This window comes from Hemitrygon akajei, chromosome 8 (genome assembly GCF_048418815.1).
Source record: "Hemitrygon akajei chromosome 8, sHemAka1.3, whole genome shotgun sequence".
NCBI lineage: Eukaryota > Metazoa > Chordata > Chondrichthyes > Myliobatiformes > Dasyatidae > Hemitrygon > Hemitrygon akajei.
The window spans coordinates 3,993,584-4,062,760 of record NC_133131.1 but is presented as its reverse complement, the minus strand read 5'-3'; the positions used below and the strand labels follow the sequence as shown (position 1 = coordinate 4,062,760).

The 69,177-nt window shown below is 58.8% G+C and overlaps 1 protein-coding gene across 2 annotated transcripts; it reads left to right on the top strand.

Annotated features, from left to right (window-relative positions):
* Window positions 1-27,560: 27,560 nt before the first annotated feature.
* Window positions 27,561-64,079, top strand: LOC140731562 (Na(+)/citrate cotransporter-like). Of its 2 annotated transcripts, XM_073053079.1 has the most exons (12): window positions 27,561-27,772; window positions 32,511-32,639; window positions 35,055-35,191; window positions 40,523-40,722; window positions 43,363-43,570; window positions 47,757-47,879; window positions 50,073-50,279; window positions 56,599-56,720; window positions 59,182-59,303; window positions 60,843-61,004; window positions 61,988-62,125; window positions 63,758-64,079. In XM_073053079.1, exons 1-12 carry the CDS (start codon window positions 27,614-27,616, stop codon window positions 63,884-63,886), a joined length of 1,836 nt encoding a protein of 611 aa, XP_072909180.1. In that variant the 5' UTR covers window positions 27,561-27,613; the 3' UTR covers window positions 63,887-64,079. The 2 variants fall into 2 exon arrangements, with proteins under 2 accessions (XP_072909180.1, XP_072909181.1); XM_073053080.1 differs by lacking the exon at window positions 60,843-61,004.
* Window positions 64,080-69,177: the final 5,098 nt, after the last annotated feature.

Here is a 69,177-nt window from a genome sequence, read left to right as displayed (position 1 = left end):
TGTGAGCTCCAATGTTGCACATTAGACCGTTCCATGAGAATGGGCCCTTTTCTTTTTTTATGTTTCTTTACTAACCATATAGTCAAATTAAGAATTATAAAGCTCAATCGTTTAATTGCATATTGAGTACTGTTTGTTATTTCATGGTACTGTTTGTAACAGGGGTCACATCACGCAGCATCCACCCAAACGAGATTTCTCAAGCTTGGCCGGGCCGGGGGCTGTCTTCCTCTAGAGTAAGCGGCTAGCTGAACCGAGAGTTGCACTACGATTACTGGGAAACTCACTGACCAATTACATGCGTAGCAGTTAGAGTGATACTATTGAGCCCGGGGGTGTCGGAGTTCAGAGTTCAAAGTTCAGTTCCGGTGCTGTCTGGAAGGAGTCTGCATGTCCTCTCCGCGAGCCTTGTGGGTTGTCTCCGGGCGATCCAGCTTCATCCCACAGTCTAAAGATAAACCGGTTAGTAGGCTAATTGGTTATTGTAAATTGTCCTGAGGTTAGGCGAGCATTAAATGGGTGGGTTGCTGGGTGGTGAGGCTCATTGGGCGGAAGGGCCTATTCCACGCTGTATCTGTAAATAAATAATACACATATGTGATTATATAAAAATATAAGCAAGCATAGGAAAGAAAACTAGCAAGTCTACACCCCAATCCACCACCATGGCACCTCTCGAAGTAGCACTGATTTAGAAGATAGCACCATTCCAGTGAGAACAACCAACCTATGAAACAGCCAGATTCCAACGGGGTGACACCTGCGACAGAGAAACAGACAGAAACAGCTACAGTACTCTGAAAACGTCTGAGGCACCCTTGATTTTTTATTTGGTTTTAGTCGGTACAGCCTCCACAGAGCCCTGATCGCAACATCATCGAGGATGTCTGGGATCACCCGGAGACGGAAGAAAAGGAAGCTGCCAAAGTCTGCAGAACTGTGGCAAGTTCTCCAAGATGTTTAGAACAACCTACCAGCCGATTTTCTTATCAAACTGCATGACAGTGCACCTAAGAGAATTGAAGCATTTTTAAAGGCGAAGGGTGGTCTCACCGAATGCTGATTTGATTTAGTTTGGTACTGTTGACTGCTCTTTATACTAATTTTTGATATTTAGAAACTTTTTTACTTCATTACTTTTGAAAGCATCTTCAATTTACAGAATTTTTTTGCATGTGACTAAGACTTTTGCACAGTATTGTTCTCTTAGCTCGACGGATGCTAATCACTGCGCTACCGGGAAGTGGTTGTAGGATTTTCTCAGGGGGGACCCTGTCGAAGGGTTAAGGACATCCCAGAGTGTTTGCCAACACTTTGGGCCAGTTTATGTTCTGAACCTAAGCCATAAGACAATCAGCTATAGGAGCAGAGTTAGGCCATTTGGCCCATCGAGTCTTCTCCGCCATTTCATCGTGGCTGGTCCAATTTTCCTCTCAGCCCCAATCTCCTGCCTTCTCCCTGTATCCCTTCATGCCCTGACCAATCAAGAATCTGCCTTAAACATGCATAAAGACTTGGCCTCCACAGCTTCCTGTGGCAATGAATTCCACAGATTCACCACTCCCTGGCTAAAGAATTCCCTCCTCATCTCCAATCTAAAGGGACGCCCCTCTATTCTGAGGCTGTGTCCTCTGGTCTTAGACTCTCCCATCATAGGAAACATCCATCAAGGCCTTTCACCATTCGATAGGTTTCAGTGAGGTGAATACAGGCCCAAAGCCATCAGATGCTCTTCATAAGACAAGACATTCAATCTTGGAATCATTCGTGAACCTCCTTTGAACTCTCCCCAGTGTCAGCACACTCTTTCTATGATAAAGGGTCCAAAACAGCTCACAATATCCCAAGTGAGGCCTCACCAGTGCTTTATCAAGTTTCAAAATTACATCCTTGCTTTTATATTCTAGTTCTCTTGGAATGAATGCTAACATTGCATTTGCCTTCCTCACTACAGGCTCAACCTGCAAATTAACCTTTAGGGAATCCTGCACAAGCACTCCTGAGTCCCTTGTGCCTCAGTGTTTTATATGTTCTCTCCATTTAGAAAATAGTCAACCCTTTCATTTCATCGACCAAAGAGCGTGACCATAACTTCCCGACACTGTATTCCATCTGCCACTTCTTTACCCATTCTCCTAATCTGTCTTACTCCTTCTGTAACACACACAAAATGTGGGAGGAACCTAGCAGGCCAGGCAGCACCTATGGAAATGAGTATGGTCGATATTTCAGGCTGAGACCCTTCAGCAGAATTCAAACTAACAGAGGAACCTCACAGTCCACATCCATAAACCCATCAAAGGCACCGTGCAAGTTGATAGACAAGAGAAAATCTGCAGATACCGGAAATCCGAGCAACACACGAGATGCTGGAGGAACTCAGCAGGCCAGGCAGCATCTATGGAGAAGAGTCCTGCCGAGGGGTCTCAGCCCAAAACTTCAACTTTACTTTTTTGCACAGACACTGCCTGGCCTGCCGAGTCCCTCCAGCATTTTGTGTGTTGCTCGGATTTCCGGTAACTGCAGATTTTCTCTTGTCACATGTGGCATCCTGTTAAAGGTATTCAGCACTGTATAAAAGTTTTTGGCACATATATATATAGCGAGGGTGCCTTACTGAATTGCACAGTACCGAATTTGTCAACATGGAGTGGAGAGCGAGTTTGTAAATCTGGCGGGAGCAAAGGATGTTTGGAAGTGGCAAGGGTGGAGTGCTGCAAGAGGGGTGTGGCAGAGAAGGAGTGCCAGGACAGGGGTGGCATGGGCACAGACACACTCAACCCTGAGACATCGGGCAAGGTCATTTGATTCTAAAAAACTGGATTATTGATCATTACAGACTGTCTCTCTGGTGCTTCCCACTCTCTCCCCAACACCTAACCATGATTCCCCTCTCCCTGCCCCCTTCCCACTCTCAGTCCACAATAGAGACCCATATCAGAATCAGGTTTATCAGCACTCACATGTCATGAAATTTGTTTTTTTTTTTTTTGCATCAGCAAGTACAGTGCAAGATATAAACTACTGCAGTGCGAAAGGCTTGGGCACCCCAGCTATACATACATGTGGCTCAGACTGTTGTACAATAAAAGACATAGAGTGAAGTACACCATTAATGTCAGATCAAATCAGGAAGGATTGTGCTTCCAGCACCAACACAGCGAGCCCACAACTTACTAACCCTAACTGGCACGTCTTTCAATGGTGGGAGGAAACCGGAGCCCCAGGCTGGCACGGGCAGGGCATACGGACAGCGGGGAGAATTGAACCCCGGTCGGTGATCGCCGCTGCTGGAACATGTCGTGCTAACCACTACGCTGCTGTGAACCCTATTGGTTCACTCACTGGATGCTTGACGGAATGGAAATACATCGGTAAATACTCTACTTCACAAATTGAGATTCTGGCCCATACTCGCTGGAGTTCAGAAGACCTCACAGAAACTTGGCAAATATCGAAAGGCCTCGACAGAGTGGACTTGCAGAGGCTGTGGGGGAGTCTAGGACCAAAGGGCATAGCCTCAGAATAGAAGGGCATCCCTTTAGAACACAGATACATTTCTTCAGCCAGAGGGTGGTGAATCTGTGGAGGTCAAGTCATTGGGTACATTTAAAGTAGAGTTTGATAGGTTCTTGATCGGTCAAGATGTCAAAGTTTACTGGAGAATGGGGTTGAGAGGAAAATAAATCAGCCACAATAGAGTGATGGTGCAGACTCGATGGGCTGAATGGCCTAATTCTGCTCCTGTGTTGTATGGTAGTGATGTAGTTACACTTTACTATAACTACACGAAAACAGGCAAATATTGGTTATAACTTACCTATAACTAATATAACTACGGTATTATTCCTACATGGAAACAAATGAATATTAGTCAATAGTTCAATATCACCTTGGTGTTTCTCAACAAGTTGGTTACTAAGTCTTTTAATTGAATGGTGTCACAACTTCCAGTTACTCATTAGTTATGTTTAGATAACGGGTGAGACATTAATCACAACAATTGTGGGTCAGATGGGGAGTGGGAGAGGGGGAGGGGGAGGGGGAGTGGGAGAGGGGGAGGGGGAGTGGGATGAAGAGGGTGGAAGGAGAAAGGGATGAGGCGAGTATAGTCAGGTTGGAGAGTGAGAGGGGCTGGAGTGGGGCAGGTTGGGCTGAAACGGATTGGGTTGGGGGTGAGCTGGGGCGGAGCGCGGCTGGGTCGGGGTGTGAGCTGGGTCTGGGGGTGAGCTGGGGCGGAGCGCGGCGGGTCGGGGGGTGAGCTGGTGCGGAGCGCGGCGGGTCTGGGGGTGAGCTGGTGCGGAGCGCGGCGGGTCTGGGGGTGAGCTGGTGCGGAGCGCGGCGGGACGGGGGGTGAGCTGGTGCGGAGCGCGGCGGGTCTGGGGGTGAGCTGGGTCGGGGGGTGTGAGCTGGGGCGGAGCGCGGCTGATATGGGGGTGAGCTGGTGCGGAGCGCGGCGTGTCGGGGGGTGAGCTGGGGCGGAGCGCGGCGGGTCTGGGGGTGAGCTGGTGCGGAGCACGGCGGGTCGGAGGGGTGAGCTGGGGCGGAGCGCGGCTGTGTCGGGGGGTGAGCTGGGTCGGGGGGTGAGCTGGGGCGGAGCGCGGCGGGTGAGCTGGGGCGGAGCGCGGCGGGTGAGCTGGGGCGGAGCGCGGCGGGTCGGGGGGTGAGCTGGGTCGGCGGGTGAGCTGGGGCGGAGCGCGGCGGGTCGGGGGGTGAGCTGGGGCGGAGCGCGGCTGTGTCGTGGGGTGAGCTGGGGCGGAGCGCGGCGGGTCTGGGGGTGAGCTGGGGCGGAGCGCGGCGGGTCGGGGGGGGTGAGCTGTGGCGGAGCGCGGCTGTGTCGGGGGTTGAGCTCGGTCGGTGGGTTGAGCTGGGGCGGAGCGCGGCGGGTCTGGGGGTGAGCTGGGGCGGAGCGCGGCTGTGTCGGGGGGTGAGCTGGGTCGGGGGGTGTGAGCTGGGGCGGAGCGCGGCTGATATGGGGGTGAGCTGGGGCGGAGCGCGGCGGGTCGGGGGGTGAGCTGTGTCGGGGGGTGAGCTGGGTCGGGGGGTGTGAGCTGGGGCGGAGCGCGGCTGATATGGGGGTGAGCTGGGGCGGAGCGCGGCTGTGTCGGGGGGTGAGCTGGGTCGGGGGGTGTGAGCTGGGGCCGAGCGCGGCTGATATGGGGGTGAGCTGGGGCGGAGCGCGGCGGGTCGGGGGGTGAGCTGTGTCGGGGGGTGAGCTGGGTCGGGGGGTGTGAGCTGGGGCGGAGCGCGGCTGATATGGGGGTGAGCTGGGGCGGAGCGCGGCGGGTCGGGGGGTGAGCTGGGTCGGGGGGTGTGAGCTGGGGCGGAGCGCGGCTGATATGGGGGTGAGCTGGGGCGGAGCGCGGCGGGTCTGGGTGTGAGCTGCTGCGGTGGGTTGAGTTGGGGCGGAGCGCGGCGGGTCGGGCGGTGAGCTGGGGCGGAGCGCGGCTGTGTCGGGGGTTGAGCTCGGTCGGTGGGTTGAGCTGGGGCGGAGCGCGGCGGGTCTGGGGGTGAGCTGGGGCGGAGCGCGGCTGTGTCGGGGGGTGAGCTGGGTCGGGGGGTGTGAGCTGGGGCGGAGCGCGGCTGATATGGGGTTGAGCTGGGGCGGAGCGCGGCGGGTCGGGGGGTGAGCTGGGTCGGAGCGAGGCGGGTTGGGGGGTGAGCTGGGGCGGAGCGCGGCTCTGTCGTGGGGTGAGCTGGGGCGGAGCGCGGCGGGTCGGGGTGTGAGCTGGGGCGGAGCGCGGCGGGTCGGGGGGTGAGCTGGTGCGGAGCGCGGCGTGTCGGGGGGTGAGCTGGTGCGGAGCGCGGCTGTGTCGTGGGGTGAGCTGGGGCGGAGCGCGGCGGGTCGGGGTGTGAGCTGGGGCGGAGCGCGGCGGGTCTGGGGGTGAGCTGGTGCGGAGCACGGCGGGTCGGAGGGGTGAGCTGGGGCGGAGCGCGGCTGTGTCGGGGGGTGAGCTGGGTCGGGGGGTGAGCTGGGGCGGAGCGCGGCGGGTGAGCTGGGGCGGAGCGCGGCGGGTCGGGGGGTGAGCTGGGTCGGCGGGTGAGCTGGGGCGGAGCGCGGCTGTGTCGGGGGGTGAGCTGGGGCGGAGCGCGGCGGGTCGGGGGGTGAGCTGGTGCGGAGCGCGGCGGGTCGTGGGGGTGAGCTGGGGCGGAGCGCGGCTGTGTCGGGGGGTGAGCTGGGTCGGGGGGTGTGAGCTGGGGCGGAGCCCGGCTGATATGGGGTTGAGCTGGGGCGGAGCGCGGCGGGTCGGGGGGTGAGCTGGGTCGGAGCGAGGCGGGTTGGGGGGTGAGCTGGGGCGGAGCGCGGCTCTGTCGGGGGGTGAGCTGGGGCGGAGCGCGGCGGGTCGGGGTGTGAGCTGGGGCGGAGCGCGGCGGGTCGGGGGGTGAGCTGGTGCGGAGCGCGGCGTGTCGGGGGGTGAGCTGGTGCGGAGCGCGGCTGTGTCGTGGGGTGAGCTGGGGCGGAGCGCGGCGGGTCGGGGTGTGAGCTGGGGCGGAGCGCGGCGGGTCTGGGGGTGAGCTGGTGCGGAGCACGGCGGGTCGGAGGGGTGAGCTGGGGCGGAGCGCGGCTGTGTCGGGGGGTGAGCTGGGTCGGGGGGTGAGCTGGGGCGGAGCGCGGCGGGTGAGCTGGGGCGGAGCGCGGCGGGTCGGGGGGTGAGCTGGGTCGGCGGGTGAGCTGGGGCGGAGCGCGGCTGTGTCGGGGGGTGAGCTGGGGCGGAGCGCGGCGGGTCGGGGGGTGAGCTGGTGCGGAGCGCGGCGGGTCGTGGGGGTGAGCTGGGTCGGGGGGTGTGAGCTGGGGCGGAGCGCGGCTGATATGGGGGTGAGCTGGGGCGGAGCGCGGCGGGTCGGGGGGTGAGCTGGGTCGGGGGGTGTGAGCTGGGGCGGAGCGCGGCTGATATGGGGGTGAGCTGGGGCGGAGCGCGGCGGGTCTGGGTGTGAGCTGCTGCGGTGGGTTGAGTTGGGGCGGAGCGCGGCGGGTCGGGCGGTGAGCTGGGGCGGAGCGCGGCTGTGTCGGGGGTTGAGCTCGGTCGGTGGGTTGAGCTGGGGCGGAGCGCGGCGGGTCTGGGGGTGAGCTGGGGCGGAGCGCGGCTGTGTCGGGGGGTGAGCTGGGTCGGGGGGTGTGAGCTGGGGCGGAGCGCGGCTGATATGGGGTTGAGCTGGGGCGGAGCGCGGCGGGTCGGGGGGTGAGCTGGGTCGGAGCGAGGCGGGTTGGGGGGTGAGCTGGGGCGGAGCGCGGCTCTGTCGGGGGGTGAGCTGGGGCGGAGCGCGGCGGGTCGGGGTGTGAGCTGGGGCGGAGCGCGGCGGGTCGGGGGGTGAGCTGGTGCGGAGCGCGGCGTGTCGGGGGGTGAGCTGGTGCGGAGCGCGGCTGTGTCGTGGGGTGAGCTGGGGCGGAGCGCGGCGGGTCTGGGTGTGAGCTGCTGCGGTGGGTTGAGTTGGGGCGGAGCGCGGCGGGTCGGGCGGTGAGCTGGGGCGGAGCGCGGCTGTGTCGGGGGTTGAGCTCGGTCGGTGGGTTGAGCTGGGGCGGAGCGCGGCGGGTCTGGGGGTGAGCTGGGGCGGAGCGCGGCTGTGTCGGGGGGTGAGCTGGGTCGGGGGGTGTGAGCTGGGGCGGAGCGCGGCTGATATGGGGGTGAGCTGGGGCGGAGCGCGGCGGGTCGGGGGGTGAGCTGTGTCGGGGGGTGAGCTGGGTCGGGGGGTGTGAGCTGGGGCGGAGCGCGGCTGATATGGGGATGAGCTGGGGCGGAGCGCGGCGGGTCGGGGGGTGAGCTGGGGCGGAGCGCGGCGGGTCTGGGGGTGAGCTGGGGCGGAGCGCGGCGGGTCGGGGGGGTGAGCTGTGGCGGAGCGCGGCTGTGTCGGGGGTTGAGCTCGGTCGGTGGGTTGAGCTGGGGCGGAGCGCGGCGGGTCTGGGGGTGAGCTGGGGCGGAGCGCGGCGGGTCTGGGGGTGAGCTGGGGCGGAGCGCGGCTGTGTCGGGGGGTGAGCTGGGGCGGAGCGCGGCGGGTCTGGGGGTGAGCTGGGGCGGAGCGCGGCGGGTCGGGGGGTGAGCTGGGGCGGAGCGCGGCTGTGTCGGGGGGTGAGCTGGGTCGGGGGGTGTGAGCTGGGGCGGAGCGCGGCTGATATGGGGGGTGAGCTGGGGCGGAGCGCGGCGGGTCGGGGGGTGAGCTGTGTCGGGGGGTGAGCTGGGTCGGGGGGGTGTGAGCTGGGGCGGAGCGCGGCGGGTCTGGGGGTGAGCTGGGGCGGAGCGCGGCTGTGTCGGGGGGTGAGCTGGGTCGGGGGGTGTGAGCTGGGGCGGAGCGCGGCTGATATGGGGGTGAGCTGGGGCGGAGCGCGGCGGGTCGGGGGGTGAGCTGGGTCGGGGGGTGTGAGCTGGGGCGGAGCGCGGCTGATATGGGGGTGAGCTGGGGCGGAGCGCGGCGGGTCTGGGTGTGAGCTGCTGCGGTGGGTTGAGTTGGGGCGGAGCGCGGCGGGTCGGGGGGTGAGCTGGGTCGGCGGGTGAGCTGGGGCGGAGCGCGGCTGTGTCGGGGGGTGAGCTGGGGCGGAGCGCGGCGGGTCGGGGGGTGAGCTGGTGCGGAGCGCGGCGGGTCGTGGGGGTGAGCTGGGTCGGGGGGTGTGAGCTGGGGCGGAGCGCGGCTGATATGGGGGTGAGCTGGGGCGGAGCGCGGCGGGTCGGGGGGTGAGCTGTGTCGGGGGGTGAGCTGGGTCGGGGGGGTGTGAGCTGGGGCGGAGCGCGGCTGATATGGGGGTGAGCTGGGGCGGAGCGCGGCGGGTCGGGGGGTGAGCTGGGTCGGGGTGTGAGCTGGGGCGGAGCGCGGCGGGTCTGGGTGTGAGCTGCTGCGGTGGGTTGAGTTGGGGCGGAGCGCGGCGGGTCGGGGGGTGAGCTGGGTCGGGGTGTGAGCTGGGGCGGAGCGCGGCGGGTCTGGGTGTGAGCTGCTGCGGTGGGTTGAGTTGGGGCGGAGCGCGGCGGGTCGGGCGGTGAGCTGGGGCGGAGCGCGGCTGTGTCGGGGGTTGAGCTCGGTCGGTGGGTTGAGCTGGGGCGGAGCGCGGCGGGTCTGGGGGTGAGCTGGGGCGGAGCGCGGCTGTGTCGGGGGGTGAGCTGGGTCGGGGGGTGTGAGCTGGGGCGGAGCGCGGCTGATATGGGGGTGAGCTGTGTCGGGAGGTTGAGCTGGGGCGGAGCGCGGCGGGTCGGGGTGTGAGCTGGGTCGGGGAGGTGAGCTGGGGCGGAGCGCGGCGGATATGGGGGTGAGCTGGGGCGGAGCGCGGCGGTTCGGCGGGTGAGCTGGGGCGGAGCGCGGCGGGTCGGGGTGTGAGCTGGGTCGGGGGGGTGAGCTGGGGCGGAGCGCGGCGGGACTGGGTGTGAGCTGGTGCGGTGGGTTGAGTTGGGGCTGAGCGCGGCGGGTCGGGGGGTGAGCTGGGTCGGTGTGTGAGCTGGCGGAGCGCGGCGGGTCTGGGTGTGAGCTGCTGCGGTGGGTTGAGTTGGGGCGGAGCGCGGCGGGTCGGGCGGTGAGCTGGGGCGGAGCGCGGCTGTGTCGGGGGTTGAGCTCGGTCGGTGGGTTGAGCTGGGGCGGAGCGCGGCGGGTCTGGGGGTGAGCTGGGGCGGAGCGCGGCTGTGTCGGGGGGTGAGCTGGGTCGGGGGGTGTGAGCTGGGGCGGAGCGCGGCTGATATGGGGGTGAGCTGGGGCGGAGCGCGGCGGGTCTGGGTGTGAGCTGCTGCGGTGGGTTGAGTTGGGGCGGAGCGCGGCGGGTCGGGCGGTGAGCTGGGGCGGAGCGCGGCTGTGTCGGGGGTTGAGCTCGGTCGGTGGGTTGAGCTGGGGCGGAGCGCGGCGGGTCTGGGGGTGAGCTGGGGCGGAGCGCGGCTGTGTCGGGGGGTGAGCTGGGGCGGGGGGTGTGAGCTGGGGCGGAGCGCGGCTGATATGGGGTTGAGCTGGGGCGGAGCGCGGCGGGTCGGGGGGTGAGCTGGGTCGGAGCGAGGCGGGTTGGGGGGTGAGCTGGGGCGGAGCGCGGCTCTGTCGGGGGGTGAGCTGGGGCGGAGCGCGGCGGGTCGGGGTGTGAGCTGGGTCGGGGAGGTGAGCTGGGGCGGAGCGCGGCGGATATGGGGGTGAGCTGGGGCGGAGCGCGGCGGTTCGGCGGGTGAGCTGGGGCGGAGCACGGCGGGTCGGGGTGTGAGCTGGGTCGGGGGGGTGTGAGCTGGGGCGGAGCGCGGCTGATATGGGGGTGAGCTGGGGCGGAGCGCGGCGGGTCGGGGGGTGAGCTGTGTCGGGGGGTGAGCTGGGTCGGGGGGTGTGAGCTGGGGCGGAGCGCGGCTGATATGGGGGTGAGCTGGGGCGGAGCGCGGCGGGTCGGGGGGTGAGCTGGGGCGGAGCGCGGCTGTGTCGTGGGGTGAGCTGGGGCGGAGCGCGGCGGGTCTGGGGGTGAGCTGGGGCGGAGCGCAGCGGGTCGGGGGGGTGAGCTGTGGCGGAGCGCGGCTGTGTCGGGGGTTGAGCTCGGTCGGTGGGTTGAGCTGGGGCGGAGCGCGGCGGGTCTGGGGGTGAGCTGGGGCGGAGCGCGGCTGTGTCGGGGGGTGAGCTGGGTCGGGGGGTGTGAGCTGGGGCCGAGCGCGGCTGATATGGGGGTGAGCTGGGGCGGAGCGCGGCGGGTCGGGGGGTGAGCTGTGTCGGGGGGTGAGCTGGGTCGGGGGGTGTGAGCTGGGGCGGAGCGCGGCTGATATGGGGGTGAGCTGGGGCGGAGCGCGGCGGGTCGGGGGGTGAGCTGGGTCGGGGGGTGTGAGCTGGGGCGGAGCGCGGCTGATATGGGGGTGAGCTGGGGCGGAGCGCGGCGGGTCTGGGTGTGAGCTGCTGCGGTGGGTTGAGTTGGGGCGGAGCGCGGCGGGTCGGGCGGTGAGCTGGGGCGGAGCGCGGCTGTGTCGGGGGTTGAGCTCGGTCGGTGGGTTGAGCTGGGGCGGAGCGCGGCGGGTCTGGGGGTGAGCTGGGGCGGAGCGCGGCTGTGTCGGGGGGTGAGCTGGGTCGGGGGGTGTGAGCTGGGGCGGAGCGCGGCTGATATGGGGTTGAGCTGGGGCGGAGCGCGGCGGGTCGGGGGGTGAGCTGGGTCGGAGCGAGGCGGGTCGGGGGGGTGAGCTGTGGCGGAGCGCGGCTGTGTCGGGGGTTGAGCTCGGTCGGTGGGTTGAGCTGGGGCGGAGCGCGGCGGGTCTGGGGGTGAGCTGGGGCGGAGCGCGGCGGGTCTGGGGGTGAGCTGGGGCGGAGCGCGGCTGTGTCGAGGGGTGAGCTGGGGCGGAGCGCGGCGGGTCTGGGGGTGAGCTGGGGCGGAGCGCGGCGGGTCGGGGGGTGAGCTGGGGCGGAGCGCGGCTGTGTCGGGGGGTGAGCTGGGTCGGGGGGTGTGAGCTGGGGCGGAGCGCGGCTGATATGGGGGTGAGCTGGGGCGGAGCGCGGCGGGTCGGGGGGTGAGCTGTGTCGGGGGGGTGAGCTGGGTCGGGGGGTGTGAGCTGGGGCGGAGCGCGGCGGGTCTGGGGGTGAGCTGGGGCGGAGCGCGGCTGTGTCGGGGGGTGAGCTGGGTCGGGGGGTGTGAGCTGGGGCGGAGCGCGGCTGATATGGGGGTGAGCTGGGGCGGAGCGCGGCGGGTCGGGGGGTGAGCTGGGTCGGGGGGTGTGAGCTGGGGCGGAGCGCGGCTGATATGGGGGTGAGCTGGGGCGGAGCGCGGCGGGTCTGGGTGTGAGCTGCTGCGGTGGGTTGAGTTGGGGCGGAGCGCGGCGGGTCGGGGGGTGAGCTGGGTCGGCGGGTGAGCTGGGGCGGAGCGCGGCTGTGTCGGGGGGTGAGCTGGGGCGGAGCGCGGCGGGTCGGGGGGTGAGCTGGTGCGGAGCGCGGCGGGTCGTGGGGGTGAGCTGGGTCGGGGGGTGTGAGCTGGGGCGGAGCGCGGCTGATATGGGGGTGAGCTGGGGCGGAGCGCGGCGGGTCGGGGGGTGAGCTGTGTCGGGGGGTGAGCTGGGTCGGGGGGTGTGAGCTGGGGCGGAGCGCGGCTGATATGGGGGTGAGCTGGGGCGGAGCGCGGCGGGTCGGGGGGTGAGCTGGGTCGGGGTGTGAGCTGGGGCGGAGCGCGGCGGGTCTGGGTGTGAGCTGCTGCGGTGGGTTGAGTTGGGGCGGAGCGCGGCGGGTCGGGGGGTGAGCTGGGTCGGGGTGTGAGCTGGGGCGGAGCGCGGCGGGTCTGGGTGTGAGCTGCTGCGGTGGGTTGAGTTGGGGCGGAGCGCGGCGGGTCGGGCGGTGAGCTGGGGCGGAGCGCGGCTGTGTCGGGGGTTGAGCTCGGTCGGTGGGTTGAGCTGGGGCGGAGCGCGGCGGGTCTGGGGGTGAGCTGGGGCGGAGCGCGGCTGTGTCGGGGGGTGAGCTGGGTCGGGGGGTGTGAGCTGGGGCGGAGCGCGGCTGATATGGGGGTGAGCTGTGTCGGGAGGTTGAGCTGGGGCGGAGCGCGGCGGGTCGGGGTGTGAGCTGGGTCGGGGAGGTGAGCTGGGGCGGAGCGCGGCGGATATGGGGGTGAGCTGGGGCGGAGCGCGGCGGTTCGGCGGGTGAGCTGGGGCGGAGCGCGGCGGGTCGGGGTGTGAGCTGGGTCGGGGGGGTGAGCTGGGGCGGAGCGCGGCGGGACTGGGTGTGAGCTGGTGCGGTGGGTTGAGTTGGGGCTGAGCGCGGCGGGTCGGGGGGTGAGCTGGGTCGGTGTGTGAGCTGGCGGAGCGCGGCGGGTCTGGGTGTGAGCTGCTGCGGTGGGTTGAGTTGGGGCGGAGCGCGGCGGGTCGGGCGGTGAGCTGGGGCGGAGCGCGGCTGTGTCGGGGGTTGAGCTCGGTCGGTGGGTTGAGCTGGGGCGGAGCGCGGCGGGTCTGGGGGTGAGCTGGGGCGGAGCGCGGCTGTGTCGGGGGGTGAGCTGGGTCGGGGGGTGTGAGCTGGGGCGGAGCGCGGCTGATATGGGGGTGAGCTGGGGCGGAGCGCGGCGGGTCTGGGTGTGAGCTGCTGCGGTGGGTTGAGTTGGGGCGGAGCGCGGCGGGTCGGGCGGTGAGCTGGGGCGGAGCGCGGCTGTGTCGGGGGTTGAGCTCGGTCGGTGGGTTGAGCTGGGGCGGAGCGCGGCGGGTCTGGGGGTGAGCTGGGGCGGAGCGCGGCTGTGTCGGGGGGTGAGCTGGGGCGGGGGGTGTGAGCTGGGGCGGAGCGCGGCTGATATGGGGTTGAGCTGGGGCGGAGCGCGGCGGGTCGGGGGGTGAGCTGGGTCGGAGCGAGGCGGGTTGGGGGGTGAGCTGGGGCGGAGCGCGGCTCTGTCGGGGGGTGAGCTGGGGCGGAGCGCGGCGGGTCGGGGTGTGAGCTGGGTCGGGGAGGTGAGCTGGGGCGGAGCGCGGCGGATATGGGGGTGAGCTGGGGCGGAGCGCGGCGGTTCGGCGGGTGAGCTGGGGCGGAGCACGGCGGGTCGGGGTGTGAGCTGGGTCGGGGGGGTGTGAGCTGGGGCGGAGCGCGGCTGATATGGGGGTGAGCTGGGGCGGAGCGCGGCGGGTCGGGGGGTGAGCTGTGTCGGGGGGTGAGCTGGGTCGGGGGGTGTGAGCTGGGGCGGAGCGCGGCTGATATGGGGGTGAGCTGGGGCGGAGCGCGGCGGGTCGGGGGGTGAGCTGGGGCGGAGCGCGGCTGTGTCGTGGGGTGAGCTGGGGCGGAGCGCGGCGGGTCTGGGGGTGAGCTGGGGCGGAGCGCAGCGGGTCGGGGGGGTGAGCTGTGGCGGAGCGCGGCTGTGTCGGGGGTTGAGCTCGGTCGGTGGGTTGAGCTGGGGCGGAGCGCGGCGGGTCTGGGGGTGAGCTGGGGCGGAGCGCGGCTGTGTCGGGGGGTGAGCTGGGTCGGGGGGTGTGAGCTGGGGCCGAGCGCGGCTGATATGGGGGTGAGCTGGGGCGGAGCGCGGCGGGTCGGGGGGTGAGCTGTGTCGGGGGGTGAGCTGGGTCGGGGGGTGTGAGCTGGGGCGGAGCGCGGCTGATATGGGGGTGAGCTGGGGCGGAGCGCGGCGGGTCGGGGGGTGAGCTGGGTCGGGGGGTGTGAGCTGGGGCGGAGCGCGGCTGATATGGGGGTGAGCTGGGGCGGAGCGCGGCGGGTCTGGGTGTGAGCTGCTGCGGTGGGTTGAGTTGGGGCGGAGCGCGGCGGGTCGGGCGGTGAGCTGGGGCGGAGCGCGGCTGTGTCGGGGGTTGAGCTCGGTCGGTGGGTTGAGCTGGGGCGGAGCGCGGCGGGTCTGGGGGTGAGCTGGGGCGGAGCGCGGCTGTGTCGGGGGGTGAGCTGGGTCGGGGGGTGTGAGCTGGGGCGGAGCGCGGCTGATATGGGGTTGAGCTGGGGCGGAGCGCGGCGGGTCGGGGGGTGAGCTGGGTCGGAGCGAGGCGGGTCGGGGGGGTGAGCTGTGGCGGAGCGCGGCTGTGTCGGGGGTTGAGCTCGGTCGGTGGGTTGAGCTGGGGCGGAGCGCGGCGGGTCTGGGGGTGAGCTGGGGCGGAGCGCGGCGGGTCTGGGGGTGAGCTGGGGCGGAGCGCGGCTGTGTCGAGGGGTGAGCTGGGGCGGAGCGCGGCGGGTCTGGGGGTGAGCTGGGGCGGAGCGCGGCGGGTCGGGGGGTGAGCTGGGGCGGAGCGCGGCTGTGTCGGGGGGTGAGCTGGGTCGGGGGGTGTGAGCTGGGGCGGAGCGCGGCTGATATGGGGGTGAGCTGGGGCGGAGCGCGGCGGGTCGGGGGGTGAGCTGTGTCGGGGGGTGAGCTGGGTCGGGGGGTGTGAGCTGGGGCGGAGCGCGGCGGGTCTGGGGGTGAGCTGGGGCGGAGCGCGGCTGTGTCGGGGGGTGAGCTGGGTCGGGGGGTGTGAGCTGGGGCGGAGCGCGGCTGATATGGGGGTGAGCTGGGGCGGAGCGCGGCGGGTCGGGGGGTGAGCTGGGTCGGGGGGTGTGAGCTGGGGCGGAGCGCGGCTGATATGGGGGTGAGCTGGGGCGGAGCGCGGCGGGTCTGGGTGTGAGCTGCTGCGGTGGGTTGAGTTGGGGCGGAGCGCGGCGGGTCGGGGGGTGAGCTGGGTCGGCGGGTGAGCTGGGGCGGAGCGCGGCTGTGTCGGGGGGTGAGCTGGGGCGGAGCGCGGCGGGTCGGGGGGTGAGCTGGTGCGGAGCGCGGCGGGTCGTGGGGGTGAGCTGGGTCGGGGGGTGTGAGCTGGGGCGGAGCGCGGCTGATATGGGGGTGAGCTGGGGCGGAGCGCGGCGGGTCGGGGGGTGAGCTGTGTCGGGGGGTGAGCTGGGTCGGGGGGTGTGAGCTGGGGCGGAGCGCGGCTGATATGGGGGTGAGCTGGGGCGGAGCGCGGCGGGTCGGGGGGTGAGCTGGGTCGGGGTGTGAGCTGGGGCGGAGCGCGGCGGGTCTGGGTGTGAGCTGCTGCGGTGGGTTGAGTTGGGGCGGAGCGCGGCGGGTCGGGGGGTGAGCTGGGTCGGGGTGTGAGCTGGGGCGGAGCGCGGCGGGTCTGGGTGTGAGCTGCTGCGGTGGGTTGAGTTGGGGCGGAGCGCGGCGGGTCGGGCGGTGAGCTGGGGCGGAGCGCGGCTGTGTCGGGGGTTGAGCTCGGTCGGTGGGTTGAGCTGGGGCGGAGCGCGGCGGGTCTGGGGGTGAGCTGGGGCGGAGCGCGGCTGTGTCGGGGGGTGAGCTGGGTCGGGGGGTGTGAGCTGGGGCGGAGCGCGGCTGATATGGGGGTGAGCTGTGTCGGGAGGTTGAGCTGGGGCGGAGCGCGGCGGGTCGGGGTGTGAGCTGGGTCGGGGAGGTGAGCTGGGGCGGAGCGCGGCGGATATGGGGGTGAGCTGGGGCGGAGCGCGGCGGTTCGGCGGGTGAGCTGGGGCGGAGCGCGGCGGGTCGGGGTGTGAGCTGGGTCGGGGGGGTGAGCTGGGGCGGAGCGCGGCGGGACTGGGTGTGAGCTGGTGCGGTGGGTTGAGTTGGGGCTGAGCGCGGCGGGTCGGGGGGTGAGCTGGGTCGGTGTGTGAGCTGGCGGAGCGCGGCGGGTCTGGGTGTGAGCTGCTGCGGTGGGTTGAGTTGGGGCGGAGCGCGGCGGGTCGGGCGGTGAGCTGGGGCGGAGCGCGGCTGTGTCGGGGGTTGAGCTCGGTCGGTGGGTTGAGCTGGGGCGGAGCGCGGCGGGTCTGGGGGTGAGCTGGGGCGGAGCGCGGCTGTGTCGGGGGGTGAGCTGGGTCGGGGGGTGTGAGCTGGGGCGGAGCGCGGCTGATATGGGGGTGAGCTGGGGCGGAGCGCGGCGGGTCTGGGTGTGAGCTGCTGCGGTGGGTTGAGTTGGGGCGGAGCGCGGCGGGTCGGGCGGTGAGCTGGGGCGGAGCGCGGCTGTGTCGGGGGTTGAGCTCGGTCGGTGGGTTGAGCTGGGGCGGAGCGCGGCGGGTCTGGGGGTGAGCTGGGGCGGAGCGCGGCTGTGTCGGGGGGTGAGCTGGGGCGGGGGGTGTGAGCTGGGGCGGAGCGCGGCTGATATGGGGTTGAGCTGGGGCGGAGCGCGGCGGGTCGGGGGGTGAGCTGGGTCGGAGCGAGGCGGGTTGGGGGGTGAGCTGGGGCGGAGCGCGGCTCTGTCGGGGGGTGAGCTGGGGCGGAGCGCGGCGGGTCGGGGTGTGAGCTGGGTCGGGGAGGTGAGCTGGGGCGGAGCGCGGCGGATATGGGGGTGAGCTGGGGCGGAGCGCGGCGGTTCGGCGGGTGAGCTGGGGCGGAGCACGGCGGGTCGGGGTGTGAGCTGGGTCGGGGGGGTGTGAGCTGGGGCGGAGCGCGGCTGATATGGGGGTGAGCTGGGGCGGAGCGCGGCGGGTCGGGGGGTGAGCTGTGTCGGGGGGTGAGCTGGGTCGGGGGGTGTGAGCTGGGGCGGAGCGCGGCTGATATGGGGGTGAGCTGGGGCGGAGCGCGGCGGGTCGGGGGGTGAGCTGGGGCGGAGCGCGGCTGTGTCGTGGGGTGAGCTGGGGCGGAGCGCGGCGGGTCTGGGGGTGAGCTGGGGCGGAGCGCAGCGGGTCGGGGGGGTGAGCTGTGGCGGAGCGCGGCTGTGTCGGGGGTTGAGCTCGGTCGGTGGGTTGAGCTGGGGCGGAGCGCGGCGGGTCTGGGGGTGAGCTGGGGCGGAGCGCGGCTGTGTCGGGGGGTGAGCTGGGTCGGGGGGTGTGAGCTGGGGCCGAGCGCGGCTGATATGGGGGTGAGCTGGGGCGGAGCGCGGCGGGTCGGGGGGTGAGCTGTGTCGGGGGGTGAGCTGGGTCGGGGGGTGTGAGCTGGGGCGGAGCGCGGCTGATATGGGGGTGAGCTGGGGCGGAGCGCGGCGGGTCGGGGGGTGAGCTGGGTCGGGGGGTGTGAGCTGGGGCGGAGCGCGGCTGATATGGGGGTGAGCTGGGGCGGAGCGCGGCGGGTCTGGGTGTGAGCTGCTGCGGTGGGTTGAGTTGGGGCGGAGCGCGGCGGGTCGGGCGGTGAGCTGGGGCGGAGCGCGGCTGTGTCGGGGGTTGAGCTCGGTCGGTGGGTTGAGCTGGGGCGGAGCGCGGCGGGTCTGGGGGTGAGCTGGGGCGGAGCGCGGCTGTGTCGGGGGGTGAGCTGGGTCGGGGGGTGTGAGCTGGGGCGGAGCGCGGCTGATATGGGGTTGAGCTGGGGCGGAGCGCGGCGGGTCGGGGGGTGAGCTGGGTCGGAGCGAGGCGGGTTGGGGGGTGAGCTGGGGCGGAGCGCGGCTCTGTCGGGGGGTGAGCTGGGGCGGAGCGCGGCGGGTCGGGGTGTGAGCTGGGGCGGAGCGCGGCGGGTCGGGGGGTGAGCTGGTGCGGAGCGCGGCGTGTCGGGGGGTGAGCTGGTGCGGAGCGCGGCTGTGTCGTGGGGTGAGCTGGGGCGGAGCGCGGCGGGTCGGGGTGTGAGCTGGGGCGGAGCGCGGCGGGTCTGGGGGTGAGCTGGTGCGGAGCACGGCGGGTCGGAGGGGTGAGCTGGGGCGGAGCGCGGCTGTGTCGGGGGGTGAGCTGGGTCGGGGGGTGAGCTGGGGCGGAGCGCGGCGGGTCGGGGGGTGAGCTGGGTCGGCGGGTGAGCTGGGGCGGAGCGCGGCTGTGTCGGGGGGTGAGCTGGGGCGGAGCGCGGCGGGTCGGGGGGTGAGCTGGGGCGGAGCGCGGCTGTGTCGGGGGGTGAGCTGGGGCGGGGGGTGTGAGCTGGGGCGGAGCGCGGCTGATATGGGGTTGAGCTGGGGCGGAGCGCGGCGGGTCGGGGGGTGAGCTGGGTCGGAGCGAGGCGGGTTGGGGGGTGAGCTGGGGCGGAGCGCGGCTCTGTCGGGGGGTGAGCTGGGGCGGAGCGCGGCGGGTCGGGGTGTGAGCTGGGTCGGGGAGGTGAGCTGGGGCGGAGCGCGGCGGATATGGGGGTGAGCTGGGGCGGAGCGCGGCGGTTCGGCGTGTGAGCTGGGGCGGAGCACGGCGGGTCGGGGTGTGAGCTGGGTCGGGGGGGTGAGCTGGGGCGGAGCGCGGCGGGACTGGGTGTGAGCTGGTGCGGTGGGTTGAGTTGGGGCTGAGCGCGGCGGGTCGGGGGGTGAGCTGGGTCGGGGTGTGAGCTGGCGGAGCGCGGCGGGTCTGGGTGTGAGCTGCTGCGGTGGGTTGAGTTGGGGCGGAGCGCGGCGGGTCGGGCGGTGAGCTGGGGCGGAGCGCGGCTGTGTCGGGGGTTGAGCTCGGTCGGTGGGTTGAGCTGGGGCGGAGCGCGGCGGGTCTGGGGGTGAGCTGGGGCGGAGCGCGGCTGTGTCGGGGGGTGAGCTGGGTCGGGGGGTGTGAGCTGGGGCGGAGCGCGGCTGATATGGGGGTGAGCTGGGGCGGAGCGCGGCGGGTCGGGGGGTGAGCTGTGTCGGGGGGTGTGAGCTGGGGCGGAGCGCGGCTGATATGGGGGTGAGCTGGGGCGGAGCGCGGCGGGTCGGGGGGTGAGCTGGGGCGGAGCGCGGCTGTGTCGTGGGGTGAGCTGGGGCGGAGCGCGGCGGGTCTGGGGGTGAGCTGGGGCGGAGCGCGGCGGGTCGGGGGGGTGAGCTGGGGCGGAGCGCGGCTGTGTCGGGGGTGAGCTGGGTCGGGGGGGTGAGCTGGTGCGGATCGCGGCGTGTCGGGGGGTGAGGTGGTGCGGAGCGCGGCGTGTCGTGGGGTGAGCTGGTGCGGAGCGCGGCTGTGTCGTGGGGTGAGCTGGGGCGGAGCGCGGCGGGTCGGGGTGTGAGCTGGGGCGGAGCGCGGCGGGTTGGGGGGTGAGCTGGGGCGGAGCGCGGCGGGTCGGGGGGTGAGCTGGGGCGGAGCGCGGCGGGTCGGGGTGTGAGCTGGGGCGGAGCGCGGCGGGTCGGGGGGTGAGCTGGTGCGGAGCGCGGCGTGTCGGGGGGTGAGCTGGTGCGGAGCGCGGCTGTGTCGTGGGGTGAGCTGGGGCGGAGCGCGGCGGGTCGGGGTGTGAGCTGGGGCGGAGCGCGGCGGGTCTGGGGGTGAGCTGGTGCGGAGCACGGCGGGTCGGAGGGGTGAGCTGGGGCGGAGCGCGGCTGTGTCGTGGGGTGAGCTGGGTCGGGGGGTGAGCTGGGGCGGAGCGCGGCGGGTGAGCTGGGGCGGAGCGCGGCGGGTCGTGGGGGTGAGCTGGGGCGGAGCGCGGCTGTGTCGGGGGGTGAGCTGGGGCGGAGCGCGGCGGGTCGGGGGGTGATCTGGGGCGGAGCGCGGCGGGTCGGGGGGTGAGCTGGGGCGGAGCGAGGCGGGTCGGGGGGTGAGCTGGGGTGAAGCGCGGCGGGTCTGGGGGTGAGCTGGGGCGGAGCGCGGCGGGTCTGGGGGTGAGCTGGGTCTGGGTGTGAGCTGGTGCGGAGCGCGGCGGGTCTGGGGGAGAGCTGGGTCGGGGGGTGAGCTGTGTCGGGGGGTGAGCTGGGGTGAAGCGCGGCGGGTCTGGGTGTGAGCTGGTGCGGTGGGTTGAGTTGGGGCGGAGCGCGGCGGGTCGGGCGGTGAGCTGGGGCGGAGCGCGGCTGTGTCGGGGGTTGAGCTCGGTCGGTGGGTTGAGCTGGGGCGGAGCGCGGCGGGTCTGGGGGTGAGCTGGGGCGGAGCGCGGCTGTGTCGGGGGGTGAGCTGGGTCGGGGGGTGTGAGCTGGGGCGGAGCGCGGCTGATATGGGGGTGAGCTGGGGCGGAGCGCGGCGGGTCTGGGTGTGAGCTGCTGCGGTGGGTTGAGTTGGGGCGGAGCGCGGCGGGTCGGGCGGTGAGCTGGGGCGGAGCGCGGCTGTGTCGGGGGTTGAGCTCGGTCGGTGGGTTGAGCTGGGGCGGAGCGCGGCGGGTCTGGGGGTGAGCTGGGGCGGAGCGCGGCTGTGTCGGGGGGTGAGCTGGGGCGGGGGGTGTGAGCTGGGGCGGAGCGCGGCTGATATGGGGTTGAGCTGGGGCGGAGCGCGGCGGGTCGGGGGGTGAGCTGGGTCGGAGCGAGGCGGGTTGGGGGGTGAGCTGGGGCGGAGCGCGGCTCTGTCGGGGGGTGAGCTGGGGCGGAGCGCGGCGGGTCGGGGTGTGAGCTGGGTCGGGGAGGTGAGCTGGGGCGGAGCGCGGCGGATATGGGGGTGAGCTGGGGCGGAGCGCGGCGGTTCGGCGTGTGAGCTGGGGCGGAGCACGGCGGGTCGGGGTGTGAGCTGGGTCGGGGGGGTGAGCTGGGGCGGAGCGCGGCGGGACTGGGTGTGAGCTGGTGCGGTGGGTTGAGTTGGGGCTGAGCGCGGCGGGTCGGGGGGTGAGCTGGGTCGGGGTGTGAGCTGGCGGAGCGCGGCGGGTCTGGGTGTGAGCTGCTGCGGTGGGTTGAGTTGGGGCGGAGCGCGGCGGGTCGGGGGGTGAGCTGGGTCGGGGGGTGTGAGCTGGGGCGGAGCGCGGCTGATATGGGGGTGAGCTGGGGCGGAGCGCGGCGGGTCGGGGGGTGAGCTGTGTCGGGGGGTGTGAGCTGGGGCGGAGCGCGGCTGATATGGGGGTGAGCTGGGGCGGAGCGCGGCGGGTCGGGGGGTGAGCTGGGGCGGAGCGCGGCTGTGTCGTGGGGTGAGCTGGGGCGGAGCGCGGCGGGTCTGGGGGTGAGCTGGGGCGGAGCGCGGCGGGTCGGGGGGGTGAGCTGGGGCGGAGCGCGGCTGTGTCGGGGGTGAGCTGGGTCGGGGGGGTGAGCTGGTGCGGATCGCGGCGTGTCGGGGGGTGAGGTGGTGCGGAGCGCGGCGTGTCGTGGGGTGAGCTGGTGCGGAGCGCGGCTGTGTCGTGGGGTGAGCTGGGGCGGAGCGCGGCGGGTCGGGGTGTGAGCTGGGGCGGAGCGCGGCGGGTCGGGGGGTGAGCTGGGGCGGAGCGCGGCGGGTCGGGGGGTGAGCTGGGGCGGAGCGCGGCGGGTCGGGGTGTGAGCTGGGGCGGAGCGCGGCGGGTCGGGGGGTGAGCTGGTGCGGAGCGCGGCGTGTCGGGGGGTGAGCTGGTGCGGAGCGCGGCTGTGTCGTGGGGTGAGCTGGGGCGGAGCGCGGCGGGTCGGGGTGTGAGCTGGGGCGGAGCGCGGCGGGTCTGGGGGTGAGCTGGTGCGGAGCACGGCGGGTCGGAGGGGTGAGCTGGGGCGGAGCGCGGCTGTGTCGTGGGGTGAGCTGGGGCGGAGCGCGGCGGGTGAGCTGGGGCGGAGCGCGGCGGGTCGTGGGGGTGAGCTGGGGCGGAGCGCGGCTGTGTCGGGGGGTGAGCTGGGGCGGAGCGCGGCGGGTCGGGGGGTGAGCTGGGGCGGAGCGCGGCGGGTGAGCTGGGGCGGAGCGCGGCGGGTCGTGGGGGTGAGCTGGGGCGGAGCGCGGCTGTGTCGGGGGGTGAGCTGGGGCGGAGCGCGGCGGGTCGGGGGGTGAGCTGGGGCGGAGCGCGGCGGGTCGGGGGGTGAGCTGGGTCGGGGGGTGTGAGCTGGGGCGGAGCGCGGCTGATATGGGGGTGAGCTGGGGCGGAGCGCGGCTGTGTCGGGGGGTGAGCTGGGTCGGGGGGTGTGAGCTGGGGCGGAGCGCGGCTGATATGGGGGTGAGCTGGGGCGGAGCGCGGCGGGTCGGGGGGTGAGCTGTGTCGGGGGGTGTGAGCTGGGGCGGAGCGCGGCTGATATGGGGGTGAGCTGGGGCGGAGCGCGGCGGGTCGGGGGGTGAGCTGGGGCGGAGCGCGGCTGTGTCGTGGGGTGAGCTGGGGCGGAGCGCGGCGGGTCTGGGGGTGAGCTGGGGCGGAGCGCGGCGGGTCGGGGGGGTGAACTGGGGCGGAGCGCGGCTGTGTCGGGGGTGAGCTGGGTCGGGGGGGTGAGCTGGTGCGGATCGCGGCGTGTCGGGGGGTGAGGTGGTGCGGAGCGCGGCGTGTCGTGGGGTGAGCTGGTGCGGAGCGCGGCTGTGTCGTGGGGTGAGCTGGGGCGGAGCGCGGCGGGTCGGGGTGTGAGCTGGGGCGGAGCGCGGCGGGTCGGGGGGTGAGCTGGGGCGGAGCGCGGCGGGTCGGGGGGTGAGCTGGGGCGGAGCGCGGCGGGTCGGGGTGTGAGCTGGGGCGGAGCGCGGCGGGTCGGGGGGTGAGCTGGTGCGGAGCGCGGCGTGTCGGGGGGTGAGCTGGTGCGGAGCGCGGCTGTGTCGTGGGGTGAGCTGGGGCGGAGCGCGGCGGGTCGGGGTGTGAGCTGGGGCGGAGCGCGGCGGGTCGGGGGGTGAGCTGGGGCGGAGCGCGGCGGGTCGGGGGGTGAGCTGGGGCGGAGCGCGGCGGGTCGGGGTGTGAGCTGGGGCGGAGCGCGGCGGGTCGGGGGGTGAGCTGGTGCGGAGCGCGGCGTGTCGGGGGGTGAGCTGGTGCGGAGCGCGGCTGTGTCGTGGGGTGAGCTGGGGCGGAGCGCGGCGGGTCGGGGTGTGAGCTGGGGCGGAGCGCGGCGGGTCTGGGGGTGAGCTGGTGCGGAGCACGGCGGGTCGGAGGGGTGAGCTGGGGCGGAGCGCGGCTGTGTCGTGGGGTGAGCTGGGTCGGGGGGTGAGCTGGGGCGGAGCGCGGCGGGTGAGCTGGGGCGGAGCGCGGCGGGTCTGGGTGTGAGCTGCTGCGGTGGGTTGAGTTGGGGCGGAGCGCGGCGGGTCGGGCGGTGAGCTGGGGCGGAGCGCGGCTGTGTCGGGGGTTGAGCTCGGTCGGTGGGTTGAGCTGGGGCGGAGCGCGGCGGGTCTGGGGGTGAGCTGGGGCGGAGCGCGGCTGTGTCGGGGGGTGAGCTGGGTCGGGGGGTGTGAGCTGGGGCGGAGCGCGGCTGATATGGGGGTGAGCTGGGGCGGAGCGCGGCGGGTCGGGGGGTGAGCTGTGTCGGGGGGTGTGAGCTGGGGCGGAGCGCGGCTGATATGGGGGTGAGCTGGGGCGGAGCGCGGCGGGTCGGGGGGTGAGCTGGGGCGGAGCGCGGCTGTGTCGTGGGGTGAGCTGGGGCGGAGCGCGGCGGGTCTGGGGGTGAGCTGGGGCGGAGCGCGGCGGGTCGGGGGGGTGAGCTGGGGCGGAGCGCGGCTGTGTCGGGGGTGAGCTGGGTCGGGGGGGTGAGCTGGTGCGGATCGCGGCGTGTCGGGGGGTGAGGTGGTGCGGAGCGCGGCGTGTCGTGGGGTGAGCTGGGGCGGAGCGCGGCGGGTCTGGGGGTGAGCTGGGGCGGAGCGCGGCGGGTCGGGGGGTGAGCTGGTGCGGAGCGCGGCGTGTCGGGGGGTGAGCTGGTGCGGAGCGCGGCTGTGTCGTGGGGTGAGCTGGGGCGGAGCGCGGCGGGTCGGGGTGTGAGCTGGGGCGGAGCGCGGCGGGTCTGGGGGTGAGCTGGTGCGGAGCACGGCGGGTCGGAGGGGTGAGCTGGGGCGGAGCGCGGCTGTGTCGTGGGGTGAGCTGGGTCGGGGGGTGAGCTGGGGCGGAGCGCGGCGGGTGAGCTGGGGCGGAGCGCGGCGGGTCTGGGTGTGAGCTGCTGCGGTGGGTTGAGTTGGGGCGGAGCGCGGCGGGTCGGGCGGTGAGCTGGGGCGGAGCGCGGCTGTGTCGGGGGTTGAGCTCGGTCGGTGGGTTGAGCTGGGGCGGAGCGCGGCGGGTCTGGGGGTGAGCTGGGGCGGAGCGCGGCTGTGTCGGGGGGTGAGCTGGGTCGGGGGGTGTGAGCTGGGGCGGAGCGCGGCTGATATGGGGGTGAGCTGGGGCGGAGCGCGGCGGGTCGGGGGGTGAGCTGGTGCGGAGCGCGGCGTGTCGGGGGGTGAGCTGGTGCGGAGCGCGGCTGTGTCGTGGGGTGAGCTGGGGCGGAGCGCGGCGGGTCGGGGTGTGAGCTGGGGCGGAGCGCGGCGGGTCTGGGGGTGAGCTGGTGCGGAGCACGGCGGGTCGGAGGGGTGAGCTGGGGCGGAGCGCGGCTGTGTCGTGGGGTGAGCTGGGTCGGGGGGTGAGCTGGGGCGGAGCGCGGCGGGTGAGCTGGGGCGGAGCGCGGCGGGTCGTGGGGGTGAGCTGGGGCGGAGCGCGGCTGTGTCGGGGGGTGAGCTGGGGCGGAGCGCGGCGGGTCGGGGGGTGAGCTGGGGCGGAGCGCGGCGGGTGAGCTGGGGCGGAGCGCGGCGGGTCGTGGGGGTGAGCTGGGGCGGAGCGCGGCTGTGTCGGGGGGTGAGCTGGGGCGGAGCGCGGCGGGTCGGGGGGTGAGCTGGGGCGGAGCGCGGCGGGTCGGGGGTGAGCTGGGGCGGAGCGCGGTGGTCGGGGGTAAGCTGGGGCGGAGCGCGGCTGTGTCGGGGGGTGAGCTGGGGCGGAGCGCGGCGTGTCGGGGGGTGAGCTGGGTCGGGGGGGTGAGCTGGGGCGGAGCGCGGCTGATATGGGGCGGAGCGCGGCTGATATGGGGGTGAGCTGGGGCGGAGCGCGGCGGGTCGGGGGGTGAGCTGTGTCGGGGGGTGTGAGCTGGGGCGGAGCGCGGCTGATATGGGGGTGAGCTGGGGCGGAGCGCGGCGGGTCGGGGGGTGAGCTGTGTCGGGGGGTGTGAGCTGGGGCGGAGCGCGGCTGATATGGGGGTGAGCTGGGGCGGAGCGCGGCGGGTCGGGGGGTGAGCTGTGTCGGGGGGGTGTGAGCTGGGGCGGAGCGCGGCTGATATGGGGGTGAGCTGGGGCGGAGCGCGGCGGGTCGGGGGGTGAGCTGGGGCGGAGCGCGGCTGTGTCGTGGGGTGAGCTGGGGCGGAGCGCGGCGGGTCTGGGGGTGAGCTGGGGCGGAGCGCGGCGGGTCGGGGGGGTGAGCTGGGGCGGAGCGCGGCTGTGTCGGGGGTGAGCTGGGTCGGGGGGGTGAGCTGGTGCGGATCGCGGCGTGTCGGGGGGTGAGGTGGTGCGGAGCGCGGCGTGTCGTGGGGTGAGCTGGTGCGGAGCGCGGCTGTGTCGTGGGGTGAGCTGGGGCGGAGCGCGGCGGGTCGGGGTGTGAGCTGGGGCGGAGCGCGGCGGGTCGGGGGGTGAGCTGGGGCGGAGCGCGGCGGGTCGGGGGGTGAGCTGGGGCGGAGCGCGGCGGGTCGGGGTGTGAGCTGGGGCGGAGCGCGGCGGGTCGGGGGGTGAGCTGGTGCGGAGCGCGGCGTGTCGGGGGGTGAGCTGGTGCGGAGCGCGGCTGTGTCGTGGGGTGAGCTGGGGCGGAGCGCGGCGGGTCGGGGTGTGAGCTGGGGCGGAGCGCGGCGGGTCTGGGGGTGAGCTGGTGCGGAGCACGGCGGGTCGGAGGGGTGAGCTGGGGCGGAGCGCGGCTGTGTCGTGGGGTGAGCTGGGTCGGGGGGTGAGCTGGGGCGGAGCGCGGCGGGTGAGCTGGGGCGGAGCGCGGCGGGTCTGGGTGTGAGCTGCTGCGGTGGGTTGAGTTGGGGCGGAGCGCGGCGGGTCGGGCGGTGAGCTGGGGCGGAGCGCGGCTGTGTCGGGGGTTGAGCTGGGGCGGAGCGCGGCGGGTCTGGGGGTGAGCTGGGGCGGAGCGCGGCTGTGTCGGGGGGTGAGCTGGGTCGGGGGGTGTGAGCTGGGGCGGAGCGCGGCTGATATGGGGGTGAGCTGGGGCGGAGCGCGGCGGGTCGGGGGGTGAGCTGTGTCGGGGGGTGTGAGCTGGGGCGGAGCGCGGCTGATATGGGGGTGAGCTGGGGCGGAGCGCGGCGGGTCGGGGGGTGAGCTGGGGCGGAGCGCGGCTGTGTCGTGGGGTGAGCTGGGGCGGAGCGCGGCGGGTCTGGGGGTGAGCTGGGGCGGAGCGCGGCGGGTCGGGGGGGTGAGCTGGGGCGGAGCGCGGCTGTGTCGGGGGTGAGCTGGGTCGGGGGGGTGAGCTGGTGCGGATCGCGGCGTGTCGGGGGGTGAGGTGGTGCGGAGCGCGGCGTGTCGTGGGGTGAGCTGGTGCGGAGCGCGGCTGTGTCGTGGGGTGAGCTGGGGCGGAGCGCGGCTGTGTCGTGGGGTGAGCTGGGGCGGAGCGCGGCGGGTCGGGGTGTGAGCTGGGGCGGAGCGCGGCGGGTCGGGGGGTGAGCTGGGGCGGAGCGCGGCGGGTCGGGGGGTGAGCTGGGGCGGAGCGCGGCGGGTCGGGGTGTGAGCTGGGGCGGAGCGCGGCGGGTCGGGGGGTGAGCTGGTGCGGAGCGCGGCGTGTCGGGGGGTGAGCTGGTGCGGAGCGCGGCTGTGTCGTGGGGTGAGCTGGGGCGGAGCGCGGCGGGTCGGGGTGTGAGCTGGGGCGGAGCGCGGCGGGTCTGGGGGTGAGCTGGTGCGGAGCACGGCGGGTCGGAGGGGTGAGCTGGGGCGGAGCGCGGCTGTGTCGTGGGGTGAGCTGGGGCGGAGCGCGGCGGGTGAGCTGGGGCGGAGCGCGGCGGGTGAGCTGGGGCGGAGCGCGGCGGGTCGTGGGGGTGAGCTGGGGCGGAGCGCGGCGGGTCGTGGGGGTGAGCTGGGGCGGAGCGCGGCTGTGTCGGGGGGTGAGCTGGGGCGGAGCGCGGCGGGTCGGGGGGTGAGCTGGGGCGGAGCGCGGCGGGTGAGCTGGGGCGGAGCGCGGCGGGTCGTGGGGGTGAGCTGGGGCGGAGCGCGGCTGTGTCGGGGGGTGAGCTGGGGCGGAGCGCGGCGGGTCGGGGGGTGAGCTGGGGCGGAGCGCGGCGGGTCGGGGGTGAGCTGGGGCGGAGCGCGGTGGTCGGGGGTAAGCTGGGGCGGAGCGCGGCTGTGTCGGGGGGTGAGCTGGGGCGGAGCGCGGCGTGTCGGGGGGTGAGCTGGGTCGGGGGGGTGAGCTGGGGCGGGGGGTGAGCTGGGGCGGAGCGCGGTGGTCGGGGGTAAGCTGGGGCGGAGCGCGGCGTGTCGGGGGGTGAGCTGGGTCGGGCGGTGAGCTGGGGCGGAGCGCCGCGGGTTGGGGGGTGAGCTGGGTCGGGGGCGGTGAGCTGGGGCGGGGGGTGAGCTGGGGCGGAGCGCGGTGGTCGGGGGTAAGCTGGGGCGGAGCGCGGTGGTAGGGGGGTTAGCTGGGTCGGGGGGTAAACTGGGGCGGAGCGCGGTTGTCGGGGGTAAGCTGGGGCGGAGCGCGGTGGTAGGGGTGTTAGCTGGGTCGGGGGGTGAGCTGGGGCGGAGCGCGGTGGTAGGGGTGTTAGCTGGGTCGGGGGGTGAGCTGGGGCGGAGCGCGGTGGTAGGGGTGTTAGCTGGGTCGGGGGGTAAGCTGGGGCGGAGCGGGCGGGTTACGAGGATGAGAACAACTGAAGCGCGCGGGTCGTGGGGTTAGCGAGGGCAGAGGGCGGTGCTTCTTGCCGGGTCCCGCCCACCACCGGTTTATATGGGAATCCCGTCAGTGCGGTCGAGGAGCGCGTTCGGTGGGGATCGGGCAGAGACCATGAAGTCATGTATGAGACAGATTCGGCGGTACCGCTATCCGCTGGCAGTCGCTCTGGCCTTCCTGTTGCTGTTGCCGCCGTCCCTCGCCCTCAGGAGGAAGGTGAGAGACCTGGGACTCTATTGACCGTATCCTCGGACTCTGCCGCTCCGTGTTCCGCGCGACAAATTTGGGAAACCTTGCGGAAACTTTTCTGTTTTTTTCGGGAGAGGGGTTTATATTGGAGAGTTCGGAGTTAACCGGGATCTCTGGCCGGGTGAAGGGACGGTGCGACACCCCTCCTGGGTCCTTTGCGCTCAACCTGGGCTACACCTTGGCCGCTTTCCCGTACCCCCGCGGTGTCGCCCCCTCCTTGTCTGGGAATGGGGTGGTGATATGGGCCTCCCATATCCGAGGACAGCAGTCCGGGAAACTTCCTGCCCCGTCGAATGCTTCACCCGGTATGGCCTTCGGAGGGTTGCGGGATGGTGAGGGTTAAACTTGCTCCAATCTCGGTCGCATTGGTGGGGGGGGGAGGGGATCGAGTATTTAAAGGATTCTGTGAACAGCTTGGGGGGGGGGAGGGTGTCGGGAAAGGGTGAGGTACGGAGGCTGAATGGTAGTATCAACTTAATTTGCCCAATGTATTTACAAACATGAATCCGCTGTGGTCAGATGAGGTTGGACAGATATTTTCATAGGTATCAGCTTGTGTGGGATATCTCAGTGATCAAACCCCACCCCACCCCAACTCGCCCAATGCTGGACTCGGGAGTTGGGACGGGGGGGGGCACCTCTCATCCTTCCCCGACGGAGGGTGGTGACCCAAGACCACTCATTGGACGTACTTTGGGGAGGGTTCGGTGACTTCCAGGACATCCAACCTTCTCAAGTAAAGCTCTACACAACTCCTTTTGACATCTGCTCCGTGGGCTTGACCCCTCCCCCGCCTTTCCACAGAAGCCCCTGTTCCAGGGAAATCTTCACCAAACCTGCCTCTCACCTACAGACTTCTGTGTTCTTTACAGTGCAACCACATCCTTCCCTTCTGTAAGGTGCTGTCCACCCCCCCCCAGCTGTGAACTCACAGCTCCTGCAGAGCCCCTCCCCCAGCGAGCTCTTACAAGCTACCCCTTCTGCCATTTGAAGCCCCCACCCTCATCACTGCCAACCCTACCGTCAAGCACCTCCACTGTCCCTCTTACCCGGACAAAGAAGCAGGCAGCAAACCCTGCAAACTGCCTCTTCCAAAAACTCCCTTGCGGAAAGCACTATTGGGTACTACATCAAAAATGTTACAATATCCGCAAAGTTTCCTCCCCCAGGTAGTTAAATCCGATCAACTATTCTAGTTATTCCCCCCTCCATCCATAACCTCAGTCACTGCACTGTAAACACATTCAACCGCTTTTATATTGTTGTTTTATAATGCTGGTATTTATGCATATTTAATTCCATATCTGTACTTAAACCTCTAACTTTATTTTTATGTAACCCTTTATTCTGAATGTTGTTGTTTTTTTGTTGCGTGTCACATCAACACACCATGGCAAATTCCTGGTACATGTAAATGTAGCTCGGAGCCACCTTGTCGTGTACTTCCTGTAACTGAGAAAGTGGCCATTGAGTGTGTGTTCATCTTCTGCGGCTCCAGCCCGTCCACCAAGGTTCACTGTGTTGTGCATTCAGAGATGCTCTTCTGCACACTGTTGTAATGTAGTTATTTGTGTTACTGTCACTTTCCTGTCAGTTTGAACCAGTCTGGCCATTCTCCTCTGGCCTCTCTCACTAACAAGGTGTTTTCACTCACAGAACTGCTGCTCACTCAATTTTCCTTTTTTTTAGTTTTCATATCATTCTCTACAAACTCTGGAGACTGTTGTATGTGAAAATCCCAGGAGATCAGTAATTTCTGAGATACTCAAACCTCCCCATCTGACACCAATTCCACAGTCAAAGTTACTATGATCACATTTCTTGCCCATTCTGAACAGCAACTGAACCTTTTGATGCTTTTCTGCATTGAGTTGCCACCACATGATTGGCTGATTAGATACTTGTATTAATGAGTGCCGGCAACTGAGTATATATAATAAATAAAGTTGATCCTGCCCCTTCTCCTTAGATTTAAGAAGTAGTCACTCCCTATCTTCCTCTCACCAATCCACCTTGACTCTCCCTGATTGATCTTTGGAAGGTGGAAATCACAACATGTTGGTGCTGAAGATCTAAACTGCTGGGAATAGTCAGCATCCATGGGAAGGGAAAAAATTAATGCTTCACATTGAAGACCATTGTTCCCTCTCACTACACGGGTGCACAGCCACGCAGTAACTGAAATGTTCCCGTGCATGTAACCTTTGATACCAGGAAGCTGGAATTTTAGATAATATTAATATAATTTGAAATTGCGGTAATATAATTTTGAATTCTATGTTGATATAAGTGTGAAATACTGTACCTTGAAATTATGTTTATGAATATAATTCATAAATTTTCTAAATAATAAACATACCACAACCTTTACTTTGAAATATTTTAGAGCTTCAATGTACTGTATTTACATCGTCAGTGTTTCAAGTTGCAACACTGTTAGAAATTGTAACAATAACCACAGATTGCAAGTCAATGCCGACGCCATCTAGTCAAAACATTTTGATTTCCCCATTGTGCCTATTAGGGGTTTTGACTCCCTGACATCATTAATTTTTTTTCTGAGTCATGGTTTATGTTTATTTGATAAGCATATTACAAAAATAAACCAACAGTGCTGCACAGTGTAAGTAAATAAACAGGTAGATACATAAATAAAATCCTGCTCAGAGCGATGGTTAGTTTGTAAAAAGAAATACAATAGAGGGAATATTGTTGAAGATTCTTTGTCAGAACTGGACAGTTTTTATTTGCAGTGAATGTGGATACTGTCCTAAGAAATAATCCAGTAATCTGATGCGCTGCTATATTTACACTAACTTGTAATTACTGTGCATCTCCCTGCTATAACATTAACTATCTTCCGGTTGTCTAGCACAACCTTGTAGTCTGGAAGGATGGAAAAGTGTTAGTATAGAATATAGGACGTTGTTCGTGCCCTTTGGCCTGCAATATTGTGCTGATCTATAACCTACTCTAAGATTAATCTAACCCTTCCCGCTCACACACCCTTCCATTTTTCTGTCATCCATGTGTCTATCTAAGAGTCTCTTCAATGACCCTCATGTATCGGCCTCTGCCACCACCCTGGGAAGGGTTACCATGCACCCACCACTGTCGCTATGGTTTATTTAAACTGCCTTTGACATCCCCCTATACTTTCTTCCAGTCACGTTAAAATCATGCTGCCTGGTATCAGCCACCTCCACCCTGAGGAAAAGTCTCTGTCCACTCTATCTGTGCCCCTTATTATCTTGTCCACCTCTATCAAGTCACCCCTCATCCTCCCTCATGCCAGAGAGAAAAGCCCTGCCTCGCTCGACCTGTCCTGACCTCTCTAAACCAGGCAGCATCTTGGTAAATCTCCTTTGCACCCTCTCGAAAGCTTCCACATCCTTCCTATAGTGAGGCAACCAGAATTAAAAGCAATACTCCAGTGTGGTCTAACCAGGGTTTAGAACCTTTGAAATGTTTTTCCTTGTGTCTTCCAACAACCTGGGACAAGTTTGCCCAGGCCAGGCAAACTCCCCTGCTGTTGCTCCCAGTAAAGCTTTGCCAAATCACCGTAAAACTGGCCTTGCCCTAACTTAAAACCTGATATTGACTTACTTTCAAAGACTCTACAACTCTTATTCCGTCTATCACAACCCTATCAACAATCGCAAAAGCAGCCCTTTTCCCTCCCTCCTACCCACTCTCACACAGACCAACACCAGGACAGGCCACCTCCAGGCTCCAGCCCACAGTCCCTGGCCTGGACTTACAGACACTGGGCCTCAAGCTTCCAGACACACAATTGGGCCTACAACTCACAGAAGTTCCTTCACTGTCACTGGTTCTAAGTCCTGGATGTCAGACGAGCCAGTTTGGGAACAGAGGAGCTGGCCTGGCTGCAGACTGTGTTGCTGCCCGCTACTCGGCGGCATCAGAGTTGGCGCACGAAGGTGGTGTCCGTGGGAGATTATCTCGGACATCTCACTTGCAATTGCAAGACTCAGTTGGACAGTGATAATGTAAGTTGCCTCAGGCCTGTTCCCTTTGTCTGATGGTGTGACAGGTGATATGGAAGCTGTGTAGCCTCAGGTCTAGCCAGGACTAGGCCTCAAGCCATGGGCTTGCCTACAGCAGCAGACCCGGTGAGGAAACGGCGGAGGCAGTGCAGCATGGTGCCCGTGCTCACTGGGGGTTTGGCCTCTCCCATCAGTGCTGCCCTCCTGTGTTCGGGCACTGGAATGACGGGCTGGACTGGTGCGTCTGCACACTGCCCGGAGACCATACCATCAATTGTGGGACATGTTCCCAAAATTCCTGGGCCATATACCGTATATTTTTGCGTAGTTGCACTCTGTTTCGCCAGGGGAGGGCAGGTGTCGTTGACCCCAGAGATGTCACTGTGGACATGACTGGGTAACCTATCAAATCTGGCCAGCACTTACTGGAAGTGATAGACTGAACTTTAGCACAGTGTGCTTGTAATGGGCACCAGATACCGCACTCTGGGAAACCATTCTGCTTTTATTAATATTTGTTTCTTGCGTTGTGTGTTCTTTACTATTTAAATAAACTATTGGCTGAGTAAATTGACTTTCTTGGCTGTACAATCAGCCGTTTCCTGAAAGCACGGATTTCTTTTCTGATGACTTTCCAGTCCACAGGGGGCGGAAGGTGAGGAGAGTGGAGCAGAGACTCATGCCTTCCCCTGTTACAGGAGGTCTACTGTGGATTCATTGTGCTCCTGATGGCTGTGTACTGGTGCACTGAGGTCATCCCACTGGCCATTACCGCTATCCTCCCCATCGTTCTCTTCCCACTGTTCGGAATCATGACATCTAAACTGGTAAGTCTTCTGATCTCACCTAACCAACACCAAAAATATCACCATAAGCTGGTAATGAGGACCATAATGCTGTCAGTTCAGTTCTGTGTCTCAAAGGGTTAATGTGGCTTCTTCTGAACTGTTCAGAATCTGAATCAGGATTATTATCACTGACACGTATAGTGAAATCTGCAGTTTGTGGCAGCAGTACTGTATGATACATAAAATATACTTTAAATTACTATAAGAAATGCATATATAAAATTTTAAAATACTTAGTGCAAAAATTGTGAGCACGAGATTCTGCAGATGCTGGAAATCCAGAGCAACGCACACAAAATGCTGGAGGAGCTCAGCAGGTCAGGCAGCATCTATGGAGGAATAAACAGTCAATGTTTTGGTCCATCCTGATGACCACTCAGAAAAGTGATGGTGGAGGGGAAGAAGCTGTTCCTGAATCACTGAGTGTGTGTCTTCAGGCTCCCATACGGTAGCAATGAGAAGAGGGCACGTCCTGCGTGGTGAGGGGCCTTCATGATGGATGCCGCCTTCTTGAATGTGTTCTTGATGCTGGGGAAATGAGTACCCAGGGTGGAGCTGGCTGAGTTGACAACTTTCTGCTGCTTTCTCCGGTCCTGTGCAGTGGCCCCTCCGCCCCAGACGGTGATGCAGCCAGTTAGAATGCTCTCCATGGTACACCTGTAGAAGTTTGCCAGAGTCTTTGAGAGAAAGAGTTAGCATCCTGACTGGTTGCTCTGGGAGGGTAATTCCAACGCAAGGAGCTGCAGAGAGTGGTGGACTCGGGCCAATCCATCACGTTCACGTCGCTCCGCACCATCGGGGGTATCGACAGGAGACGCTGCCTCAAGAAGGCCTCATCCATCATCGAAGATCCCCACCGTCCGGGCCAGGCCATCTTCCCACAGCTCCCATTGGCAGGAGCTGCAGAACCCCAAAGTCCAACACCACCAGGTTCAGGAACAGCTACTTCCCTTTAGCCATTTGGGTCTTTGAAGCTACTAACACAACCCTAATCACTACTTCAGTAAGAGCAACACCATGATCACTTTGCACTCAAATGGACGTTTGTTGAATTTTAGTTCTGATGGCTTTCTTTCCTGTTCAATTCCTGTATAGTTTACTGTACTGTGTGAATGTGGTGTCTCTGATGCTCTGCACCTGTGAAGCTACTGCAAATAAGTTTTGCATTGTACCTGTGAGAACATGGAGTTGTGTATTGGACAATAAATTGAGGTTTGCCTTGTGCTGGGCTTTAGTGATTGGAATCAGCCTCAAGCTGTGCTCTGATCTCTGAATTTAGAGTACAGCCCATCAGGAGAGCTTTCCCAATGCTTTGATCAACTTCAGCCTAACACTGACCGTGTGTGGAGGTCACCAGCTACAGTGCGACTTGCTGGTGTTTCATGCATCCAGGACCTGCCACCGATGGTGGCGGTGGTCCCACTGTTTGCAGCCTGTGCTGATTGTACCACAAGGCGCTGATGCCCACAGCCTGCCATCAACTACACTGGCGGGCACTGCTGCCCATAGCCCACCACCAACTGTATCAACCGGCCATGGCAGTGTTCTAATAAACTTGCTCATGGGGTTGGCAAAGCTAGCTATCTGTGGGGTGAGGTCTCTGCATGGGCAGACTGCCTGGCGATGTTCCGGTGTATGCCATGGCCTGGGTAACGATGGAAAGGGAACAGATGGTGTCCATGTGTACCATGGAGATGTTATGGGACCACTGGGGATCAATGCCATCTTTGACAGAGGTGGGAACGTTTGAATTTAGTCTGTGATGGTGATTGGTTTTGGTCGCTGTTATCTCGGTGTTTGTTGTAGATAGATAGATACTTTATTCATCCCCATGGGGAAATTCAACTTTTTTCCAATGTCCCATACACTTGTTGTAGCAAAACTAATTACATACAATACTTAACTCAGTAAAAAAATATGATATGCATCAAAATCACTATCTCAAAAAGCATTAATAATAGCTTTTAAAAAGTTCTTAAGTCCTGGCGGTAGAATTGTAAAGCCTAATGGCATTGGGGAGTATTGACCTCTTCATCCTGTCTGAGGAGCATTGCATCGATAATAACCTGTCGCTGAAACTGCTTCTCTGTCTCTGGATGGTGCTATGTAGAGGATGTTCAGAGTAATCCATAATTGACCGTAGCCTACTCAGCGCCCTTCGCTCAGCTACCGATGTTAAACTCTCCAGTACTTTGCCCACGACAGAGCCCGCCTTCCTTACCAGCTTATTAAGACGTGAGGCGTCCCTCTTCTTAATGCTTCCTAATATTGTTGTAGTGTTGTAGAATGTTATTTGTAACACATGGATTTCTGTGGAAAAACAATGGTTGTGTGGACAATGTGTCTTTGGCATCGGAGAATGGCCTGACTCACCTGCAGGGTTTTCTGTTCAAGGTGTGTATGCAGTACATGAAGGACACCAACATGCTCTTCCTCGGTGGGTTAATGGTGGCCGTAGCCATTGAGACTTGGAACCTCCACAAGCGAATCGCACTGAAGGCGCTGCTTATCGTTGGGGTCAGACCAGCTCTGTAAGGTTCTTCTTTCAGTGGTTGTGTGGTGACCGTCAGACCATATGATATAGGAGCAGAATAAGGACATTTGTCCCATCGAGTCAGCTCCGTCATTTCATCAGGACTGGGGCTGAGAGGGGAAGTGGACCAATATCCTGCTTTCTCCCCACGTCCCTTCATGCCCTGACCATCAAAAATCTATCAACCTCTGCCTTAAACGTACGTAAAGACCTGGCCGCCACACTGCCTCTGGCAACGAACTCCACAGATTCATGGCTCTCTGGCTCTGACACCAGTGTTCCTGGTGTTAAATGCAAATGCAAATGCAAATGCTAAGGTCACAACCCCTTAGGTATCTGTTTGTGCTTGGGAGTGGGATGTGAGAGTAAGCTTGTTCTCAGCAGGAGGAGGTCAAGGGATGAAGAAAGAGCCTTGCCTGACATTAGATTGGTCCTGGAGTAGGTTAAAATGTTGACACAACATCATGGGCCAAAGGGTCTGCACTGTGCTGTAACATTCTACATTCAGTGACCTGTACACCTCGTTAATGCAAATATCTAATCAGCCAATCAGGTGGCAGCAAGCCAATGCAGAAAAGGATGTAGACATGGTCAAGAGGTTCAGTTGTTGTTCAGACCAAACACAGAATGGGGAAGAAATGTGACGTAGCGACTTTGACCATGGAATGATTGTTGGTGCCAGATGGGATGGTTTGAGTATCTCAGAAACTGTTGATCTCCTGGGATCTTCATGCTGAACAATCTCTAAAGTTTACAGAGAATGGTGTGAAAAACAAAAAGCACCCAGTGAGTAGCAGTTCTGTGGTTAGAACGGCTTGTTAATGAGAGAGGTCAGAGGAGAATGGCCAGGCTGACTGGAAGGTGATAGAAACTCAAAGGAGCACATGTTACAATGGTGGTGTGCAGAAGAGAGTCTCTGAACACACAACACAGCAGGTTAAACCTTAAAGTGGATGGGCTACAGAAGCAGAAGACCATGGACATGCACTCAGTACAGGAGGGATCATGTCCACTGAGTGTATGTTCAACGTGGAGTGCGTTCCAGACAGTTGAAGGCTTGGACTTGATGCTGTCATCAGCAGTGTGTACATAGCACTGTTACCACAGGAAATGTGAAATGCAAAGTGCTGGAAACACTCAGCTGGTCAGGCAGCATCTGCAGAGAGAAGCGGAATTAGTGACTTAGGTCAGAAAACCTTTGGCAAGGTTGGTAGGTTAATTGGCCACTGCCAATTGCCCCCAGGTGTGGAGGTGAGTGGTGGATTCCAAGGTGGGGATGTGGGAGAATGCAGTATGATGGGCATGCTTGATTTTAGCAATATGGAGACACAGTCATTCTGCATGGAAACAGGCCATTCAGCCCAACTGGTCTATGCTGACCAAAGGCAGTCCCATTTGTCTGCTTTTGGTCCATAATCTTTGAAACCTTAACTACCTCAACTACTCATCCTACATAGATACCACCCTCTGGGTGAAAACATTGCCTTTGGATTCTTATTGAATTTCTCCCCCTCTCATCTTAAACCTGTGCCCTCTACATCCTTATTTCCCAGTCCTGGGAGAAACACTGTGCACGTTCATCTTAAGTGCATTAATTGCACTTCTGTAAGGTCACCTCTCAGGGGTAAAGTCCAAACTCAGTCCCTCCAGTCCTGGCAGCATCTTTGTAAACTCTTTCTTCTCCGTTTTCAGTTTAGTAAAATCTTCCGTGTATCATCATCGTCATCATTACGTGGCTGTTCTTGGCAAATGTCTCTACAGAAGTGGTTTGCCATTGCCTTCTTCTGGGCAGAGTCTTTACAAGACACTTTACAAGACCATTATCAATACTCTTCAGCGATTGTCTGCCTGGCGTCAGTGGTCGCATAACCAGGATTTGTGATCTGCACCGGCTGCTCATACAACCATCCACCACCTGCTCCCATGGCTTCACATGACCCTGATCGGGGGGGCAAAGCAGGTGCTACACCTTGCCCAAGGGTGACCTGCAGGCTAGTGGAGGGTTGGAGTGTCTTACACCTCCTTTGGTAGAGACATATCTCCACCTTGCTACCTATTTGTATAGAAGGGTGTCCAAAGCTGAACGCAATACTCCAAGCACGGCTTCACCAGCATCTTGTACAACCAATTTTTTATACACAGTGCCCCGAATGATGAACGTCTGTGTGCCACAAAGCCACCTTCACCCTGTGGCTTCCCGTCACTCTCGGGTTTCTCTGATCCACAACTCTCCCCAGGGTCTAGCCGTCCACTGTGGAAGTCCTTCCTGCATTTCACTTTCCAAAATGCATTACCTCACACTTATCCCAATTAAACTCCATCTGCCATTCCTTGGCCCACTTACCCAGCTGACCGAAATCCCCCCGCAATTTTTTATAACCACCTTCATTGTCCACTTTACCACCGGTTGATAGGTCTCGGTATAGGCACGAGGTGTACAGAGAAAGATTTTTTTTATTTGTCACATCTACATTCAAATACATGGTGGAATCCGTCATTCACGTCAAGGACCAACACAGTGTGAAGGTGTGCTGGGGGCAGCCCGCAAGTGTCACCCACGCTTCCACCATCAACATAGCGTGCACACAACACACTAATTAACCCATACACCTTTGGAAGAAACCAGAGCACCCGGAGGAGACGCTAGTGATCATGGGGAGAATGCACAGAACCCTCACGCACAGTATCAGGAGTCAGACCCCAATCGCTGTTGCTGTAAAGCATTGTGTCAACCGCTACACTACCGTTTTGTCCACGTCCCAGTCTTCAGATTAGAAAAGGGAAGAGAAGGTTTTTTGAAAATGAGCCCAGGAATGAAATGGTAAACACAAGAGGAGCATATGATGGCTCTGGGCCAGTACTCGTAGTTTAGAAGAATGAACGGGTATCTCAATGAAACATCGAATATTGAAATGTCTGGATTAAGTGGGTGTGAAGAGGATGTTTCCTATAGTGGGGGAGTCTAGGACCAGAGGACACAGATAGAGTGGATGTGGAGAGGATGTTTCCTATAGTGGGGGAGTCCAGGACCAGAGGACACAGATAGAGTGGATGTGGAACGGATGTTTCCTATAGTGGGGGAGTCTAGGACCAGAGGACACAGATAGAGTGGATGTGGAGAGGATGTTTCCTATAGTGGGGAGTCTAGGACCTGAGGACACAGATAGAGTGGATGTGGAGAGGATGTTTCCTATACTGGGAGTCTAGGACCAGAGGACACAGATAGAGTGGATGTGGAGAGGATGTTTCCTATAGTGGGGGAGTCTAGGACCAGAGGACACAGATAGAGTGGATGTGGAGAGGATGTTTCCTATAGTGGGGGAGTCTAGGATCAGAGGACACAGATAAGAGTGGATGTGGAGAGGATGTTTCCTATAGTGGGGAGTCTAGGATCAGAGGGCACAGATAGAGTGGATGTGGAGAGGATGTTTCCTATAGTGGGGGAGTCTAGGATCAGAGGACACAGATAGAGTGGATGTGGAGAGGATGTTTCCTATAGTGGGGGAGTCTAGGATCAGAGGACACAGATAGAGTGGATGTGGAGAGGATGTTTCCTATAGTGGGGGAGTCTAGGATCAGAGGACACAGATAAGAGTGGATGTGGAGAGGATGTTTCCTATAGTGGGGGAGTCCAGGACCAGAGGACACAGATAGAGTGGATGTGGAGAGGATGTTTCCTATAGTGGGGGAGTCTAGGACCAGAGGGCACAGCCTCAGAATACAAGGACATCTGCTTTGAACAGAGAAGTTTCTTTACCAGAGGGCGATAAATCTGTGGAATTCATTGCCACAGACTGTTGCTGTGGAAGCCAAGTCACTGGGTATATTTGAAGCGAAGGCTGTTAGCTTCTTGATTAAGAGGTTGTCAAAGGTTACAGGGAGAGCCCCACAAGTGTTACCTGATGTTGCAGCTCCACCTTCTCCTGAAGCCAGCCCTTGCCTGGAGCATCGCCAGGGGTCTGCAAGTTTGGCAAACTCTTGCCGGAGGGTGCTGGTCTCCGTCTCCAGCTGCTGCAGCTGCCGCCTCAGCTCCACGACCTCCTGCTCCATAGCCTGATCCCAGAATGAAAGGGTTCATATTTCAGAAGCCTTTGATGGCTCTGGGCCTGAACTCACTGGAGTTTAGATGAGGGGAATCTCACTGAAACCTGTCGGATTTGAAAGGCCTCGATAGTGTGGATGTGGAGAGGACGTTTTGTGTAGTGAGGGAGTTCTGGACCAGAGGGCACAGCCTCAGAATAGGTGGCCGTCCCTTTAGGGATGAGGAGGAGGAATTTCTTTAGCCGGGGTGGGGGGGTGAATCTGAGGAATTCATTACCACAGATGACTGTGGAGGCCAGGTCATTGGGTATATTTAAAGCAGCGGTTGATAGGTCATTCCCCCGAGATGTAACACTGAGCGTCATAGGAAGTCATTCCTACCTGTGGCCATCAAACTTTACAACTCCTCTCTCGGAGTGTCAGACACCCTGAGCCAATAGGCTGGTCCTGGACTTTATTTCCACTTGGCATGATTAACTTATTATTATTTAATTATTTATGGTTTTATATTGCTATATTTCTTCACTATTCTTGGTGCGGCTGTAACGAAACCCAATTTCCCTCGGGATCAAAAAAGTATGTCTGTCTGTCTGTTCTTGATTAGTCAGGGTGTCAATGGTTACAGAGAGAAGGCAGGAGAATGGGGTTGGGGGGGGGGACACCCAAGGTGGAATGGCAGAGTATCCTCAATGGGCTGAAAAGCCTAATTTTGCTCCTATGTCTTATGGCCTTGATGGTCTGTTTCTGTGCTGTATCTCCCCATGACAGAGAACCATTTCCATTCCCAGTTACCATGCCCTTGAACCCAACAGCTTTGGGCTGTGCTCCCTGCGCAGACACTGCCTGACCGGAATTCTCAGCTCCTATTTCCCCTGCGGAGCTGGGGGTGGGTAGGCTTCAGTGGGTGAACGCGCTCACGGGAGGGGCAATGTCTTCAGCTGGATTTGTGTCTGATAGGGGTATTTAAGATAATGAGAGGCATAAATAGAGTAGGCAGACAGCACCCTACTCCCAGGGCTGCAATGTGTAGTACCAGAGGACATGCATTTAAAGTGAGAGGAGATGTGACGGGTAATTTTTTTTACTGATTTGCTGTCTGAGGTGGTGGGTAGAGGCAGATACATTAGAGACTTCAGGGATCGTTAGGTAGGCGTGTGAATGTGGACATTGTGTAGGCGGCAGGGATTAGTTGGACATTTGATTACTAAGTGAATTGTTTCAGCACAACATTGTGGGCCGCTGTTTCTGTCCTGTCCTGTTCTATGTTTGTCTCTTCCACCCACTGCAGGCTGATGATGGGGTTCATGGGCACGACCGCCTTCCTCTCCATGTGGATCAGTAACACGGCGACCACCGCCATGATGGTGCCCATCGCCCAGGCCGTGTTGGACCAGCTCACTACTGTGGGCAGGGAAACAGGGAGCGAACGGGCCCACAGCGATGTGGAGCTGCAGGAAAGGGGCGCCAGCCCTGAGGTGCACCGGGCAGGTGTGGGGTCCTGATTGGTGGTCTGCAACAAACCCTCTTGTCTTTTTGTTTCAGAAAAATACTTGTATAACAAATTACATTCCACAGTATTGCAATAAGTACATAGACACGGAAAATCCTACGAAAAGCAGTGGATACAGGCCAGTCCGTTACGGGTAAAGCCCTCCCCTCCACTGAGCACATCTACATGGAGCGCTGTCGCAGGAAAGCAGCATCCACCATCAGGGACCCCCACACCCAGGACATGCTCTCTTCTCACTGCTGCCTTCAGGAAGAAAGTACGGGAGCCTCAGGACCCACATCACCAGGTTCAGGGACAGTTATCAACCCTCATCACCGGGTTCTTGAACCAGAGGGGATAACTTCACTTGCCCCATCATTGAAATGTTCCCACAACCTACGGACTCTTCATCTCATGTTCTCAATATTTATTGCTTGTTTATTATTATTATTTAGTATTTGCACTTTCTGTTGTCTTTTGCACACTGGTTGAACTCCCAGGTTGGTGTGACCTTTCTCTGATTCTGTTATGGTTATTATTCTGTAGACTTATTGAGTATGCCCACAAGAAAATGAATCTCAGGGTAGCTTACGCTGACATATAACAACTTCGATAATAAATTTACTTTGAACTTTGACCATATCAATGACCAACACAAACACTAACACGCACCAAGTTAAATTAACTGTTCCTATCCCTATCCAGGATAGCATTTAACACACACAAAGTGCTGGAGGAACTCAGCAGGTCAGAATCTTGTGAGATTACGACGGTGTTTATCCCCTGCCATCACAGAACACTTCTGTGGGACTCTGTCTTCCCTCTCCATGGTTGCCCGGGCACAGACATGCCCTGGGAAACACTCTTGCCAGCCCCTCACTACCAGTCCGTGCAGCAGAGGCCCAGGGATGTGCTGGCTGGAGCACGGCCGATCTTTGGTGGTCAGTTTGACCCCTGACCCCCAGCCAAGTCTCCCACTGTGGCCCGAGCCCGTCCTGCCAGGATGGGTCCAGACCTGCCTGCCGCAGTCGAATAGCCAGCCCACGAGGACATCAGACACAGCCACTCCGGCTGGGAAAATATTCCCAGGTGCCGATTATCATTCTGTCATCTTCCTTAGTAACTGCAGGTGTCCAGCTTTGTTGCTGGGAGCTGGGATCGGGGGCACGTCAGTGGGGAGAAGGATCACTGGTACACTTCTACACTGTGACCCGTTCCATTCAAGTGAGGTCCAGCGGAGACTGTAAGCTACCCCACTGTTGGGGTATAGAGATGGTGGTGGCTAGCTCCTTCTGAACTCACCAGAGCCTCCCCTGGTGACTCCGGTTTCTAATTCCATTCCAGATGCTCCATCTGGAGGTTCCCAGCCATGAGCGGGAAGTTGGATTTCTCTATCCCTGAATCTTTTCAGGGTTAGCAGGTGATTGGGTACATTTACAGCCGACTCTGATAAGTCTGGTTAGTCAGGGTGTCAAAGGATATGGGGAGAAGGAAGGAGAATGAGGTTAAGAGGGATAATAAATCAGTTGTGATGGAATGACAGAGCAGACTCGATGGGCTGAATGGCCAAGTTCTGTTCCTATGTCTTATGGTCTTATCCACCATCCCAGTATCTCTTCCCACGACACAGCTTTCAGACAGAGGACCTGTTTTTGGGGTCTGGCGTTGGTCTGGTAAACCGTGTGCTCTGCCATAGAGCTGAGCGAGGGGAACTCAACAGGTCGGGCAGCGTCTATGGAGGGGAATAAACAGTCAATGTTTCAGGCTGAGACCCTTCATCAGGACTGGAGAAGAAGGGGGAAGAGGCCAGAACTGGAAGGTGGGGGTGGGGGGAAAGGGGTACAAGATGGCACGGTACAAGGAGACCAGGTGAGTAGGTGGGGGAGGGTGAAGTAAGAAGCTGAGAGGAGAGGAGAGTGGGCTATGGGAGATGGGGAAGGAAGAGGAGAACCAAAGGAGGGTGATGGGAGCTGAGGAGAAGAGATGGGATGGGAGGAATCAAAATGGGGAATGGAAAAAGAGAATGGGGAGGGTGGAGAAATTAGCAGCGGAAATCGCTGTTCATGCCACCAGGTTGGAGGCGACCCAGATGGAATATGAGGTGTTGCTCCTCCACCCTGAAGGTGGCCTTATTGTGGCGGAAGAGGAGGCCATGGATAGGTATGTTGGAATGTGAACGGGAAGTTGAATTCGAATGTAAAATGGCTTGAACCTGCTGTTCCCCAATCTAGGTTGGGTCTGACCAACGTGAGGAGGTCTCACTGGGGGCACTGGATGTAGTATGTGATCCCAGCGGACTCCCAGGTGAAGTGTTTCCTCACCGGGAAGGGCTGTTTGGGGCCCTGAATGGAGGTGAATGGGCAGGTGTAGCATTTTGGCTGCTTGTAGGTTAAGTGCCAGGAGAGGGATCGGGGGGAGGGTTAAGTGGCCAAGGGAGTCATGATTCCTGTTTGGGATGGGGGTGTGTGGAAGATGAACTTAGTTGTGGAATCCCGTTGGAGATTGTGGGATCATGGTGAGTGACGTGCTGGATGGGGTGGCAGATCAGGACAAAGGTAACTCTATAACTTGTGGTCGTGATGAGGGCAGATACTCGAGATTCTAAGACGAATCTATTGTGTTTCATCTCCTTGCTGCAGCTTTGAGCTCTCTCGTTGTGCAGAGCCAGGACCCAGAACCCGGGCTGGAGAAGAGCCCCTCCACATCCCCCAGCTCCAAGGACCAGAGTGAGGATCTGCAGCTGAAGAAGATGCTCTCCCTGTCTGTCTGCTATGCGGCCAGTATCGGGGGTACTGCCACTCTCACCGGGACCGGCCCCAACCTCGTTCTCAAGGGCCAGTTTAGCCAGTGAGTTGCTCCCTTTCCTCTGTCTGAGCTGTTTCTGTGTCACTGGGCATCTGCCTGGTGACTAGTCACCGTTCACACTCTCCAGGTCCCAGTCAGCCTCTGAGTCTCGTTAGAGATACAGCACGGTATCAGGCTTTTCTGGGCCATGCTGCCAAATTACACCCATGTGACCCATTAACCGACTATCCTGTACATCTTTCTGGGTGGAAATTAGATTTATTTATTAATAACATACATCAAAGCATACAGTTAATGCGTCATTTGTGATAACAACCAATCCACTGTGAAGCTGAGGCTTCAAGAGTCACTATGCATCCAGTGCTAACACGGTATACTCACAACCTACTAACCTAACCTGTACGTCTTCGGACTGTGGGAGGAAATCAGAGGGCCCGGAGCAAACCTACGCGGTCACAGGGAGAACGTACAAACTCCTTACAGACAGAGGCGGGAATTGAACCTGGCTTGCTGGTATGGTGATTACTCCCACCCCCTGCTTGAACAAACAGCAGCTGCTTGCTGTCCAGATGCTTGGTAATTTACTAAATCTGTGGTGGTACAGCCCACTCACCCTGTGCTAAGCTCTACAGTCAGCCTCTGGTGTGGTGGGTTTCCTACTGCTAATGACCAAAGGACCTTCTCCAGAATCCGAGGGTCCCTGAGGTCACTTCCTTCTCAACATAAGCAGAACATTCTCACCGTGACCTTTACCCTGTCTTTCCCTTCTTATCAGAATCATATTTAATATTGCCAGCATATGTCATGAAGTCTGTTAACTTTGCAGCAAGGGTACAATGAAATGCATGATAAACATAGGGAAAAACTGAGTTGTCTTAAGCCCATAAGACGTAGGAGTAGAATTAGGCCATTCAGACCAACAAGTCTGCTTTGCCTTTCCATCATGGCTGACCTTGGGTTCCACTCAACCCCATACACCTGCCTCCTCGCCATAACCTTTGATGCCCTGACCAATCAGGAAACTATCAACTTCCACCTTAAATATACTCACGGACTTGGCTTCCACCACAGCCTGTGGCAGGGCATTCCACAGATTCACCTCTCTCTGGCTAAAAAAGTTCCTCCTTACCTCTGTTCTAAAGGGTCACCCCTCAACTCTGAGGCTGTGCCCTCCAGTTCTGGATACTCCCACCGTAGGAAACATCCTCTCCACATCCACCCTATCTAGTCCTTTCAACATTTGGTAAGTTTCAATGAGATCCCCCTGCATTCTTCTAAATTTCAGTGACTACAGGCCCAAAGCAGCCAAACACTCCTCGCATGTTAACCCCTTCATCTGCAGAATCATCCCTGTGAACCTCCAAGCATTATCTCCTTGCTTTTATATTCTATTTGCTTTGAAATAAATGCCAATATTGCATTTGTCTTCCTTACCACAGACTCAACCTGTAAATTAATCTTCTGGGAGTCTTGCACGAGGACTCCTACATCTCTCTGCATCTCTGATGTTTGAAGTTTCTCCCCATTTAGATAACAGTCTGCACTATTGCTCCTTTTACCAAATGCATAATCGTACATTTCCCAACACTGTACTCCATCTGCCACATTTTTTGCCAATTCTTCCAATATGTCCAAGTCCTGGTGTAATCGCATTGCTTCCTCAGCACTGCCTACCCCTCACCTGCCTTCTTATCATCCGCAAACTTTGCCACAGAACCATCAATTCCATTATCTAAATCACTGACAAACAATGTGAAAAGTAGCGGTTCCAATACTGACCCCTGAGGAACACCGCTAGTCACCGGCAGCCAACCAGAAAAGGCCCCTTTTATTTTTACACTGCCTCCTGCCTGTCAGCCATTTCTCTATCCATGCTCGTATCCTTCCTGGAACACCAAAGGATTTTATCTTGTTAAGCAGCCTCATGTGAGACACCTTATCAAATGCCTTCTGAAAATCCAAGTAAATGACAACCCATGCCTCTCCTTTGTTCACCCTGCTGGTTACTTCCTCGAAGAAATCTTAACAGATTTGTCAGGCCAATGAGATAGGTAGGAAAAGGGAAGAGGTCCTGAAAAAAGACTACGGGGATTTAGGTAGGAAGTTGAAAAGCCGGACCACAAAGGTAGTAATCTCGGGATTACTGCCTGTGCCACACGACAGTGAGAATAGGAATAGGATGAGGTGGAGGATAAATGCGTGGCTGAGGGATTGGAGCAGGGGGCAGGGATTCAGATTTCTGGATCATTGGGACCTCTTTTGGGGCAGGTGTGACCTGTACAAAAAGGACGGGTTGCACTTGAATCCCAGGGGGACCAATATCCTGGCAGGGAGGTTTGCTGAGGCTACTGGGGGGAGTTTAAACTAGAATTGTTGGGTGTGGGAACCAAACTGAAGAGACTGAGGAAGAGGAGGGTTAGCTCACAAATAGAGAAAGCTTGTAGACAGTGTGAGAGGGAGGATAGAGAAGGGACATGCTCAGACTGAAGGTTTGAGATGTGTCTATTTTAATGCAAGGGGTGTTGTGAACAAAGCGGATGAGCTTAGAACGTGGATCAGTACTTGGAGATATGCTGTGGTGGCCATTACAGAGACTTGGATGGCTCAGGGACAGGAATGGTTACTTCAAGTGCCGGGCTTTAGATGTTTCAGAAAGGACAGGGAGGGGGCGTGGCACTGTTGATCAGAGATAGTGTCATGGCTGCAGAAAAGGTGGACTCCATGAAGGGATTGTCTACGGAGTCTCTGTGGGTGGATGTTAGGAACAGGAAGGGGCCAATAACTTTACTGGGTGTTTTTTATAGGCTGTCCAATAGTAACAGGGATATTGAGGAGCAGATAGGGAAACAGATCCTGGAAGGTGTGATAATAACAGAGTTGTCATGATGGGAGATTTTAATTTCCCAAATATTGATTGGCATCTCCCTGGAGCAAGGGGTTTAGATGGGGTGGAGTTTGTTAGGTGTGTTCAGGAAGGTTTCTTGACACAATACGTAGATAAACCTACAAGAAGAGAGGCTGTACTTGATCTGGTATTGGGAAATGAACCTGGTCAGGTGTCAGATCTCTCAGTGGAAGAGCATTTTGGAGATGGTGATCACAATTCTATCTTCTTTACCATAGCATTGGATAGGGATAGGGATAGGAATAGACAAATTAGGAAAGCGTTTAATTGGAGTAAGAGGAAATATGAAGCTATCAGGCAGGAACTCGAACGCATAAATTGGGAACAGATGTTCTCAGGGAAATGTGGCAAATATTCCTCTTGACTAGATGCTCCACAGCTCTTCAGAATCAGGGTTATTATCATTGTCCTATGTTGTGAAATTTGTTGTCTTTGGGTCAGCAGCACAATATATGATGAATATAGAGAGGGAAAAAACTGAATTGCAGTAAGTGTAACACAAACATGAGGAATCCAAAGCAACACACACACACGAAAGGTCTGTTCTGTTCTTCTCTCTCTCCCCTTCACCTTCCATTCCACTGCTGACTGAAAATCTCTCCCAGCTCAGGGATTCACCTTCTGAAAACTTCTGGCCCAGGAGACGCCAAAGACTCCTGTGCATTCAGTTGATCAACAGCACGGACTGTGTGACCCCCCTCCCCACTCCTCTCCCCTCTTTCGCCCTTCCACTTTGTCTCCTTCTGCCTCTGCCTCTCCCTCATCCTCCTCACACTTTTCCCTCTCCCCTCCCCCTGGTCCTCTTCTCTCTGTATCTCTCCCCCTCATCGCTCTCCCTTTCCTTCCCCCTTCTTCTCTATCACCCCCTCCTTCTGCCTCGATCTCCCCCATTCCACCTATCTCCCTCTGGCCCCTCCCTCTCCCTGGCATATGTAGGTAGAATGGTCGTGTAGCTGTTAGTGTTGCCTTATCATAGCGTGGGTTCAATTTCCACTGCATCTGTTAAGGAGTTTGTACATTCTCCCCATGACTGCGAGGGTTTCCTCCCACAGTCCAAAGACAGAAGGGTTAAGCTGTGGATGTGCTGAGCTGGTGCCAGAACTGTGGTGACAGTGGCGGGCTGCCCCAGCAGATCCTCACTGATTTGATTTGATGCAAATCATGCATTCCACTGGATGTTTTGATGTTTGTGTATGTGACAAATAAAGGTAATCTAATCTCATCTTTTATTCCCCTTACCTCCCCCCCCCCTCCTGTCAACCCCTGACGTTGACGGATCGGCACCTTGGTGGACTCTTCCTGACGCCACTCTGTGCTTTGAAGGATCTTCCCCGAGAGCAAAGACCTGATCAACTTTGCGTCCTGGTTTGGCTTCTCCTTCCCGAACATGCTGCTGATGCTGGTCTCCTGCTGGGCCTGGCTACATGTGCTGTTCCTGGGTGTGAAGTGAGTGAGCCTGCACAATCGTCTATCTTCCACTCAGTTCAGAAGGACACTGCTGTCCCCTTGATGAGGACTGGTTCCCCCTCCCTGAGGTCCACAGTCAGATCCTTGATTGTATTCCTAAAATGTCAAGTGTGTGTCTTTGGACTCCTGTCCTTCCTCCCTGATGGTAGTAATGAGAACAGGACACTCCTCGGGTGGTAAAGGTCCTCAGTGATAGCTACTGCCTTCTTGAGGCACTACCTCGAGGAAGAGCAGGGTGAGCTGCCTGAATGACTATCACCCAGTTGCACTCACATCTACTGTGATGAGTTTGGTTGCGGCTAGAATCAACTCCTGCCTAGGCAGGGGTCTGGGTCTGCTGCAGTTTGCCTATCACCACAATTGGGTCTACAGCAGAAGCAATGTCCCTGGCTTTCCACTTGGCTTTGGACGACAGTAGTGCCTACCTCAGGCTGCCGTTATTGACTACAGTTCTGCTGAGGACTCGCGTATGCTCACTCATCTTAACCTTTCTGAAGTCCACAATCAGATCCTTGCTTGTGACCCTGAATCACTGAATGTGAGTCTTGAGGCTCCTGTGCTCCTCCCTGATGGTAGTAATGAGAAGAGGGCCTGTCCTGAGTGAGGAGGGTCCTAGTGATAGCTGCTGCCCTCCTGAGGCATTACCTCTTGAAGAATCAGGTTATCAGTTGTCAGGCCTCCCCTCCAGAACCCCACACACTGAAACCTCAATCTTTATAATAGACTTCAACCACTGAGGTGAGGCTAATTGGCCCTGTGTCTTACTGACCCCTCATGCCTCACTTCCCCTCCCTCCCCCCCACACTTGTCCACGGTTAGCTCCTCCAATATCGGCAGAACACCGTTCGATCTGTGCCCTTGGGCTGGCTGCAGGGGGGCGTTGCTGGGTGGATCCGGAGAGAGCAGAGATGGATGAAGGGACCATGTTAAGGAACGTGTCTCTAACAACAGTGGGGTTGACAGGCTCTTTGGCACATGGAGCTATACCGACACTTTAACCCAGTCCAGGATCAGTCTAACATTTCCCACCATCCACCTGCCGATCTAAGACTCTCTCATATAAATAAACCCAGCCTCTGACACCTCCCCTATATTTTCCTCCAATCACCTTAAAATTACGCCACCTTGTATCAGCCATTTCCACCCTGGGAAAAGTCTCTGGATGTCTACACGATCTACGCCTCATCATCTTGTACACCTCTATCAAGTCACCCCTCATCCTCCTTCACTCCAAAGAGAAAAGTCCTAGCTCACTCAACCTGTCCTCATAAGACACCCTCTCCAATCCAGGCAGCACCCTGGTCAATCTCCTCTGCTCTCTCTCTAATCCAGACAACATCCTGGTCAATCTCCTCTGCACCCTCTCTAATCCAGGCAGCATCCTGGACAATCTCCTCTGCACCCTCTCTAATCCAGGCAGCATCCTGGTCAATCTCCTCTGCACCCTCTCTAATCCAGGCAGCATCCTGGTCAATCTCCTCTGCACGCTCTCTAATCCAGGCAGCATCCTGGTCAATCTCCTCTGCACCCTCTCTAATCCAGACAGCATCCTGGTCAATCTCCTCTGCACCCTCTCTAAACCAGGCAGCATCCTGGTCAATCTCCTCTGCACCCTCTCTAATCCAGGCAGCATCCTGGTGAATCTCCTCTGCACCCTCTCTAATCCAGGCAGCATCCTGGTCAATCTCCTCTGCACCCTCTCTAATCCAGGCAGCATCCTGGTCAATCACCTCTGCACCCTCTCTAATCCAGGCAGCATCCTGGTCAATCTCCTCTGCACCCTCTCTAATCCAGGCAGCATCCTGCTCAATCTCCTCTGCACCCTCCCTAATCCAGGCAGCATCCTGGTGAATCTCCTCTGCTCTCTCTAACCCAGGAGTTCCCAACTGTTTTTATGCCATGGACCCCTACCATTAACCGAGGGGTCCCTGGTTCAGTACCCCTGCTCTAAAACTCCTCACCTTCCCAGGATGAGGCAACCAGAACTGAACACTATTCTCCAAGTATATATTTGTGTGTGTAGTTAACAGTATCTCTGTTTTTATCTTTCATTTCCAGCATTTGCAGGTTTTGTTGTTAATTTTAAACCTTGATCGCACAACCTATCCTCATAGGACCTGCTAATAAGATTGATTTTGTTCCCCCCCCCCCCCCCCCGCACTGTTTTGGGAGGCTGCGTGGGTGCAAGACCGAGCCGTCTCCCAGGGAAAAGGCCGCCTACAGGATGATCCAGGCAGAGTACCAGAAGCTGGGCTTCATGTCCTTCGCCGAGAAGCAGGTCCTGGGCCTCTTCGCCCTGCTGATACTCTTATGGTTCAGCAGGGACCCCGGTTTCATGCCCGGTTGGGGCACCCTCCTCTTCAACAAGGACGGCAAGAAGTAAGTCCCTGCGAGCTATGTACATACAGTGAAATGTGTTAACAACCAACATAACCCGAGGGTTTGCTGGGGGCAGCCCACAAGTGTCGGCACACTTTCAAACGACAATGTAGCATGCCTGCCACGTTCAGCATAACAACACCCAGGAAACGTACAACAGCAGGCAGGCACCTTTCCACCGAGAGAAAGGGGCACCCTTCCACAGACAGGCGGGCCCCCTCATACCCACCACACACACGGAAAGGTAGACTGGGTACGCACCCCACCCCCCCGAACTCACAGATTCAGAAAGGTAGATGGGGGTTCACCCTCAAATCACCCACACGCACAGGTTCAAGTAGATGCTAAAAGCATTATTTTCGGCCGCTTGAGATGTTAGCTCCATAATGAGCTGTCCTAATTTTAGATTGGAGGATTGAAGATTGAGATTATTTTCTCTGAGTTGTTTACCACTGGAGTTGTGGGACCCGAGTTATAAAGTGTACTTAAGGTTGAGATGGAAATATTTTTGACCAGTTTATGAAGATTGTGTTGAATAGCAAAGGAGGATCTAGGTTCATGTGGACACTTTCTATATTTCCTGAATAAATATTTCTTTATTTCCCGTGTGCTCATGCTGGCAAGACCCCGAATGTTATTAACCCTGAGAAAGTGGCCAGGAGACACTTTGAACAGTATGGCCTTGTTGGGCCGAAGGGCCTGTTACCATACTGTATCTATAAAATAAAATGATGACCGATCGTTGAGAGGCAAGAATCGCAGGGGAGCTCCATATACATGGAATGGGCTCTTGTCTATTTACCTGAGGGTATCTGTCTGGCAGAGTAACAGGAGCTGAGGTCAGGCTAACTGGTCTATAATTTCCTTTCTGCTACTTTCCTCCTTTCTTAAAGAGCGGAGTGACATTTGCAATTCTCCTGTCCTCTGACACCATGCCAGAGTCCAATAATTTTTGAAAGATCATTACAAATGCCTCCATAATCTCTACCGCTACCCCTTTCAGAACCCTAGGGTGCAGTTCATCTGGTCTGGGTGACTTATGTACCCTTAGGTCTCTCAGCTTTTTGAGCACCTTCTCCCTTGGAATAGTAACCGCACTCGCTTCTCGTCCCTCACAGCCTTCAACACCTGGCACACTGGTCATGTCTTCCACAGTGAAGACTGATGCAAAATACTCATTTAGTTCATCTGCCATTTCTTTGTCCCCCCCCCCCCATTATTATTTCTCCTGCCTCATTTCCTAACAGTTCTAAATCCACTCTCATCTCTCTCATCTTTTCACATTTTCCTGGATTGAACTGCATCTGTAAATCCTGAAGCCAGGTCTACTGTACATGTTGCCAATGTCCCATTATAACCTACAACAACCTTCTGCTCTATCCACAACACCACTAACCTTCGTGCCAGCGATCTGCTACTGTTCCCCTACCGATCTGCCTCGTAGCTTGCTTGGCTAGTGTCCTCTGCCCCTGCATTACAGGAAGAACCTGGAGGCTTTGGAAAGGGTACAGAAGAGATTACTGCCTCAATTAGAGGCTACGTGCTACAAGGAGAGCTTGGACAAACTTGGGTTGTTTTCTCCGGAGTGGCGGAGGCTGAGGGAGATCTGATAGAGGTTTGTAAGATTGAGGGGCATGGGTAGAGTAGACGGGGAAAATCTGTTTCCCAGGGTTGGAGTGTCTGGTGCCAGAGGACAGGCATTGAAGGTGGGGTGGGGGGGGTGGTGGTGTTCAAAGGTGATGTGTGAGGTTGGTTGTTTATTTACACAGAGATTGATAGGTGCTGGGAATGTGTTGCCAGGGATGGTGGTGGAGAAATGTAGAGGCCTTTAAGAGGCTGTTAGATAGGTGGAAGCCGAGGCATATGAAGTATGTACAGGCTGGGATAGTAGTGATCCCCTTTAAAGCAGGTGAGAACATCAGACTGAGGTTAATTTAAATCGGTGTCATTGTCAGCACGGTCAATGTGGGCCGAAGAGCCCATTCCAGTGTTGTCCCACTCCCAAGTTCACTGTTTCCTCGGATCCTTCCTGTCGGAGCACAGATAGAATCCTGGCTCTCTGCCCCGTGGTAGGGGCTGGGGGGAGATCCTGGAGGCACCCTCCCCCCTTTACAGGACAAAACACAGTGAGTTCTCCTCCTGTGAACCAGGGCAGACCCCCTACCCCACTCCCTGACACCCTCCCCCCCTTTACAGGACAAAACATGGGGAGTTCTCCTCTTGTGAACCAGGGCAGACCACCCAGAATCTACTCCTCATTACACCTCGCCAGATCTCCTGACCTCCCTCCTGCCAGACTCTCCCTTTCACCTCAACCGGTGCCTGGCAATGGCTGCTTGGCAACGGCAACCTTCAGCTGCAGAGTTCATGACAAGGAGGCCGTAGCATTGAATAGGCCGGGGAGGGACGGCCTCCTGAGCTGGACCACAGCCAGGCCTCGCCTCCGGTTCCCATCGGACCCTGACTTCAGCAGGTCGAGCAGCATCTGAGGAGGCAGAGGACTGGACAGTTCCAAGCATAGAACAGTACCGCACAGGGAGAGGCCCTTCAGCCCACTATGTTGTGCCAAACTAGCTCAGATTCAGATTTATTTATCACATGGAGACATGCTGTGAAAAGTGTCGTTTATGTTAACAACCAACACAACCTAGGGATGTGCTGGGGGCAGCCCGCAAGTGTTGCCACGCATTCTGACACCAACATGGCATGTCCTCAGTGTTCAGCAGAATGACTCGGAACACAAGCAACACAGCGAAACAAACCCCCTTCCCCATACGCACCTCCAGGCGTTAGTCACTGGGCTTTGACTTTGAGACATCCGATCGACCCCAAGACTAGATGATATTGCGACCCCGAATTCCAGGCTCGGACTCCATGCACTCTGACTGATCAGCTCTTTTGTCTCCTCATATCTCCTACTCAAACACGAGCATCTAATCCTGGGGATTTGGAACAGCCCTAACCCACAGATGTCCTTTGCCACCCATCCATGTTGCTTTCAAATGCGGAGTGCAGGCCTGATTTCTAACTCCCCACATCCCTGTCCCTAAACCCTAATCTGACCTCTAACTCCCCACATCCCTGTCCCTAAACCCTAATCTGACCTCTAACTCCCCACATCACTGTCCCTAAACCCTAATCTGACCTCTAGCCCCCCACATCCCTGTCCCTAAACCCTAATCTGACCTCTAGCCCCCCACATCCCTGTCCCTAAACCCTAATCTGACCTCTAGCCCCCCACATCCCTGTCCCTAAACCCTAATCTGACCTCTAGCCCCCCACATCCCTGTCCCTAAACCCTAATCTGACCTCTAGCCCCCCACATCCCTGTCCCTAAACCCTAATCTGACCTCTAGCCCCCCACATCCCTGTCCCTAAACCCTAATCTGACCTCTAGCCCCCCACATCCCTGTCCCTAAACCCTAATCTGACCTCTAGCCCCCCACATCCCTGTCCCTAAACCCTAATCTAACCTCTAACTCACTACATCCCTGTCTCTAAACCCTACCTGAACCCTAACTCCCCTCTCTGTCCCCAAAACCCATTCCCACGCACTGAAAAAGTGTAGTTGGAGCCAGTCTCAATGGGGATGGTCGTTTGAGAACATCTTAGAGTCCAATGTTCTTGTTGATGGTTTTAATAATTGTCAGAACCACAGAAGCTAATGTAAAGCAATCTGCTCATTGTGTCCTGACGAAGGGTCTCGGCCTGAAACATCGGCAGTTCTTCTCCCTATAGATGCTGCCTGGCCTGCTGTGTTCCACCAGCATTTTGTGTGTGTTGTTTGAATTTCCAGCATCTGCAGATTTCCTCGTGTTTGCTCATTGTAGAGCACAGCGGTGTGTTTCACACCACAGTAGCGCAGCAATTAGCATGACGCTATTATAGATTGGAGTGTTTTGAAGCTCAGTTCTGGTGCTATTCTGTAAGGAGTCTCTGTACGTCCTCTCTGGGTGCTCCAAAGATGAACTGCATAGGTTAATTGGTCATTGTAAACTGTCCTGTGATTAGGTAACGATTACTCGTATAAATTAAGGGAGGCAAATGCAATGTTGGCATTCATTTTGAGAGGACTAGAATGTAAAAGCAAGGATGTGATGCTGAGGTTTCGGTCAGACTGCACGGAGTATTGAGAGCCGTTTTGGGCCTCGTATTGAAGGCAAGATGTGCTGGCATTGGAAAGGGTCATGAGAATGAGGAGCATTTGACAGCTCTGGCCCAGATGAAATGGAAATGGAGAGGATGTTTCCTATAGTGAGGGACGCTAAGATCCGCAGCATACAAGGACATCCCTTCAGAACAGAGAGGAGCAGGAGTTTCTTCAACCAGAGGAATTCATTGCCCCAGGCGGCCGTGGAGGCAGAGTCATTGGATACATTGAAAGCAGAGGTTGATAGGTTCTTGATTAGCCAGGGTGTCAAAGATTACAGGGAGAAGGCAGGAGAATAGGATTGAGAGGGATAATAAATCAGCCGCGAAGGAATAGCAAAGCAGACTCAATGGGCTGAATGGCCTATTTCAGCTCCTAAGTCTTACGGTCTTGTAGAACATGAAGGGTACAGCACAGTACAGTCCCTTCACCTCACGATACTGTGCTGACCTATATAGAGCTACTGTGCAATCAATCTAACCCTCCCCTCCTACACAGCCATAACCCTCCCCTCCAATCTAATCCTCTCCTCCTACACAGCCATAACCCTCCCCTCCAATCTAATCCTCTCCTCCTACACAGCCATAACCCTCCCCTCCAATCTAATCCTCTCCTCCTACACAGCCATAACCCTCCCCTCCAATCTAATCCTATCCTCATACACAGCCATAACCCTCCCCTCCAATCTAATCCTCTCCTCATACACAGCCATAACCCTCCCCTCCAATATACACAGCCATAACCCTCCCCTCCAATCTAATCCTCTCCTCCTACACAGCCATAACCCTCCCCTCCAATCTAATCCTCTCCTCAAACACAGCCATAACCCTCCCCTCCAATCTAATCCTCTCCTCCTACACAGCCATAACCCTCCCCTCCAATCTAATCCTCTCCTCCTACACAGCCATAACCCTCCCCTCCAATCTAATCCTCTCCTCCTACACAGCCATAACCCTCCCCTCCAATCTAATCCTCTCCTCATACACAGCCATAACCCTCCCCTCCAATCTAATCCTCTCCTCCTACACAGCCATAACCCTCCCCTCCAATCTAATCCTCTCCTCCTACACAGCCATAACCCTCCCCTCCAATCTAATCCTCTCCTCATACACAGCCATAACCCTCCCCTCCAATCTAATCCTGTCCTCCTACACAGCCATAACCCTCCCCTCCAATCTAATCCTCCTCCTACACAGCCATAACCCTCCCCTCCCATCTAATCCTCTCCTCCTACACAGCCATAACCCTCCCCTCCAATTAATCCTCTCCTCCTACACAGCCATAACCCTCCCCTCCAATCTATTCCTCTCCTCATACACAGCCATAACCCTCCCCTCCAATCTAATCCTCTCCTCATACACAGCCATAACCCTCCCCTCCAATCTAATCCTCTCCTCCTACACAGCCATAACCCTCCCCTCCAATCTAATCCTCTCCTCCTACACAGCCATAACCCTCCCCTCCAATCTAATCCTCTCCTCCTACACAGCCATAACCCTCCCCTCCAATCTAATCCTCTCCTCATACACAGCCATAACCCTCCCCTCCAATCTAATCCTCTCCTCCTACACAGCCATAACCCTCCCCTCCAATCTAATCCTCTCCTCATACACAGCCATAACCCTCCCCTCCAATCTAATCCTCTCCTCATACACAGCCATAACCCTCCCCTCCAATCTAATCCTCTCCTCCTACACAGCCATAACCCTCCCCTCCAATCTAATCCTCTCCTCATACACAGCCATAACCCTCCCCTCCAATCTAATCCTCTCCTCCTACACAGCCATAACCCTCCCCTCCAATCTAATCCTCTCCTCCTACACAGCCATAACCCTCCCCTCCAATCTAATCCTCTCCTCATACACAGCCATAACCCTTCAGTTTTCCTTCATTCATTCAAAGAGTCCCTTATATGTCCGTATTCTATCAGCCTCTACCGCCACCCCCAGAAGTGTGTTCCATGTACCCACCACTTTGTGTTCTTAAAATAAATACCTCTGACATTGTCCGTAAACTTGCCTCCGATGGATGCCTCTGGTGTTGGTTATTGTTGCCCTGGGAAAAGATGGCCTAAACAACCTGCTGTCCCCATGCCGATCTCTGACCCGGTTCCCTGGAGAGAGCCCAGCACCCACCAGCCTCAACACTCACCATTTCTGCTTGTTTCAGATTTGTTACCGACGCCACCGTGGTGATCTTCATCGCGGTCCTGATGTTCATGGCGCCTTCACAGAGACCACAGCTGAAGCTCTGGGTGCAGGGTAGGCAGATCACAGAAGAGGGCATGGCAGGTATGTGCCCGGGAGAGGAGGCTTCTCCCAGCACCCTGGGTGTGTACAGACTGTGACGTTTGTTGGTCTTTGGCAGCACAGCCGTGCTCTGTGAATTGACTTTCCTTATGTCCACTTTCTCTTGCTGCTGTGATTCCATAAGATCCTGTTCCAGGTACAATCTTGTTGATGATATAATGGTGGACCTGAGAGAACGGGGATATAAACAGGTTACGTGGATGGGCAAGAATGTTGTTTGTGTGTGCGTGCATGTGCCTGTGAGTGTGTCTCTATCCAACCATAAGACATAAGAGCAGAATTGGGCCATTCAGCCCATCGAGTCTGCTCCACCGTTTGATCATGGCTGATTTACTTTCCCTCTCAACACCGCCATCCTGCCTTCACCCCGTATCCTTTGACACTCTTACCAAATAAGAACCTTCAGCCTCTGTTTTAAATATACCCAATGACTCTGCCTCCACTGCCATCTTGAGCAATGAATTCCACAGATTCACCACCCTCTGGCTAAAGAAATTCCTCCTCATCTCTGTTCTAAACGGATGTCCTTCTTTTCTAAAGAGTCGGCCACTTCCTGGAGACAGCTGACTCCAGCTCCAGCCCTGCCTACTCCACAAGGGTCCGGAATCACTCCTGACTCCAGCTCCAGCCCTGCCTACTCCACAAGGGTCCGGAATCACTCCTGACTCCAGCTCCAGCCCTGCCTACTCCACAAGGGTCCGGAATCACTCCTGACTCCAGCTCCAGCCCTGCCTACTCCACAAGGGTCCGGAATCACTCCTGACTCCAGCTCCAGCCCTGCCTACTCCACAAGGGTCCGGAATCACTCCTGACTCCAGCTCCAGCCCTGCCTACTCCACAAGGGTCCGGAATCACTCCTGACTCCAGCTCCAGCCCTGCCTACTCCACAAGGGTCCGGAATCACTCCTGACTCCAGCTCCAGGCCTGCCTACTCCACAAGGGTCCGGAATCACTCCTGACTCCAGCTCCAGCCCTGCCTACTCCACAAGGGTCCGGAATCACTCCTGACTCCAGCTCCAGCCCTGCCTACTCCACAAGGGTCCGGAATCACTCCTGACTCCAGCTCCAGGCCTGCCTACTCCACAAGGGTCCGGAATCACTCCTGACTCCAGCTCCAGCCCTGCCTACTCCACAAGGGTCCGGAATCACTCCTGACTCCAGCTCCAGGCCTGCCTACTCCACAAGGGTCCGGAATCACTCCTGACTCCAGCCTGGTTCTTCTGTTGGGCAGTTGGTGATGCCTCCACACTGGCTGTCGGGGTGTTTGTCACCCTTCTCCACCCTGTTACAACGAATTTCATTCCTGGAGCACACTTCCTGGTCAGAGGCTGTCCCAGGGACAGGTCCCATGGAGAGGGGATGGTTTCTCTGCCAACTCTCACTGGGCTTGTCACCTTGAGTTGAGACAATTCATTGCTGTGGGTGAATTCTCCACTTTGTTCACAACCCACGAAACTTTGGTGCGTTCACATTTATATACACACACACAGATATATAAATGCACACAAAACTCTACTATGGACAGTCCCAACCCCAGCTGCAAAAGGAGAAGGGTTGGGCATGAGGCTAGTAATCCCATCGCATAAAAACCCAGTGAATAATTCCACTATAGACAGTCCGAATCCTGGCTGTGAAAGGAGAGGGGGTGGGTATAGAATTAAGAACCCCATCCCTTAAAACCCAGAGCTGCCGAAGCTCCAATGGCCTCATTCCTGGGTGAGGAAGGATCTTTGAAGATGGGCTCCACCTGGGGACAGCTTGCAAGACTGGCCCAGGACAGAGGACTCTGGTGTGCAGCCTGTGCCCCAGTCATGGCTGAGAAGAAAACTCACCCACTCACAGACACACAGTGATAGGGAGAACTTTCAAACTCCACACAGGTAGTGCCAGAGGCCATGATTGAACCGATGTCTCTGGGCCCGTGAGCCAGGAGCACTACCTCATTTTCGAGAGACTGCTTTAGCTGTACACAGTGTCTCTGGGCCAAGAGGCCATTGGGTTCAGCTTCTTCCTGGTCATTCATCAGTACAGCTGCTGAGTTAGTGATTCCACACCCAGTCTGTGCTCAGCGATCCAGCACCTAAAGATTAACGACGAGTTTTATTTCTCACATGTACACAGTAAGATGCATCATTTGCCTCAACAGCCAACACAGTCCGAGGATGTGCTTGGGGCAGCCTGCAAGTGTCACCACACCTCCGGTGCCAACATAGCACGTCCACGACTCAGCAACCCTAACCCGTACGTCGTGAGAATGTGGGAGGAAACCCATGCAGTCACAGGGACATACAAACTCCTTGCACACAGCGGTGGGAATTGAAGCCAGGTTGCTGGAGCTGTAGAGTGTTACGGTAACCTCACAACACCGTACCACTGACATCCCAACATCTCTGCTCCGCTCTCCTGTCATTAACAGCTATTTATTTTTCCTCCCGTGGTGCAGCCAAGCAGCAGACGGAGTCCCCCAGCCCCCGGCTCCTGGAGTGGAAACTGGTGCAGAATAAGGTATCCTGGAACGTGGTCCTCTTGTTAGGAGGAGGTTTTGCCTTGGCCAGGGGCTGTGAGGTAAGGCATTCCTCCATTAACCACGTCCCCACCTGTGGCAGTCTGAAACTTTGGTTCTTGGTTCCTAAAACTTCAGGGTCAAATGAAAACCAACATAATTATGAGGGGTATAGATAGGGTAAATGCAGGCAAGCCTTTTCTACTGAGGTTGGGTGTGAATAGAACTAGAGGTCATAGGTTAAGGATGAAAGGTGAAATATCCAAGGGGAACATGAGAGGAAACCTCTTCACTCTGAGTGTGGAAGTGGTGAGAGTGTGGAACGAGCTGCCAGCAGAAGGGGTGGATGTTTGGATAGGTTCAAGGATGCAAGGGGTATAGAGGGCTATGGTCCAGATGTGGGTCAATAGGACTAGGCCAATTAATAGTTTGCATGGGCTAGATGGGCCAAAGGGCCTGTTTTTATGCTGTAGTGTTCTGTAATGTCAGACTGAAAGTACGAGATCCTCACTTTGTGATGTCTTTTGGCATCGACCCCATGAGATCTGCTCAAAGGGCCTGTTTATGTGCTGTGGTGTTATTGTGCTGTGTTGTGATAGTGTTTTGTGCTTATAATGCTGCGGCTTTATAAGACATTTGGAGTACTGTGAGCAGTTTTAGGCCCAATATTTAAGAAAGGCTGTGCTTGCTTTGCAGAGGGCCTAGAGCAGGTTTACAAGAATATTCCTAGGAACGGAAAGGTTCATGTATGAGGAAAGTTTGATGGCTTTGGGTTGTACTTGCTGAAATTCAAAAGAATGACAAAAGGGATCTCATTGAAGCCTATCGAATATTGAAAGAGCTGGACAGAGTGGATGTGGAGAGGATGTTTCCTACAGAGGGGAGTCTAGGACCAGAGGGCACAGATAGAGTGGATGTGGAGAGGATGTTTCCTATAGTGGGGGAGTCTAGGACCAGAGGGCACAGATAGAGTGGATGTGGAGAGGATGTTTCCTATAGTGGGGGAGTCTAGGACCAGAGGGCACAGATAGAGTGGATGTGGAGAGGATGTTTCCTATAGTGGGGGAGTCTAGGACCAGAGGGCACAGATAGAGTGGATGTGGAGAGGATGTTTCCTATAGTGGGGGAGTCTGGGACCAGAGGACACAGATAGAGTGGATGTGGAGAGGATGTTTCCTATAGTGGGAGAATCTAGGATCAGAGGGCACAGATAGAGTGGATGTGGAGAGGATGTTTCCTATGCTGGGGGAGTCTAGGACCAGAGGACACAGATAGAGTGGATGTGGAGAGGATGTTTCCTATAGTGGGAGAATCTAGGATCAGAGGGCACAGATAGAGTGGATGTGGAGAGGATGTTTCCTACAGTGGGAGAGTCTAGGATCAGAGGACACAGCCATCTCCTCACTGGACCAGGTCAAATGTACCTGTTTGGATCAGGTGCGACCTGCCCTTGAGCAGGTCAAGTAGATGTGGGACAGGGCAGAGGTCAGGAGGAGAGGTGAGATTGGGAGGAGTGGGTCAAGTTCTGAAAAGTTTTGGTATGTAATATCCCGAATGTAAATGCTGTCAGCAGATAAAACTCTCCCATTTTTCCCTCGCAGGAGTCGGGACTGTCCAGGTGGCTGGGAAACCAGCTGCTGCCCCTGCAGAATATTCCACAATGGGCCATCGTCACTGTTCTCTGCATGCTGATCGCCACCTTAACCGAGTGCACCAGTAATGTGGCCACTGCCACGCTCTTCCTCCCCATCCTGGCTTCCATGGTGCGTCCCAACACCCACTCCGAGGGTCCACCAACATCCGGGGAGGAGGGGGGGGTCAAACACTCGTGAACAGCAGGGATTGGAACCTACCCACCTCCTCCCTCGGTCAACTACACCGCCTACCCACCTCCTCCCTCGGTCGACTACACCGCCTACCCACCTCCTCCCTCTCCGCCTACCCAACTCATCCCTCCGTCGACTACACCACCTACCCACCTCATCCCCTGGTAACCTACCCAGCTCCTCGGTCTCCCTCAATATCTACCCACCTCTTCCCTCTCCGCCTACCCACCTCCTCCCTCGGTCTCCGTCACTCCCACAACAGCCACACAATGCACAGTGGGTTGGTGGTGGGAATCCCTACCTGAGGGACTTCCCTCTGTGGACGCTGCTCGACCCGCTGTCGGAGCTGGTCTGGTACTGTGATCACTTTACCCTTCAACATCCTGATGCAATAACGAAGAAGGCATGGCAGCGGCTAGATTTCACGAGGAGTTTGAGGAGATTTGGTCTGTCACCAAAGTCACAAACAAGTTTCCACAGATTTACTGTGGAGAGCATTCTAACCGGCTGCATCACTGTCTGGTGCGGAGGGGCCACTGCACAGGACCGGAGAGAGAAGCAGCCAGCTCCACCCTGGGCACCAGCCTCCCTGCATCTTCAAAAGGTGGTGCCTCGGAAAGGAGGCTCCCGTTAGGGCTCCCCATCACCCTGGACGTGCCCTCTACAATGAGGGAAGATACACACTCAGTGTTTCAGAAACAGCTCCTTCCCCTGTGCCATCAGATTTCTGAATAGACAAAGAACACTACCTCACCACCGCTCTCTGCTTGAACTATGTATTTATACCTATATTTCTTGTAACTTTAGTGATTTTTAATACAATGCAGCATTCTGCTAATAATCAACCTGATCCTGATTCTCTATGGACTCTGACCCCGAGACACGCTTAACCCTGCCACTCTCCCTCTTGCCCCACCCAGGCCTCCCGGATCCGAATGAACCCCCTCTACATCATGATTCCAGCCACCCTCAGCACTTCCTTTGCTTTCATGCTACCTGTGGCGACCCCGCCCAACGCCATCGTCTTCTCATACGGCCATCTCAGGGTCTCCGACATGGTAAGTGCTTGAAAAGGAAGCGGTGGTGGGCTTGAGGTTCCCTGCGACAGGTGGCAGGGAGATTTACCCTCACATCTGAACATAGGCACCGGGGCCCGTACAGTGCGCTGACCATCACCGGGGCCCGTACGGGGTGCTGACCATCACTGGGGCCCGTACGGGGTGCTGACCATCACCGGGGCCCGTACAGTGCGCTGACCATCACCGGGGCCCGTACGGGGTGCTGACCATCACCGGGGCCCGTACGGTGCACTGACCATCACCGGGCCCCGTACGGTGCGCTGACCAGTACCGGGCCCCGTACAGTGCGCTGACCAGTACCGGGGCCCGTACGGTGCGCTGACCAGTACCGGGGCCCGTACGGTGCGCTGACCAGTACCGGGGCCCGTACGGTGCGCTGACCATCACCGGGGCCCGTACGGTGCACTGACCATCACCGGGCCCCGTACGGTGCACTGACCAGTACCGGGCCCCGTACAGTGCACTGACCAGTACCGGGGCCCGTACAGTGCGCTGATCAGTACCGGGCCCCGTACAGTGCACTGACCATCACCGGGGCCCGTACGGGGTGCTGACCATCACTGGGGCCCGTACGGTGCGCTGACCAGTACCGGGGCCCGTACAGTGCACTGACCAGTACCAGGCCCCGTACAGTGCACTGATCAGCCCCTGGACTGTGGTCATTGTGGGACAGAGGGACCTGTAGCACAGAAATGATGGCACGAATGGCCAAACTCTCCTCTGCCTTCTCTGCAGTCACATGCCTTCCTCAGCTTCAGCTTCCTGCCCCTCACTGGGGTGGAAACGTAGACCCCTCCCAACGTGTCCGCACCCAACCTAACCCAGTTCCGTTGGCACTGTGCGTGGATCTGAGTGCCTCATTGCTGGAGGGGCGAGGAGGCTTTGGACAGGGGGCAGAGGAGGTTCACCATGAAGCTGCCCGGATTAGAGGGCATGAGCTGTACGGAGATATTGGACAAACTTGGGTTGCTTTCTTTGGAGTATGGGAGGCTGAGGGGCGACCTGGTAGAACTTTGTAAAGTTATGAGTGGCACAGATAGGGTGGATAATCAGTCTTCTCTTCCCCACAGTGGAAATGTCAAAAACTTGGGCTTAAGGTGAAAGGGATTGAGCTTATGGTACGTGGCACAGCAACATGGCGGTTACTGTAATGTTTTACAGCGCTAGCGGTAAGATCGGGTTTGATTCCTGCCAATGTCTGAAAGGAATCTGCATGTTCTCCCCGTGATCCAGTAGGTTTCCTCCGGGTGCTCCAGTTTCCTCCACACTTCAAAGACGTACAGGTTGGGGTTAGTGAGTTGTGGGCTCGCTGTGTTGGTGCCGGACACTTACGGGCTGCCCCAGCACATCCTTGGACTGTGTTAGCTGATGACGCAGACAATATATTTCACTGTACGTAACAAATGAAACTAATCGCTAGCTCTGGTCAGACTGGAACAGCCTGGGGTAAATTACCCAGAAGCTTCCAGCATTCCACTGTCAGTGACCCAGACAACTCAGCTTGCTGCGTCCAGACGACGTCCTGCTCCTCCGGGACTTTCTGGTGTGGGGGACCCTGGTGGGGCAGGGGGTGCAGTACAGATCTTTAATGAGTTTTTTATCTCTGTGCAGGTCAAGGCAGGGTTCGTTCTCAACCTGATCGGAGTGTTTTTTGTGATCGTGGCCATCAACACCTGGGGTCGGGCAATATTTGACCTCAGTACCTTCCCCAGCTGGGCTAACATCACAGAGTCGATGTGACAGGCAGCAGAGGAGGTGAATCCCAGCTGGAGGCTCTAGACCACAGACAGTGGATTAATAGGACTCCCTAGATGGACTGGTCAATGGAGAAAAACCCAGGAGTGGACATCTGACCACGTGCAATGTGCTGACAATACCTGTACCTGTATTCAGTCCAGAGTGACTGATCTCGGTGATTTTTATTGAAATTGATAAAGAGATAGATATTAACTTTATTAGTCTCACGTGCATCGAAACACACGGTGAATGTGTCGTTTGCAGCAACAACCAACACAGTGCAAGGATGTGCTGGGCACAGCCCCCAGGTGTCACCATGCCTCTGGCGCCAACGTGGCATGCCCACAATTTACCAACCCTAACCCACACGTCTCTGGAAAGTGGGGGAAACTGGAGCACTTGGAGGAAACTCACAGAGTCACGGGAAGAATGAAAGGATTCCGATCGATTTATTTATCACCTGTACAGTGGAATGTGTTGCTTGTGCTAACGGCCAACACACCAGCAACGTGCCGGGCTCAGACTGCAACTGTCATCAGGCATTCTGCTGCCAACATGGCATGCCCACGATGGTTGGCAGAACACAACAAATAGCAAAACAAACCCCTTTCTTCCATCCGTCCATCCCTCCCACCCACACACGGACAGCCCCCAACCCCAGGACAGGCCTCCAGTGGACTGCTGGACATCGGGCCTCGGACTTCAGACTGGTAAAGTCAGGCCTTTGGCTGATTGACCTTCAGGCACCTTACAGACGGCCGTGGGAATTGAACCTGTATCACTGGCGCTGTATTGTGTTGTGTTACCTGCTGTGACCCAGCTGCCCGTTAGTTAGTGAACCCAATCAACCTGGGCATCATGAAATCCTCTCACTGCAGGGCATGGAGAGCACAAAGCCCCCCCCCCCCATGTCATAACCCCCCTCTTCCCTCTTCCCGAACATTGAGGATGAACACAGTAAAGCTGTTCACATCGGCTGAACTCTACGGGTGGTGGGCTGGGCAGAGGCGCGGCCTCGTGTCGGACATCGACAGGTGGTGCACTGGGCCCTGGCGCTACCTCACGATCCAGAGAAATGGGTTCGATCCTGACCTCCGACACTGTCTGTGTGGAGTTTGCATGCTCTGGATTCCCTCCCCGCCCCTGGGTGCTCCAACTTCCTCTGAAGATGGATGGGTCTGGGAAGGGTTCATGGGGTTGTGGGAAGAATAACATAAGAGCACGGGACCGTAAGATGTAGCAGCGGAATGAGGCCATTTGGCCTATTGGTTAACGTGGGCACGAGGGAATGCAGATGTTCCTTCCCAGATCATGGACACAAAACAGTCCTTCCAGATGAGGCAGCACTTCACCTGTGAATCTGTCGGGGGTCACTACCATGTTCACTGCTCCTGATGTGGCCTCCTCTACTTTCATGAGTCCCGTCGTGAATGGGGGGAAAGCTTTATTGAGCACTTCTGTCCACCTGCCAAGAGCAGGACTGCCCAGCGTCCAGACATTTTAATTCCAATCCCCACTTCCATTCCAACATGCTGCTCCACAACGATGAAGCAACACCTCATATTCTGACTTGGTAGCCTCCAACCTGATGGCACAAACATTGATTTCTCCAACGTGGTAATTCTTTCCCTCTCCCCCTCCCCTCTTCCTCAATTCCCCACTCTGGTCTTTCACCTGTTCACCTCTCCCTGGTGCCCCTTCTCCTTTCTCCTATGGATAACTCTCCCGCTCTCCTCTCCTATCAGATTCCTCCTCCTTCAGCCCTTTGGCTTTTCCACCAATCAACTTCCAGCTTCTTACTACATCCAATCTCCCACCCACCTGGCTTCACCTATCACCTTCCAGCTTCTCCTCCCCCTCCCCCACTTTTTAATTCTGGTACCTTCCCCCTTCCTTTCCAGAGCTGCTGAAGGGCCTTGGCACAAAACATCTCTTTTATTCTCCTCTGTCGATGCTGCCTGACCTGCTGAGATTTGCCTCTCCTGTGTTGTTTGGGATTACTGGAGGATTAATATATATTAGCTTTGTTTGGTCAAAGTTCAAAGTAAATTGATTATGAAAGCACCCACACGTCACCAAATACAACCCTGAGATTCATTTTCTTGTGGCATACTCAATAAATCTATAGAATAATAACCGTAACAGTATCACTGAAAGATACCAAATTGGGCATTCAACCAGTGTGCAAAAGACATCAAATTGCAAACACAAAAATAAATAAATAAACAATAAATATCAAGAACATGAAATGAAGGTCCTTGAAAGTGAGTCTAAAGGTTGTGAAGTTCTCCCCTTTGGTTCAAGAGTCGGACGTACACAAGTACATCAAAACTAATTGAAAGCATGCAGAGAAAATTTACAAGGATGTTGCCAGGGCTTGAGGACCTGAGTTATAGGAAAAGGTTGTAGGTTAGGACTTTATTCCCTAGAGGATAGAATGAGGTGAGATTTGACAGAGGTATATAAAATTATGAGGAGTGTAAATACAAACAAGTTTTCTCCGCTGAGATTGGGTTAGACTAGAACTAGGGGTCATGGGTTAAGGGTGAAAGGTGAAATGTTTAAGGACACCAAGAGGGGAAACCTCTTCACTCACAGGAGGGTGAAAGTGTGGAATGAGCTGCCTGCACAAGTGGGGGGGGGGGGGTGCAGGTTTGACTGACATTGAAGAGAAATTTGGATAAGTAGATGGATGGGAGGATGCATGGTCCCGACGCAGGTCAATAGGACTAGGCAGATAACATTTCAGCAAGGACTAGATGGGCTGAAGAGCCTTTTACGGTGCTGTCGTGCTCTATGAAACAGAGTAAGATGCATTATCTGCATCAATGACCAACTCTGTCCGAGGGCAACCCACAGGTGTCACCATTCTTCCAGCACCAACATTGCATGCCCCCAACTTACTAATCCTAACTCGAGTGGGAGGAAACCCGAGCACCCGGAAGAAACTCACGCAGTCGTGGGGAGAACGTACAGACAATGGTGGGAATTGAACCTGGGTCGCTGGTGCTGTTGAGCGTTATACTAGAGCTATTCAATAGTCCTAACCTATTCAACCTTTCCCTACAGTCATACTACAGCAAAAAAAAAACAGGCCCTTTGGCCAATCTAGTCTATTCTGGCCTGATTTTCTACCTAGCCCCACTGACCTGCACCTGGGTCATAACCCTTCACATCCATCCCATCCATGTACCTATTCAAATGTCTCTTAAATGTTGCAATTGAACCCACTTCCTCTGGAAGTTTGTTCCATCCTCTGAGTGAAACAGTTCCCCCTCATCTTCCCCTTAAACAGTTCACCTTTCACCCTTAGCCCATGACCTCTGGTTCTAGTCGCTACCAAGACAGGCCAGCATAGATCAGACAGCACGATGTTCAACTTTACTGTCATGGGTATATTTACCCAGGATCTAATTTCAAAGAATATTCTCCTTATGCAGCAGCACAGTGTGTTATAAACGTAAATTACATACAATTAGCAAGAATTATACATAACCCTCAGGACAAAATAGACATAATGACATCAGTTCAAATTGATGGAAAAAGCTGTTGTTGAACGTTGAGGTGTGGGTCTCACGCCCCTGTACCTCCTGCCTGACGACAGTTTGCAAAAAGCTGTTGTTGAACGTTGAGGTGTGGGTCTCACGCCCTTGTACCTCCTGCCTGACGACAGTTTGCAAAAAGCTGTTGTTGAACGTTGAGGTGTGGGTCTCACGCCCCTGTACCTCCTGTATGACAGCAGCATTGAGAAGGGGGCACGGCCCAGATGGGGGGATTCTCTGGTGATGCAAGTCACCTCTTGTGGACATCCTTCGCGGTGGGGAGAGCCATACCCATCATGGACACGACTGAGTCCCACTGCTTTCTGCATCCTCATGAACTCAGGAGATTCTGCAGATACTGGAAATCTTCAGCAACACACATAAAATGCTGGAGGAACTCTGCAGGTCAGGCAGCTTCTATGGAGAGGAACAAACAGTTGATGTCAGGACCCGATGAAGGGTCTCGGCCCAAAACGTTGACTGCTTATTCCCCTCCATAGATGCTGCCTGACTCACCGAGTTCCTGCAGCATCTGGTGTGTTACTCTCTGCAGCCTCTTGTGAACCAGTCCTGTGCAGTGGAGCCTCCATACCAGGCTGCGAAGCAACCAGTTAGAATGTTCTCCATCATACCTCTGCAGAAGTTCATCAGGGACTTTGATAAGATGCTGAATCTCCTTAAACATCTACAAAGTGTGTGAAGATGCTGGCATACCTCCTCCATGGTTGTATCAATGTGCAGGGCCCAGGATAGATCCTCTGAGATGTTACCACCCAGGCATATGGAGGGACAGTACAGGTTTGAGGGGCCAAATGGCCTAATTCCTGCACCTTTCCCTGTAGAGAGATGGCCAGTATGTGGAAAGGTGAGGGAGTGCGAGGCAGGGGCTGGTAGGTGATAGGTAGATCAGGTGAAGAGGGGACTGTACCCCAGGGAAGAGAAGGCACCGTTAAGAGTCTGTACCCTGGGAAGTGTTAGTACCAAAAAGTAATTACATTCATTTTGTGCTTATAGAGTCATTGAACATTACAGCACAGAAACAGGTCCTTTCGCTCACCTAATCCATGCCAAAATATTAATCTGCCTAACCCCATCGACCTGCAGCTGGACCTCAGACCTCCAGACCCCGGCCATCCACATGTCCAAATTTCTCTTAAATGTTGACTTTGAACCCACATCCACCACTTGCACTGGAAGCTCATTCCACTCTCACCACCCTCTGAGCGAAAAAGTTCCCCCTCGTGTTCCCATAGAACCATAGAAAATTACAGCACAGAAACAGGCCTTTTGGCCCTTCTTGGCTGTGCCGAACCATTTTTCTGCCTAGTCCCACTGACCTGCACCCGGCCCATATCCCTCCATACACCTCTCATCCATGTACCTGTCCAAGTTTTTCTTAAACGTTAAAAGTGAGCCCGCATTTACCACCTTTCACCCTTAACCCATGACCTCTGGTTGAAGTCCCAGCCAACCTCAGTGGAAAAAGCCTGCTTGCGTTTACCCTATCTATACCACTCATAATTTTCTACACCTCTGTCAAATCACTTCTCAATCTCCTACACTCCAGGGGAAAAGTCTTAACCTATTCAATCTTTCCCATAAGTCAGGTCCTCAAGTCCCAGCAACATCCTTACAAGTTTTCTCAGTATTCCTCCAATCTTATTGTTACCTTTCCTGTAGGTGGGTGACCAAAGCTGCACACAATACTCCGAATTAAATCTCACCAATGTCTTATACAACTTCAACACAGTA

What these genes read in the sequence shown, in the direction of transcription:
- LOC140731562 (XM_073053079.1), top strand. Translation starts at nt 27,614, where the DNA reads ATGGGAATCCCGTCAGTGCGGTCGAGGAGCGCGTTCGGTGGGGATCGG. An exon ending in GAATCATGACATCTAAACTG is followed by an intron (nt 32,640 to 35,054) that starts GTAAGTCTTCTG and finishes TTTCTGTTCAAG; the next exon opens with GTGTGTATGCAGTACATGAA. An exon ending in CTCAAGGGCCAGTTTAGCCA is followed by an intron (nt 43,571 to 47,756) that starts GTGAGTTGCTCC and finishes TGTGCTTTGAAG; the next exon opens with GATCTTCCCCGAGAGCAAAG.